This window comes from Schistocerca americana, chromosome 6 (genome assembly GCF_021461395.2).
Source record: "Schistocerca americana isolate TAMUIC-IGC-003095 chromosome 6, iqSchAmer2.1, whole genome shotgun sequence".
In the NCBI taxonomy this organism is placed as follows: Eukaryota; Metazoa; Arthropoda; class Insecta; order Orthoptera; family Acrididae; genus Schistocerca; species Schistocerca americana.
Genome location: NC_060124.1, coordinates 347,836,683 through 347,908,771, shown reverse-complemented (window position 1 = coordinate 347,908,771; position 72,089 = coordinate 347,836,683).

Here is a 72,089-nt window from a genome sequence, read left to right as displayed (position 1 = left end):
TTTTTCGCATCCCTACCGTGGGCAAAAGTCGATCGGGTAGCTGGCCTCGCAGCCTCCTGCTGCCGTGGCGAAGAAAGTCTGCACTCTACCTGTAGTCAGACCAAAGCTCCATCACTTCGAGACTTCCACTTTATCAGATTTTCGGTACAGCTGCTCAGCTTGTGCACATCCTAGGATAGAGCACTGCTCATACATTTATGAAAAAGGAAGGAAGAATAATGCTTGTGTGTCTTGAAAGCAACTACAAATAAGCTCTTTTACTGGCTTGCTACCCCTAACGTAAGTGAGGATTTTCTTTCAGGGTTAACTCCCTCAGCCTTTTATAAGCCAGTATCATACCACAAGGCAGCAGCTGCTGGTTTTGGTCCACTCGGGTATTTTATTTCCCCGATACCCACCATATCAGGTGAGCGTTCCCCTATCCGCCACCTGAGGAGGCGCCCGATGGGAGACCAGGAAACTTCACACGCTGTCTTCTCCGTGAACAGGTGTATTTGGACAGGACGAAGTGGAAGAGGCTCATTACCAGTACCCGGACAACTGGAACTGTTAAATGATGATGATGATGATGATGGAAGAATAACGCTTGACGCTCAGTCTACGACGAGGTCATCACGTAGCATATCTGAACAGCGAGCTGCTATGGAGACGCTTTTCTTCATAAGTTTCTTATTTGTTCCTAGGTTGCCCTGTCTCTCAATCTGTACAGTCTGTAAAAACGGGACCCTTACAGGATCGCTTCGTTGGCCGTCCGTCTGACTGTTAATAACCCTTTTTCTCACAAACGGGTAGACGTTTCACGTTCGAATTAATGACACATATTAAGGTCTGTAGTTCTGTGGCGGTGTAAATATTTTAAGCTTCTAAATAACTTCAGTCAAAAAATACGGTCATTTATGTCACATATTTTGATACTCGGAAACTCACTCTTCAAAAGCTATATGATGCTTCCCGTTGACCTAGAATTATGAAATTCGGCAAGAAGCACAAGTAACAAAAAAAATCTGAAGCTTGTCAAGTTGTCATTATAACACGTAAAAATATCTTTTTCCATTTAAACATACGTTGCTTTCATGATCCGTCAAAAGGATAATAGATGAACATTACTGCATGCAAACATAAAATACAAGTTGTAGTCCTGTTTTAGTAAGTCAACAAAGTAAGTCAATAAAAATGTTTTATTAAATATTCCGTCTCTACATGTATAAACTCAATACCCCTGCTCACTTCTTTTTGCATGTCCGTTCTAGTCTGAGGAACTACCGTCGAGGATAACAGGCAAAAATCGTTTAGAATCTCGATTCCCAGGATTGATTAACTGATATATGTACGGAATCGTTACTGCGCGAGTCCGACTCACACTTCGCCTTTTTTCAGTAGCTCTTACAGCTGCGACAAAAATTTTTTGTTTGTGGTTAACTACTTTCGGACTACACTGTCCATTCCCAAACCAGTCTACAAACAGTACATAGTTGTCAATGAAATCTTTAAAACAATTTATACATTCCAGAAATTTAGACAATTCCCATTAGTGTAATTAAAACTGTTGTGTCCATCTTGGACATTGAAGTGTCTAGTAATGACACAGTTAATTACAACACTATTAATAAGTAATACTTTTGTTATTGTTGTTGTTGTTGTTGTTGTGGTCTCCAGTCCAAAGACTGGTTAGCAGCTCTCCGTGCTACTCTATCCTGTGCAGGCTTCTTCACCTCGAAGTAACTACTGCAACTACATCCTTCTGGATCTGCTTATTGTGTTCATCTCTTGGTCTCCCTCTACGATTTTTACCCTCCACGCTTCCCTCCAGTACTAAATTGCTGATACCTTGATGCCTCAGAACGTGTCCTTACAAATGATCCCTTCTTCTGATCAAGTTGTGCCACAAATTCCTGTTCTCCCCAGTTCTGTTCAGTACCTCCTCATTAGTTACGTGATCTACCCATCTAATCTTCAGCATTCTTCTGTAGCACCACATTTCGAAAGCTTCTGTTCTCTTCTTGCGTACACTATTTATCGTCCATGTTTCACTTCCATAGATGGCTACATCCCATACAAATACTTTCAGAAAAGACTTCCAGAACTGCCCTCCTGGCCTCTGTCTCGGGCGCTGCGGTCGTGGACTGTGCGGCTGGTCCCGGCGGAGGTTCGAGTCCTCCCTCGGGCATGGGTGTGTGTGTTTGTCCTTAGGATAATTTAGGTTAAGTAGTGTGTAAGCTTAGGGACTGATGACCTTAACAGTTAAGTCCTATAAGATTTCACACACATTTGAACATTTTCCTGGCCTCTGGTGACGCTATATCAGGGCAGAGTCGCGGCGGTGGCGCCTCGGCGTTACGGGAGGCACGGCGTCTTCCTAGGACCTCATTGGCACCTCGTGATACCGCTTTGCTGTGCAGCATTTCTGCGATAGTCGATCTTGCGTCGCTCTCGATGCTCCACGACACCGCAAACACTACATATCTTTGCTGTAAATGTTAACAGATGTTTTCACCAGTGCATACATGTACAATAGCCATAACTGATATTTTTAGATGCATAGAATAGTAGAGAGGAATTCGTGGCGGGCATCAAAGCAATCAGAAGACTGATGACTCAAAAAAAGAATAGTAATGCTTATTCTCCAGCAATTTCACGAGTAGTGAAAGCTCCCTCCAGAAGTACGTAGTATACTGAAGGTGCTGCATGTTGTGACCGTGTCGAAGTAAACTCGATAGAGGTTGTTATGGCTTAATGTGTTAACTCCTAAGCGCTGCGAAGCTTTATGTGCTTCATGCTTCTACAGTGGTAATCATCCGCTATTTATTAAATACGGTACTAATCAAAGTACAGATTTGACGACACCGAATGCAATTTGGTATATAATTTTAATGTACTTATTAAAACTGTCAAAACTGTTATAGATACAACGCCTTAATGAGGTGTCATCAGACACCTAGTGCTTCATCCTCAGCAATGTGCCTCAAGTCGCAACGGTATGCTGAGTTTGGGTCTATTCTGTGACGAAGCAAATGCGAGAATCTAATCATCCCAGAAGATTCTAGATGTGAAGCTTCCATCGTATAGCGTCGTGCAGAGCGTTACACCGCAAAACAATGGGACATTAAATACAGCCCGTCTCCTTTATTCTCCCGTAAGTCACGCCAAACACGTCCACAAGTGCGGCGGTCTTCTCGTGTCTCATTTATTCATTCACTATTGCGAGGGAGATGTTTGGGCAACGCAGGTTATAATTTCGTTGCCGGGTAGCGTGAATTAATTAGCTTCTGTCGTTTAAAAGTGGCAGTGAATTTGTAGTTGTTAAATGAATACGCTACTGATTTTTCTAGTACCTTACCAAAAGTTTCTTTCGGAATTATATAGCATAAATACCGCGGAAAAAAAGAAACTTAGCTCCTCAGTCTGTTAAGTCGTTTCATAGGTATATGACTTTATGATGAAAAATCCTAAAATAATATTCATGATATTAAGCCAGCAGTTTCCTAGAGTTTTACTGCCAGTTTCCTACTATGCCACGATCTGAGTCATAACTGACTTAAAGACCGTAACTCTTTGCTAGCTTTGTTCTGTAGGAGGCGACCCCAGCTTTCTTAGACTTGGGAACTACTTCACACAGCTAAGTTATAGACGTACCTCTCTTTCAGTGTGGAAAATTAATTAGAGTGCAGTGTAACATTATTTTGAAATCCAGAACGTATTTTGAGCTCAAAGGTAGTACGGCCACCTCCGTGCCAACCACCATGGGTTCTGAAAACACTGCTCGTGTGAAACCCAACTCTCGCTTTTCTCACATGATGTCCTGATAGCCAAGGATCAAGGCAGGTAGATGCAGACTACTTCCAAAAGTCATTTGACTCAGCACCAGTACCACAACAACGGCCTTTGACTACAGTGTCATCGTAGTGGACATTTCAGGTGTCCTGCAAGGAACTCTGTAGCTCCCTTCTCACTTCATGGCTAGCAGAGACTTGGCAGGCAATATTAACAGTAAAGTCAGAATTCCTGCAGGTGATGCAATTGGCTACAACGCAACACGATATTAAAATAGATGCACAAGTATTCATTCATACAGGGGTTGGACAGACATATCTAAACACCCCGAGAAATGCATGCTTGAATATAAATGCATTTGCTAGCCAAGTGTTCAGGCTGCACTGTTATACATATTTGACCACGAACGGCACCCGTACAATGCCCGCAAATATGTTGCAAGTGTCAGTCGTTTCCAGGACAGTGTTATGTGTAGTCGTGAGTGCAGTATGTCGGAGCTGAGTGAATTCGAACGTGGGCGAATTGTTGATGGTCGTACGGTGGGTGCTTCCGTAAACAAGGTAGCCGAACTGTTCTTTATTTCAAGAGACACCGTGTCGAAGATTTATACCGGGAAAGTATACAGAGAGAGCGGAAAAACATCATTTGATTATTCAAAACACGCGCGAGAATGTTGTTTCGAGTGGTCGCCACAGACTGCCATCGAAGAAGATTGTGACGAAACATAAAGAGGATATACTAACTGTAGCGCGTAGAGAGGTATTTACGCTGTCATTCTCTTGTCCTCAATACCCTGCTGGAACAGTTGGTTCATTGGGAAGTACTCTGTGATTACTAGAGTCCGTATGTAGATGTAGATCTACCATACCGTTTTTCTTAGTGCCGCAACGTGTCGTTAGCCGACTTTTGGTGACCTATTGGAGTTTGGAGAGTAGAGTCGCTATACTCGTACGCAGCAGGGTGTAAATGCTTGGAGAGTGTGCTCTGGTCAGGAATCCGGCAGTATAGTGATCGGTAGGAATACTGTAGACACTGTAGTATGCATTTCGTCTGTCCCTTTTGGCGCTTGGAAGCATGCATTTTTCTTTTGTTTTTGCAAGCAGTTTGTTCTGTATGGGCCTCCGCGTCGTCTTCACTTAGCGAGTCATCTATATGAGCCTGACATTTCTTCGTTTGGAGGGAGAGTTTGCTAGGATGCTGTGCTTGTAACCTTCCTTAAAAATCTGACGCATCTTCAACTGAAACACGATTGCAGCATAGTCTCTGGACAGATGTCATTCCGATGATATAAAATTTGCTGTCGCAACCTCAGTTTTTAGTGCGCGGAGGCTCTCGAGGTAAAACAAGCATCGGTTGGTTCATTAATCCCCGCTGAGAGCTTATCTTCCGCAAACTGCCATCATATTAATTGCGTATTGAGACAATGATGTCGTTTAAGTAGTGGGAGTTCCTTCACATTAACAGTATAGCGTTCTATAGTGATCTCATGCCTGTAAGGCAAACTGTAAGTATCCAGTATTGGTGCTTGTCAAGGCGGTGTAATGTTGAATCAGAAGCCGAACCAATCAGAATCAGAATGGAGGTGTATCAAAGACCGATACAACGTTTTTAGAAACATCTACTCTGGTTCCCAATTGACTCCCATTACCGAACTCAGTATATTTATTTCTTCTTTTCTGCGTTTTTCAGTTAACGTGTTTATTATGTAAATTGAAGAGGAAGGTAGTGGGGGCGAGAGGAATGGAAAGGGAAGGGATTATTGGTATCAGGACTTTGTGCGGTGGCGAGTAAAATGTTGCCGAACCAGGATTCGAATCCAGGATCTCCTGCTTACTATGCGGGTGCATTAAGCACTGCGCAACAGGTAAACAGTATTTGCGCAGACTATCTCAACATGCCTCTCGGCCGACCCACAGTCCCACCAAGCGCCACCTCTCCACAATCCCTGTCCATGCCCTCCATGTTAACTACTTTGAGATTCCTGCATGTGGTCGCAAGTAATTGTGGATCATCACTGAATGTGGCGGATCCGCTCCCCATCTAGGCGAATCGGTTATATGAACGCGTGGTGTCTGTTGTTTCGGACATCTCTCATTCTTCCAGAGAACAAGTATTTTGAGAGAAGAACCTTCAATATAGGGTTGAAAATTAGTGTCTTGTGACTGAACGCCATCGACTCTTGTAGAAGTTTGTTGAAAATGTATGTTGCGAAGTAAAGCACACGTTATTGTACGATCAAGTGATGCCGCTGAAGTTTGTGACATTTCTGAGATTGAAATGTGCAAGAAATTATTCCAGTTAGTTCAAATCATATTTCCGGGGCACAGATAAAGAAGAAGCGATATTTTCTTCATCCCTTCTTTAATCGTACTCATTAATTATAATTCGAAAGCTAGAAACTATTTGCTGGAAGTTCGTTTGACGTATCCATATACGTGTGATTTCAGTGATGAGTGTAGTATAATGTTAACGTTGCTATGGGTGGTTAAGGGAATGCGAAGAGGGACGAATGTGAACTTAGTGCCAAAGAGTTGTCCACGCCTTTCAGCCGCACGACGTAGGTATTACTTTTTTCTTTCTTTCACAATCGGAGTTCAGTTCACCCATTTTTCGATCTTCGGTTGAACACCACTGCGCTAGTGTGCGATTTCGAAATCGGCTGCGGATACAGCTACAACGTAAGTAGGGATCACTAATTACTACTGCAATTGATATAGCGCGAAAAAAATAAATACTGTACTTGTTGATTTTAGTTGTTTAGTTCTTTAAGGTGTGTTTCCGTGCCTAACATCTCCTCTCCTAGTGCTGGAGACATCGTCAGAGGCTATATAAAGAAATGAAATCAACAGCACCAACTCTTCTGCAGTACAAGCTTCATAACATACAGAGGCGGACAAAAGTATTCAGACATAGATCACATGCATATATCACGGTCAATTGTCACCGTACCCTGTACGTGGAACGATTAGTTCTGTGTTACCATCATAGCCGTGTGTTTCACGCGGGACAAAGTAATCAGGCACCGCCCCGCATGACAAGGTAACCGCAGTTCGAAGGCACAACTCGGCGGCAGCAAGCAGTCAGTGTACGCAAGGCAGCTGTCTCGTACTGCAGGAAAGCACAGGTCTCGTAAAAAAAAAAAAAAAAAAAAAAAAAAAAAAAAAGACAACGCAGCGCCGTGCCCCGTAAAGGTAGAGACACGACAGTAGAAGAGCGAAGGCTTATTGTGCGGCTGCATAGTGAGGGGAAATCATATGCAGAAATAGGCAAGGTCGTCAACCGAAATTTGGAAATTTGCGGTGAGGTCTTATGGGACCAAACTGCTGAGGTCATCGGTCCCTAAGCTTACGCACTACGTGATGTAACTGAAACTAACTTACGCTAAGGACAACACACGCACCCAAGCCCGAGGGAGGACTCGAACCTTCGACGGGAGGAGCGGCGCGGGCCATGACAAGGCTCTGTAGACCGCGCTGCTCGTCAACCGAAGCCGAAAAAATATATTTCGTATCGTCCAGAAATGGAAAGAAGAAAAAACTCTCGTCAATCGTCCACGACAGGGGCCTTATCAGAAACTCACGAACAGAGACAAGAGGAAGGTAGTTCGAATGGTGAAAAAAGATCCGCGGACAACGACCTTTGCTATAGCGGCAGAACTGACAGAAGGCGTTGGTACCGAAGTTAGTGTTACAACAGTGCGCAGATGCCTGAATAGTTCTGGGTACAATGCCAGAGTGCCAAGGCGCAAACCGTTCTCAAAATGTGTAACGCAAAAAAAACCGGATGATTTTTGCGGACGAATATATCGGCAACAGTGTAACGCTTTGGTACGAGATTCTGTGGAGTGATGAATGCAAATTTCCTTTGAGCCACGTGGATGGCCGCAGTTTAGTGTGGCGTCAAGCAAACACAGAGTGGGAGCCCAAAAACATGCAAGCAACCTTCAAACATGGAGGCGGCAGTGTGGTTGTGTTAGGAATACATGTCTTCCAGAGGTATTGGCGAGCTTGTCTTTATTGAAGACACCGTGGACAAATTTGTCTGTCTCGATATACTCAAACAAAATCTGACGAAAAGTGCTACGAAGTTGGATCATGGAGGTGACTTTTATTTCCAAAAAGACAATGATTCTAAGCATACGGCGGAAATTGTCAAACTGTAGATCCTATACAACACGCCTCACCGCCCCACCGCAATCTCCGGACCTCAATCCCATCGGAAACATCTGAAATGAACTGAAAACGAGACTACACAAACGACATGTGAGCAGTTTGACACATTTGTCCATTGTATATTTCGATTTTTTTTACGCAAGTTGTATTTTGTTATTTGCTGTTCAAATGGTTCTGAGCACTGTGGGACTTAACTTCTGAGGTCCCCTAGAACTTAGAACTACTTAAACCTAACTAACCTAAGGACGTCACACATCCATGCCCGAGACAGGATTCGAACCTGGGACCATAGCGGTCGCGCGGCTCCAGACTGAAGCGGCTAGAACCGCTCTGCCACTCCAGCTGGCTCTTGTTGTTCTGCATATGTTCAGATAGACATATGTATTACACATTTGTAAAGAAGTAAAGAATAAAATATGTGTTTTGAGTTCAAAACACATTTAAGGTTTACTTCTTTGATTACTTCTAGTGTCTGAATACTTTTGTCCGCCTCTGTACGTCGGCGCAACTTCGTTATCATTGGCCGAATTCGGGTGATGTATAAACAGTTCGGCTTGGAGAGCTTGCATGGGTGCAAAAATCAGCTAACGGGGTCTTTATAACCTCTGAAGATGTTAAAAGACTAAGTGTTAGGCACGCAAAAATGCCTTGGAGAATGGCCTAATTCCCGTGTAACTAAAATCAACAGGGGTGTAAATAGTGGTCGTCACAGCCTGCGTTTAATGAATGAATAATCTGTCATCCGTAGACAAAACACATGCAATGACAGAAAAAAGCCGCGGGTCCCATTGTTTTATAGCTTCCTGCTTTTGCGAAACTGGAAGTTGGAACGTGGCCCTGGTACAGTATGTTGGAGTTACACAATCCTGGATGCGCATTGTCGAAGGACGCTATGCGGTCATTTCCGGCAGCTGGGCACCGGCCGTGCGACATTTGTGGGCGGCCAGTTCCGTTCGCACGCGACGCGGCGCGATCTGGCGGCCGACTGCTGACGTCATCGCGTGCGCAGCTTTTGCCAGGCACTCGATTCCGGCCCCATTCGCCTGAGACCCACCCGCGCTGGCGTGTCCGCCGCAGGCGGGAAAAGCAGATCTCTCTCTCTCTCTCTCATCAGAATCGACTTCCTGGAATATTGTGCCTCCCTCATCAGAATCGACTTCCTGGAATATTGTGCTACTGCCTGTTAGCATCTTTATGGGTAGTATGTCACAAAGTACACTGGATATTTAACAAAGAGTGGCCTTATTTTAACAGTTTATGTTGTGTCCCCCTTTGATACGGTACACCCATACCCACAGACGCCCTCCCGGGTTCGATTCCCGGCGGGGTCAGGGGTTTTCTCTGCCTCGTGATGGCTGGGTGTTGTGTGCTGTCCTTAGGTTAGTTAGGTTTAAGTAGTTCTAAGTTCTAGGGGACTGATGACCATAGATGTTAAGTCCCATAGTGCTCAGAGCCATTTGAACCATTTGAACCCACAGACGGCGCCAGACGCCGGGCAAGTCTCCGGCGTGACACCACATTGTTAATGATCAGTCATCATACAGAGAGCGCGCGTAAGACGAGCCAAATTATGCTTCCGGCTCACACCTTACGAACAGTTGATTCATCCGCCAACAGTTTGGTCAGATGCCACAGAAGGCGCTGAAGTTACTGACTACTTCCTTCAGCCACCAATAGTTGGAACACGAACGTTCTTCCACCGACCGCAGATTTAAGCGGCCATACCACTTCACTTTTACAATCATCCAGTTGAGAGACACAGTTCCAGTTGCGAGGTAGTTATCAACGAGCTTCCGTCAGCAGTTATCGGGACAGCCAACTCCGAGTGTCGAAGCTTTTATCTATTACCAGAGTCTAAACTAAACACTGCAAGCAAACCATACTGAACTGCAATTAGGTTAGTTGGTCATCGTTCATTGAGTGATGTTGGGTCAGTGTTCAGCACACATAAGTATCTTCAGTCTTTTCGTCACACTGAAAACTACTTATTTGTGTAAATATTATTATAATAAATGATGGTTATTAGTTATTCATCGTGTTGTCAGCATTACTTATGATACACTGTGCCCTGTGCCCAGACAGTTCCAGCGTGCTATAGGGGGTTCGCTTCCTTTTACCTTCTTGGTGAACACAACAATATTCATTAATAGAAGCATATTACAAAATAGGAACTAATTGCAAACTACCCACGAAACGCCAAAGTTCTTTTGAATTTTATTAAAAAAGGTCTACGTATCCACCACCAGCCTGAAGGATAACATCCAGACGATAGCTAAATTCTTCATAGATTTTACGTGAAATTTATTTGTCGAGAGAAGTCGCTATTCCTGTTGAGCTCATTTATGTCACGAGCTAAAGGGGGCCAAACACAGTCCTTCACGTATCCCCAGAAGAAATAGACGAATTGGGTAGTGTCCAGAGATGTCCGATGCCAAGGATGTAGAGCAGTACCTCGGGATCTCGTGTGTTTTATCCAGCGATGAGGCAGTGTGTCACTCAAAAACTGAAGTATGTTGTGGTGCAACTATATCCTCTTGGAATATGAAATCATAAGTGTCGTCCTAAAAGTATGGAAAGAGCCACGTCTGCAGCGTTTCAGAGTAGCTCATTCCAGTTACTATGTTGTCATCAGTAAATAATGCAACATTCCCATTTTCAAAATAAATGGCACAAAACACTTTCACTTACTCGAATTCATTTCATGCTCAGCGATTTCCTATGGGTTTGGGAGTTCCCAAATGTGCATGTCATGCCAGTTAACTTAACCATTAATAGGAAGTGTTGCTTCATAACCGAAAATTAACTGTGTTAAAAATGTCTTATTCCATATTGTCTAAGAGAACATTGCTAAGGTCACTGTGTGGACAATAAATTTAAGATGCAACAACTGAAAGAACGGTAATGTATCGCAATCGATGTATGAGTAGATACAGAGAACGGACAGCACACGACCACCCATATTAGTTTTACAGCATAAACATTTAGAGGAGACGTCGGTAAACATAAGAATACAAAGTATGGCGATTTCGGGACGATACTATAGGCTTACAGCCTAACCGGAGAGGTGGAGAATGAGAAATGGAGGAAATCGGGGGATCGATAGCTTGTTAATAATATATGACTTGTGCCAAGCTGTACAATGATTTCGCCCATTGCAACCAGTAAAGCTTATTTGGCGGGGAACGGCGGCGAGCACGCAGCATGATACAGAGAGTAAACGATAACTGTAGGGTAAGTGAGACGTACAGTACAGATTAACACAGCTACAGTGATTGTGAGTCAAAAGAGTTCGGTATTAAAAAGAAATGGGTTCAAATTCAGTGAATCAGCGGACATACATTCGTGCTTTGTTGTTACATGCATCCAGGTGGTATTATCCAGAGCCGTTTTCTCAGGGTTGACCGTAGACTTCGAGAAATGACTTCTCTGTGCAAGTAAGTAAACATCTGAGATGTTGGTGCAAAACTCCGCTTTTGACACCAGGAATTAAAATAATTTAAGGTTCGTCAATAACGTGCGGTGCACTTTCGTGTTCGAAATACAGTTGAAGAAAATTTTTTGTAACGGGTTGAAGAAAACCATAGCACCAGCCCCTATGGAGTCATGATGATGATTTTGGTTTGTGGGGCGCTCAATGACGCGGTTATCAGCACCTATACAATTTCCCAATCTTTCCACTGCCCAGTCTCGCCATTGTCCCAAATGATGGTGAAGTGATGAAGACAACACGAACACCCAGTCCCTGGCCGGAGAAAACTCCTGACCCGACAGGGAATCGAACACGAGACGTGATCCACAGAGAGCACCGCTAACCACTAGACCACGAGCTGCGAACTCCCTTGGGAGTCGCTGGTCAGCTTGGTATCTCGCATACAACAGTATGGATCGTTTGGAACGAAAATGGAAACAAAACATTTTCTTAAGATAAAAAGTCGTTGTTGCAGCGAGGAATGTCAACGCAAACTCGATTTTGCCTCATTAGTGCTGTTGAAGTGATGTTTTTACGTAACGGCATTCTTAACTCCAAACATAATATCTGCTAGGCAGTTGAATGTCCCCAAACCTTATATGAACGTGGACATAAGGAAAAATGTAAAGTCAGTGTATGGGCAGGCATTATCGAGGACGATCTACATTTTGCATGGAAGGTTAACTGCACGTAATTATCACTTTTTCTGAGAGCTGTGTCACTGGAATTGCTACAAGAGATTCCTCTCCCAGTGCGTCGAAACATTTTTGTGGTATCATAGATTGCTACCACCCTCACCGGCGTCTCACAGTTGGCCGCGCAAACGCACGTTCCCGAGAGACGCCGATTGCGGTCGCGTGGGCTGGGGCGGATCCAATGATGCGGGCCCGCTGAGCCACGCCCTTGGCGGCTCCGACTACGAGCGCCCTCTGCAGCCGCGATATACTCTGAAGAGCCCAAGAAACTGGTACACCTGCCCAATATCGTGTACGGCCCCCGCGAGGACGCAGAAGTGACACAACGCGACGTGGCATGGACTCGTCTGTGTGAAGTGGTGCTGGAGGAAACTGACACCATGAATCCTGCAGGGCTGTCCATAAATCCGTAAGAGTACGAGGGGGTGGAGATCTCTCCTGAAGAGTACGTTGCAAGGCATCCCAGATACACTCCATAATGTTCAAGTCTGGGAAGTTTGGTGGCCAGCGGCAATGTTTAAATTCCGAGGAGTGTTCCTGGAGCCACTCTGTAGCAATTCTGGACGTGAGGGGAGTCCAATTGTCTTTTGCCCAAGTCCGTCGGAATCCACAATGGACATGAATGGATGCAGGTGATCAGACAGGATGCTTACGTACGCGTCACGTGTCAGATTCGTATCTAGACGTATCACTCTAACTGGTCACGCCGCACACCGTTGCAGAACCTCCACCAACTTGTACTGTACCGTGCTGACATGCAGGGTCCATGGATGCATGAGGGTGTCTCCATTCCCGTACACGCCCATCCACAAGTTGAAACCAGACTCGTCCGACCAGACAAGATGTTTCCAGTCATCAACAGTCCAATGTCGGTGTTGACGGCGCAGAGTCACGTGTCAGATTCGTATCTAGACGTATCACTCCAACTGGTCACGTTAGCATTGAAATCTGCAGCAATTTACGGAGGGGTTGCACCTCTGCCAAGATTCTCCTCAGTCGTCGTTGGTCCCGTCCTTGTAGGATATTTTCCGGCCGCAGCGATGTCGGAGATTTGATGTTTTACCGGCTTCCTGATATTCACGGTACACTCGTGAAATGGTCGTACGGGAAAATCATCACTTCATCGCTACCTCGCAGATGCTGTGACCGACCGCTCGTGCGCCGACTATAACACCACTTTGAAACTCACTTAAATCTTAATAACCTCCCATGTAACCGATCTAACAACTGCGCGAGATACTTGTTTTATATAGGCGTCGCCGACCGCAGCGCCGTTTCCTGGAGCCTGTTTACATATCTCTGTGTTTCAAAACGCATGCCTATACTAATTTCTTTGGCGCTTCAGTGTAGATGTAGTTGTAGATGAAAATGAATCGATGAACCACGTTTCTTAAGGCAGTTAGTTTTATTCCATTGAAACAGCCACTCGGTAATGTTAATTTAAAGGTTTCGAAGGTATGTACTAATCATTCCACAGGAATACCAGGATGTTATAGGAAGGTTACGACTTCTTCCAGCCCATACATACGTGACACACATTGAGCACCTCGATGTCGACATGAGCTAAACTCGAATTTTATCTTTCATCTTCAGCACAGAAATTAATGCTACAGCTCTCCATGCAAGTAAATCGATAACCCACTCTTTATTGAGCGCACAGCAGTTTCTCATCAGAGGGTAACTAAACGAAACTAATAATACTTGCGAGAGTTGGACATCCCCTACCGCCCACACTACCAACTGCTGGAGATGGCGTTGACCCTTTTGTGGCCAGCTCAAGGAGATAATTGTTTTACTGTGAGAACAGAGGCGACGATAACCCTGGCGATGCTCATAAATCTCACTGACGGCGCCGGCGCCGTGCGAGCCACGAGGAACTTCCATTTCCGGCGATAACTTCTTGTGCCAGCACAGATGCCCACAATGAATACTATTCGAGACGCTGCTTCTCATCCTATTTCTGGGTTTCCTCTTCTCTCGTATCATAGGGTCATACTTCATATCCGTAGCGGCGCAATATATTTTAGGCTCTGATATACAAGCTTGGAAATGCTATGAGAACGATTAGTTTTTTGTTTTGGCTGACGGCCTATGCTAGCGTCGATTTTCCAGTAGAAATTGAAATTGTTTCTTCTGAACAACTCCCGCTACAAATAGTGTTTAATAATTAATGCAATACATTTTTTTCGATTGCAAAAATGCGGAAGTTGTTGTGAGACATCGAGGAGTATTCCTGCTTCAGCCCCTGTAGTTTTATGAAGTTTCGACAGGTGGAGGGGTTATACCTAGCCTTCAAAATGGTTTATGTAACAACGGTGGTGCGTTCGAAGCAGAGAACTGTCGTTGAGTTTCTTCTGGCGAGAAACCAGAACACCGCAGATATTCATAGGCGCTTGCAGAATATGGTCAGAGACCTGGCAGTGAATAAAATCATGGTGAGTCGTTGGGCGAGGATCTGTCTCCATCGCAACAAGGTCGCGCAGACCTGCTCGATCTCCCCCGCGCCAGTCGGCAGCAGACAGCTGTAACTCCCGCAATGTTGGGACGTGCGGACACTCTCATTCGAGGTTGTCGACGGATCACAGACAAACACCTCGCTGCACAACTGGACCTCTCTATTGGTAGTGCTGAAACACTTGTCCACCAGTTGGGGTACCCAAGTGTGTGTGGAGCCGGGCTCCTCGCCGCCTAACAGAAGACAACAGAGAGCAACGAAGGACCATCTGTGCGGAATTGGTTGCGCGTTGCGAGGCTGATCGTGACAGTTTTTTGTGGTCAATGGGGAGGTTATTGACGCAGCAAGACGTTGGCTCCGACGTCGACCAATAGAGTGGTATCATATGGGCCCTCCCAGTAAGATGGCGTAAGACTGTAGCATTAAACGGAGACTGTATTGCAGACTATTGTTTTGTAACCAGAAGAGTGGGGAATTGTATGCTGTTTTGGACTCTTGAATAAAACCAATCTACTTTTAGAAAACAGATGTGTTGAATTACTTTTTTGAACACCCGTCGTACTCCATAGTCTACCATTTAAACGAAAAACTGGTATGTTGTATGTATACGTTCTAATGAACAAATATGATTACTTTCGTTGTTGATGCTGTTGTAGTCTTTAGTCCTAAGATTGATTTGATGCAGCTCTACACGCTAGTCTTCATCTCTGTGTTATTACTGCTAGCTACATCCATTTAGACCTGCTTTCTGTACTTTCACTGCAATGTTTACTTAGCACACTTCCTTCGATTACCAAACTGTCGATTCGTTGATATCTGAGGATGTGTCATGTCAACCGATATCTTCTTTTAGTCAAAGAGTTCGCTTAGTACGTTAGTTTTACTTACGTTCCTTAACTTTCTGGTTCAAAAAAATGTGTGTGAATTCGCAAGGGACCGAACTACTGAGGTCATCGGTCCCTGGACTTACACACTACTTAAACTAATTTATGCTAAGAACAACACACACCTCGATGCCCGAGGGAGGACTTGAACCTCCGGCGGGAGGGGCCGCGCAATCCGTCACATGACACCTCAAACCGCGCGGCTAATTTTCTGGTATTTTTTCCCCTTTGCGGCTTTCTATCAGCTATTCTGTGCACAGTAAAGACACCATTTTTTTTAGTGATATGACTAAAGGTTCTGATAACAGATGTTCATTTTAATGTTGTCCTATTGCTACCATTTAGCAACAAAACACAAAGTTTAAATCCTATAGATAAAGTCATTGTACGGCGCATTGAGTGAAATATGATACACGCTATACAAAGTACGCAAATGCGACGCTGATGTGATACACATTATACAATGTACGCAAATCGGCACTGTTACCAGATTAGCCCAAGTTGCTCCGTTTCTTTCTATCCGAAATAGACTAGTTGAGAAATATCGTACTTTATGATCAGTCATGACACCTTCGAATGTCATAGTTAGTTACACAATATATTGGCAGTTTCCAAAGTCATATGCTGTGGCAACTTACATCCTCTTGACTTTTGTTCGTAGAATATTCGCTGTTAATTTTTCTTCCAGTCTGTATTCGTTATGCCATACCTTTCATAGTTTTAAACTTGGTATTCTCTTTTTGTTTCAGGTGAGTTATCAGGGACTGGAACGAGGTCCACACCCAGGTTGGACGACATTGCTCTGCAAGAACGAGGAACAACCGTTGAAAATATCAGTACCGCATTGGCTTTCACTAAAAGTGAGATGTACTTATCTGTTTTATCTTCCACTTTTTCACATCTGCTCTTACACTACCGTTTCTTTGCGGGTATGGAGTTAGGCCCTCTACAGCAGCATCGTAGCACGGTGAAGTTTTAGAATGAGGAAAAAGTACATGATACGCGGCCTACTTTCGTATAATGGTAAATTTCAATTTTTTGAGCGGGAACATATTGTTGAAGGTAAGTAAGCAGCACACTAAGAGATCAGTGAAGTGAGGCTTTGGGCGTCTTTCTGAAGTGCTATCTTCCAGTCAGCGCCGATGAGCATCAACAGATTTCAGCTTCTGGGTGATGTGAATGGACTGTAAAAACGAATCTGTAGCTTAGACGGGTAACTTTGGGAAATGTAAATTGAACGCAGCTTCATTCAAAGAACTATTGTTATCGACATAAATGATTTAGGAAAACGGCTACATAAGCTGCTTGAATAGAAAGGTAAAACACATAGAAGACATGAACGGATGTCAGTGTAACTTCTTACGCTTACACTTCATCGGCTGGTATGTAAATGATTAGACCCGAAATTCTATGTGACCGGTAGAACGACCACCAGAGAGCGTTAGCGTTGTTTGTATTTAGTGTTGTTACTAGACCTTGTAGAGTCTACAAGGGGCGTGAATAGCGTCGGATGTTGGCTAATCAGTGCAGGGAGTACAGAGATGCTACGAATTGGCGTGTGACAGCGTTATTGGCACCTGACAGATATTGAAAGGGACTTAATTGTGGGTCTTCATTTTGGAGGCTGGTCCAGTCGTGCAATAGGAAGAATTTATGTGGGGAGTGGGGGGGTGGGAGTGCATTCAGATTTGACTACGGCCCGATGTGGGACTGGGCACCTAGACACCTGACCGCCACAAGGTAGGATCGCTGTACTGTGCACAAAGCGCTTCGCAATCTCTTCAAATTTGCGCTCGCCGTCCGTCAAAAGGTGCAACATTCTGTGACATTCCGCGCCATTGGCCGGAGACTAGCAGCAGTCTGATTAGCGAATAACCGTCCTGGCGTTGGCTGTCTTTAACACCACAACACAAACGGCTGTATTTGAAGGGATGTCGTGTCTCGGGAACCATGGACTGCTCATGAATGGCGTCGCACTGGATTCGTTGATGAAGTATGGTTCTGCGCTTTCGTCGGCCGGTATGGAGGCGACTCGGTGAGAGGTCCCACTCTTCCAATGCGGCTGGTCCCGGCGGAGGTTCGAGTCCTCCCTCGGGCATGGGTGTGTGTGTGTTTGTCCTTAGGATAATTTAGGTTAAGTAGTGTGTAATCTTAGGGACTGATGACCTTAGCAGTTAAGTCCTATAAGATTTCACACACATTTGAACATTTTTTTCTTCCAATGTTTTGGACATGCACAGTGGCGTTACTTCCAGCTCCGTGGTGTGGGGAGCCATCGGGTATGACCCTCCAGGTCACGGATGGTGGTGATTAAGGGAACTGACGGCACAACGGGCCGTCACAGACATCCTGTGTCCTCATGTGTTACCTCTCATGTATCATGATGCCATTTTTTGACAGGGCAGTGACCGTCCACACATGTCGCACATCTCTGTGGTCTGTCTGCGTCACGTTGTGGTATTCCGGTGCCCAGAAATATCCCCAGATTTGTTCCTGATAGAACATGTGTGGGATTAGATAGGATTTCAACTTCCTGTCGGATCCAGTATCCACGATGAAGGACCAGTTACAGCAGTTTATGGCCAACTTGCCTCAGGAGACGGAACAACGGGTTTATGACAGGCTTCGCAACCGAATCAGTGTATGCATGCAGGCCAGATGTAGTGCAATGTCAGATTCCAAAGTGGAATCATATTGCCAAGACCTTTGTAAATTATTCTAGATATTGTTATCACTGAAATGACATAGCATACCATCTCAAACTGTGAAGTTTCATTTCGTTTCGTGCTGCCCTTGTGGGTGCCTCACGTCTTTTGTTGGTTAATGTAAATCAGTATGGGCGGATGAACAGGAGCTTGTCGTCGTAATCTTGGTACATCTTCAAACAATTCCCACTTAAGTTGTTCGACATCGCCGTTGCGTTTACTTTTACAAAAATAGCGAAGGAAGATTACGGTTATTGTCCCGCCTGTGATGAAATCATTGGAGACAAGTACCAGGTTGGATTAGATAAGAAACCATTGCAGCATTCGATTTAATGCCTTCTGGAAGATATGGAAACCAAATATTGAGATGAGTAGACGGGGATTTGAGCTCCGTTGATCGGAGTCTATTTTAAGCTCCTATATATGCAGGTTTTCCTGAACTGGCTGTATAAGTCATTTCAAAGATTTGTGGACGTCAAAGGCATAACCACGTACAATAGGGCCATACATGATTAAGCGCTGTCGTGAGTGAACCTACCTTCTGGTTGAGTCATGTCTATAATCCAGGTTACGTTGAAATTGCTCCAGGCGTCGCATGTCTGTGATAGGCGAAAAGAGAGAGAGAGAGAGAGAGAGAGAGAGAGAGAGAGAGAGAGAGAGAGCGTCTGTGTGTATTACGATTTCAACCGTAAGAATACAAAGTTAACTTATGAATATTTTCCATATTTTAGTTTGTATTCTTTTGAAGAAGTCTGTGGATTCCAATAACCAGTTCTGGGATGGTTCCTTTGAATGGCACACGACCGATTTCCTTCCCGTCCCATTGTATTTCGAGTTTATGCTCTGTCTAATGATCTCTTCGTCGACAGCACGATAAACTTAAATATCCTTTTTTTCCTCTAATTCCGTTAGAGAAGTGTAATACAACTAACTGAAATATGTACGGGACATCACAAAAACTGTGAGTGTAATTAGGACACTTCAGTCAGTTATCGAAGAAAAATAGAGCAGAAAGTTCTGTTAAATACTGAAAGAGTAAAATATAATTTTGAGACGTTTGCGACTCTGCGGTCGTGGTTAATTAACTCAGCTGCGACAAAATAGCGTGTTAAATGGTAAATTGCTGGAATCATGAGGCGTAACTGCTGCCACTAGCGTCTTTTTTTTAGAGCTCAAAATTCGCTTAAACTTAAGCAGTGATTATCATTGCTGCGGTTTCACTTAGGGTGCCGCAGTTGTGCATATCGTTGCAGTAGACGAAACAGTATCTCATTATGAAAACCGTCGTTTTGGTTTTAACGTAATGAAAAAGAAGAGGTGGTGGTGAATTCTAATAGCGAGAATATCTAGAAACTCTCTGAGTGATACTTTGCCAGGGCCCCCCATCTGTGCCAAATGAGACGGATGTTAATTAAATATCGTCACCCGTTAATTTTCCCTCTCGCTTCGCCGTGCAGCTGTTGTCAAATAATCCAGAACAACAAAAATGTTACGAATTGCTCGTTGCGTGGCTAATTGCCGTGCTGGTATTTCAGACTAAAAATCGCATTCTTTTGCTACAAGAACTTATAATGGCCCTAAAAATTCAGGCGACGGTTTTTTTACCCCTAATTATTTGACAGCTAGACAAAGTAGCGGAAAAATGAGGCATGATTTAAAATGATAAATTGACAAACTTAAAGTCTTAAACATGGCTGCATAGTCGGCGACCGTTTGTAAATTAAAGTTAAAGTAATTACAGCCCTCGGTAACATTTTTTTGACCGAGGGCTATAATTGCTTCAACTTTGACAAGCTTGAATGAAATATGCGATCAGTTCAACTTAGGCACGTTCCCTTTAAAAGAAGAGTAGAGTACTGTGGAACTGACACGTTCCCATCATTGTTTGAAGCGTTTCTACGTACCCATGAACCACAAGTACACGTAATACCAGTTGCACTGTTACGTAAGTATGTTTGTGCCGGTGTGACTGCAAATATTTTCGTCCCACCAAAGGCGAAAATTATGTAGTTCGAATGTGCACGTACGTAACTGCTCTCATTTTGTACCATATATTCAAACATTAATTGAAGAAGATTGCTGTACTGCGAACATAAAAACAATACATCGAGCAAAACAAATTATCTGGTATTGCGCTAAGTGACCAAACATCAGTGCCAACCGTTTTGTGTCACACATTCATTTAGTTTTGAGATGACGGGGAAAAAATATCTGTTTGTTGTGTGTGACATTACAGTAACATCCTGAATATAGGCGTAAAATACGCATTGAATTTAACGCGTCATTTACATTACGGAAAGAAAACTACTTTATGTATATAATAAGCTTGAAACCAAGAACTAATATCGCATGTAGGGCGAATTTTCAAAAGTATTGTTGGATTTTAAATGGACGACGATATACGGAAGGACGAAGTAGCCGGACGTTCGGATGACTCTCGGATTAGCCGATAGATGTCTCCGGTGTCGCCTTCCATGCGGGCGCTACTTTCACCGAAGTCACGGTAGGTGGCAGAGATGTCGCCATCCACGCAAAGGGCTTGGCGTCCACAAGCGCTTGAATGTCAAGCAAGGCGTACGTCCAAAATGTACGTAATGTAATACTGTATTACTTACATCTACATGACTGCAGTTCATACTGAAGTGCTCGGCAGAGGGTTCATCGAACCTTCTTCAGACAGTTTCTCCACCGATCCACTGTCGAACAGTGCGCGGGAAAACGAACACGTAAATATTTCCAAACGAGCTCTGATTTCTGTTATTTCATTACGATGATCATTTCTTCCTATGTAGGCCGACTGCTACAAAATATTTTCGTATTCGGTGGAGAAAGTTGGTGATTGAAACCTCGCGAAAAGAGATCTCTCCGCAACGAAACACGCCTTTGTTTCTATGACTGTCAGCCGTAGTCGCATATCGTATCCGTGGCACTCTCTTCCACGATAATAAAAAAACGAGCTGCCCTTCTTGAACTTATTCGATGTCATCCATCAATCCTATATTATAGTGCTCCCATACCGCGCAGCAGTATTCCAAAAGAGGGCGGACAAGTGTACTATAGGCATTTTCTTTATTAAATGGCAGACGTGATCGCATCTTTTAAGTGTTCTACCAATAAAACGCAGCCTTTTTTCTCCTTCCCCACAATATTACCTGTATGATTGTCCAGTTAATTTGTTCGTAATAGTAATTCCCAGGCATTTAGTTGATTTGACAGCCTTTACGTATTTGTGCTTTATCGTGTAAGCGAAATTTGACGAATTCCTTTTAGTACCCATGTGGATGACCTCACACTAGAGTGCGTTGTCACTTTTCGCACCATACAGATATCTTGTCTGAATCATTTTGCACTTGGTTTCGATCTTCCGGTAACTTTATTAGACGGTAAATGACAGCATCACGAGCAAACAGTCGTCTCATAAATCGTTAATTTAGGAACGGCAGAGGGCCTATAACACTTCGTTGGGAAACGCCAAATATCACTTGTTTTACCCGAAGACTTTCCGTCAATTACAACGAATTGTGATCTTTCTGGAAGGAAGTCACGAATCAAGTCGCACAGCTGAGACGATACTCAACAGGTACGCAATTTGATTAGAATTCGCATCTGAGGAACGGTGTCAAAAGCCTTCTGGAAGTCTAGAAACATTGAATCACTCACGCTATTTATTCTATATCCTTAATAAAAATTGGGGTTTGTGCATTATGATGTGTCTGAATGTTGCAGTAATAGCACCAGGCCGAAGAAAAATTAAGGATGGTTTTTTGGAGAATCGTGTTCAGGCCATAGAAAAACTGAGAAGGTGAGTTCTGCGCTCTCGAAGTTTTCTTGGAGGAGAAGGGTGTGTTAGTTGCATGAAAAACAAAACTGGAATTCCGTGTTGCGTAAATGCTTCAGCGAATGTATTTTAGACGTGTCTTGTCTCCGTGTTATTTTCATTCAATTAATAGCGTCACCCCAATTATGAACAATTTAAAGAAACGTGAGGTGTGTAATAGAGAATTTCGATAGAGAATGTTTTGTCGCAGTGTTGGAAGTTTTAGATATTGTGCATCATCTGCTGTAAGTGAATATATTTTTGATATTAATGTGGTTTATTATTCTTCACAACGTTCAGTAATGGGATTCCGCAAGCTACAACAGACCTTAAATGTTTCTTCCATTATACAACGATGTAAATTAACTACTAAATTATAAATTGTAGCTTTGTTAACATCGCTTCTGTATGATTACTCATGATTTATTGAATCAGTCATTGAGTAGTAAATGAAAGAAGGCACGAAACTACACGCAATTTAGTATGTAATCTTAGGTTCGCTTCCGTACGTAAGTCATGACGAGGTAATGTTTTGCATTACCACAGGAGAAAAATAAGAGATCGAATACAGCATAAATGTTGCTGCTTGTAATAAATTGCAGAACATGTTCTGCCCGTTATAAAACGATTTTATTGAATGTTAGCCATTATTGTAAAATATATTGGTAGGCCAGGTGTTATGGTGTAATGGGGGGGGGGGGGGGGCATGGCGTTGGTTCAGCATACTAAACACGGTGCACAGCGCTATAGGAACTCCGTACAGTCACCGGTCAGTGTTATTGTGACACTGTGCTCCTTTCCAATGTGCTTCTTTTCAAAGGGTCATTTGGTCCTGACTTCATCTTTAGGCTTCCTTAAAAACAGAACCTCTATAGGTTCACTTTGTTGTCCGCCTGTCTGTCCGTCTGTTAACACTCCTTTTTCTGAGGAATGGGTATGGGTATCAAGTTGAAGTTTATGCCACATACTAAGGTCTAAGGTTTCTGACTGCGTAAAAAAATTTAAGCTTCTAAGCCAATGCAATCAAAAGATAGGGCAATTTATGTGCTGAAAAGTAATGCCTCCTAATTTTTAGTGAAAATTCTTTAAGTTTTTTTTTTTAATGAAAACAAACGTTATTTACGTTCAGCATCTTTATTCATCATGTCTTCATATTTATTTCTCAACATAGTCACCCTAGCGACGAACACACTTCTCCCAACGAGAAATCAGTTTGTCGATATTTTCACTGTAGAACGTTTGACGGAGCCAAAATCTCATCTCTGCTTGTACCACGTAATCACTGTCAAAATGAAGTCCTCAAAAGTGTTCTGTAAGTTCTGGAAACTAATGAAAATAGGATGGAGCCAAGTTGGGAATGTATGGAGGATGATCAATGACAGTAAACCCAAGGCGCCGAATTGCTGCATATGTCGCAGTGCTGTTGTGTGGTCTGGCATTGTTATATTGAAGGAGGGGTGCTCCATGTGTGTGGGCCATCTCTTCGAATTACAAAGTCGGTTACAGCACGAAGTTTCTCTCGCGCCGACATGGTTACGCCACACACCGCCATGTTACACGCTACAATTTGGAGCCCTCTAGCGACAGAGGGCTGCAGATATGTAGACATGAAGAATAAAGATGTATAATGTTAAAGACGTTTGTATTATTAAAAAAGTTTCAAGAGCTTTCACTTTAAAAAAGCCGGCGACATTAGTTTTCAGCATGTCCTCATATTTCAGTATTCGCAAAGTCACACATCAAAATCTTATAGGGTACTTTCCGTTGGCCTAGAAATAAAATTTAGCAAGAAGCAAGATTTCGCAATACAAGTAAAAGAAAAAAAATCGAAAATTGTTAATTTGTAATTATATCACATAAAAAAATTTTGCCCTTTGTTGTCCGTCTGTTAAGACCCTTTCTTCGCAGTAGCGGGTAGAGGTATCAAGTCAAACTTTATATCAAATAGTAAGGTCAATGGTCCCCTTGGCAGGAAAAAAAAAGCTTCTAGGTGAATTCAGTCAAAAGACACGGCTATTTATGGCACATAGTTTGATGCTTACTTCACCCTTCAAAACCTATTGATGAATTATCGATCGGGCGTGGTGGTTTAGCGGTAAAGCACATGCCTAGAAACGAGAAATGTTGGGGTACGATCTCGGCCGGACCACGAGTTTTTCAGTCTTCGTTTTAACCTAGCCTTCACCTCTCAACCACGTGAGGAGTCAACAGAAACAGCGCATGATTCGCATTGTTCGTGACACTGTATGTTCCCTTTCCCTGGTTGGATAACTGCAGTAGGTTAGGGATACGCAAGTTTCCGAAGTGGCGTCTAATACACACATCTAAAAAAGTTTTGCATCACCCCGGATCCCAGAACTGAAGACAGACGTTGACTGTGGATATTGTATCACAGACACAGTCCCTTTGACCAGAGCTGTCACTAAACCCGCCCAAAGATGTAAACAACCATGCATGAGCAGCGCCTTTAGGCGAAGGGGATCCAACAGTCGATCAGTTCCAGTCATTCCACCAGGAAAGAGGTACACGGCTCGTGTTGTATGTAGTTCAACTATGCCTAGACGGTCAATACCGCGGTTCGATCGCGTCCGCATTGTTACTTTGTGCCAGAAAGAGCTCTCAACAAAGGAAGTGTCCAGACGTCTCGGAGTGAACCAAAGCAATGTTGTTCGGACATGGAGGAGACACAGAGAGACAGGAACTGCCGATGACATGCATCGCTCAGGCCGCCCAAGGGCTACTATTGCAGTGCATGACAGCTAACTATGGATTAAGGCTCGGAGGAACCCTAACAGCAACGCCACCATGTTCGAATAATGCTTTTTGTGTGCAATCGGCTGCTTGATGCGCAACTTCACTCCCGACGTCCATGGCGAGGTCCATCTTTGCAACCACGACACCATCCAGCGCGGTACAGATGGGCCCAAAAACATGCCGATTGGACCGCTCAGGATTGGCCTCACGTTCTCTTCACCGATGAGTGTCGCATTTGCCTTCAATCGGCGGAGATGTGTTTGGAGGCAACCTGGTCAGGCTGAACGCCTCCGACCCACTGTGCAGCGAGATGGAGGTTCCCTGCTCTTTTGGGGTGGCGTTATGTGGGGCCGACGTACGCCGCTGGTGGTCATTGAAGGCGCCGTAACGGCTGTACGATACGTGAATGCCATCCTCCGACCGATAGTGCAACCATATCGGCAGCATATTGGTGAGGCATTCGTCTTCATGGACGACAATTCGCGCTCCTACCGTGCGCATCTTGTGAATGACTTCCTTCAGGATAACGACATCACTCGACTAGAGTGGCCAGCATGTTCTCCAGACTTGAACCCTATCGACCATGCCCGGGATAGATTGAAAAGGGCTGTTTATGGACGACGGGACCCACCAACCACTCTGAGGGATCTACGCGGAATCGCCGTCGAGCCGGCCGCTGTGGATGAGCGGTTCTAGGCGCTTCAGTCTGGAACCGCGCGACCGCTGCGGTCGCAGGTTCGAATCCTGCCTCGGGCATGGATGTGTGTGATGCCCTTAGTTAGGTTTAAGTAGTTCTAAATTCTAGGGGACTGATGACCCCAGATGTTAAGGCCCATAGTGCTCAGAGCTATTTGAACCATTTTCGCCGTTGAGGAATGGGACAGTCTCGACCAACAGTGCCTTGATGAACTTGTGGATGGTACGCCATGACGAATACAGGCATGCATCAGTGCAAGAGGACGTACTACAGGGTATTAGAGGTACCACTGTCTACAGCAATATAGACCACCAGCTCTGAAGGTCTCGTAGTATGGTGGTACAACATGCAATGTGTAGTTTTCATGAGCAGTAAAAAGGGTGGAAATGATGTTAATGTTAATCTCTATTCCAATTTTCTGTACAGGTTGCGGAACTCCTGGAACTGAGCTGATGCAAAACTTTTTTTGATGTGTGTAGAAAGACTTGCATCTGGGCATAGAACCACACGAAGTTGTTATAAATATCTACATACATAATTAAGTTTGTACGGAACCCTCAGAGCGTAAGTTCTACTTGCATTTGTCCGGGCTTTTTGTGGATGACAATGCGCGACCGCTTAACTGCACAGATGGAAGAGCGCCGGGACAGGTCTTCCAGGACTTGCACATGCATCAACGACCATTCAGCACTTGTCAACCGCTGTGTTGGAGGAAATGGAACGCCATACCACATCTCTGTACCAACCTTGCGGCCAGCATGGAAGCACGTTGCGAAGCAGGCATTGTTGTTCGTAGTGATCTCACACCCAATTAAGAAGCATCTCCCGCCTTTTTTAATGTCCAGGGGAGCATGATAAATCTGCGGTGACTTCAGTGCGACTATTGTCTTTGATTAAAAATATCATTTCTGTTCGTCTCATTTTATATTTCAATCACTGTCTGTAGTATAACGTAGCAGTTCTTTCTACGTATGATCCAAGTTTCATCGATTGTGTTATTTCTCAGTGACACCTCATGTGAATGTTGCTTTCGTCTTTAATTTTTGTGCGCCATTTATTTAAATAAATTCGTCCGTAAATTTTTCTGTAATACTCTAAATTCGCGTATCAATCGAGATACTGAAGCAAGTATATTTATCGTCCTCGATATTGAAGCAAGTTTATATTTCTTCTTGTATGGTGTATTTTTATCGTCATTTGAAATGCCTTGAAAAGACAAGTACAGTAACATAACGTTTATTACTGTCGGCGTTGAAACTTTGCGCAAAATAATTTGAGAAATGTCCTAGAACTGAGAGTCCAGATGGCCGACTCAAGTCTTGCAGTGGCAACATCTCCAAACGCTGCCCTCGTGCAAGTTTTCATAGTTATGTGCAGCAAAAAGATTGAAGGTATTCAGACAGCAGTAGAGGCTGCATTGCCACTAAATTTAAACGCATTTACAAGAAACTTTTATGAAACGTTTCAACGCCAACATTAGCAATCGTTATGTAACTGTACTTCTCTTTTCAAGGGGTTTCGAATGCCATTAAGAGTATACCGTTCCATCATATAAAAACATCAAACTGTAATTGCTTCATTATTTTGATTAATAGCCGGCCTGTGTGACTGAGCGGTTCTAGGCGCTACAGTCTGGTACCGCGCGACCGCGACGGTCGCAGGTTCGAATCCTGCCTCGGGCATGGATGTGTGTGAGGTTAGTTAGGTTTAAGTAGTTCTAAGTCCTAGGGGACTGATGACCTCAGAAATTAAGTCCCATAGTGGTTCAATTGGCTCTGAGCACTATGCGACTTAACTTCTGAGGTCATCAGTCGCCTAGAACTTAGAACTAACTAAACCTAACTAACCTAAGGACATCACACACATCCATGTCCGAGGCAGGATTCGAATCTGGGACCGTAGCGGTCGCGCAGCTCCAGACTGTAGCGCCTAGAACCGCACGGCCACTCCGGCCGGCAAGTCCCATAGTGCTCAGAACCATTTGAACCATTTGATTAATACAAGGCTTATGAGTATTAATCATGTAACAAAATTACTCTGTGTGCTAAATTCTTTTCGATATCCTTAGATGTTCTCAAAATAAATGTTTCGTCGTTTATTACGATGGTCATTTCTTCCACTTTAGGTGAGAATTTTTATTATATATTTTTTTAATTTTTTTTTTTTTACCTGTCAGAGGAAAACGTAAAGTGCTGCCTTCTAATGAGTGCCACTCCAACTCGCTTACTATGACAAAAAAAACTGCTTTTCTTTGAACTTTTCCGATATCCCCCATCAGTCCTATCAGGTGCGGATCCCATTCCGCGCAGCAGTACTCCAGAAGAGGACGGATAAGCGCAGTCTCCTTAGTAGATCTGTTGTACTTCTTTGAAAACAAAATGTGTTAATACCTCAAGAGTATTGAACTATAATCGAGATTAATTCCGTGCGTGAAGAAGGTACACAATTTTTTGTTTTTGGAAAAAAAACTAATTTGCATTTCTTTTTGGTTCGATGTTTTGATATGGAATCGGTTCCGTTCCCTGAAACCTTGTCGTCATTTTCATAAAGGAGAGTATGAAAATGTATAATAATTTACAATTTGTGCGCAATGGAAAACAAATTTTGTTTCGGAATCAGCTAACATTAGAATTATTCGGCTTTCAAGTGATATCTCCAGGGAGTTATTGAAACTCTCGTTGTACCATTTTTATTGCAACGTATACTGTCATTATATGACGTTTTAACACTTGTTCAGGAAGTAATGAAAGTGTACTGTAGGTGGCAGCTCACGACTGAATACGCACTCTGCAAAGTTACACTATGCAGCCGAGGAAATGCAAGTGAGGGAGGGCATGATGCGTTATCATCATAGACGTGTTCATCAGATCGAATCATCGATGAGAACTTGATGTTTTCGGAGAGAGAACGATAAGCCCCGTAATTTGTGGCTTTCTCGAGAACTCGTCGCTCTAGTTAACAAACGCCTCGTGAAAACATCAGGGAAGCAGAACTCAACATTCCCTTTGGTGCCCTTCATAAATCAACTGTACACTGTGGGGCGCGTGAAACTTACTGCTCCCTGTAGACTACAGTACAGGACTCACATGATGATTTATGGCACACAGATGAGCGTGAAGAACTAGAGGATCCATATCAGATTAATTTGCGTCTAAACCTGACAGCTCTTTACCAAGGTTCAGGAAGAATGGAAGTCAGTTCTAACTTGATTGTGGGAACGAAGTTTTTCGTGAGGGCACTTTTATGTAAAACATTCTCGATATTCTTGCCGCGTCAGTTCTGGATAAAGTCTATCCAGAACTCACGCGGCAAGAATACCGAGAATGTTTTACATCTAACTTGTGTTAAAATAATTTCGTAGAAAGTCTTCCCCAGCACCGTGGTAATAGAAAAAGGTCTTTTACGCTGTTATTTGCCGTGGATGTTCTGACATTTTCGACCACGTACTGTGTACCTTATTTTAGAAAAAAATTAAGTGTTTAGGTATGGTAAAGAGCATTTGCAATATGGATATAGTCTCGGCGTTTGAAGCGTGCGACCTGTGATGGCGGTAATACCGGGGTGGCCAAAATGTAACTCCCTCGGGAAGTATGAATCAAAAACTAATCTTAAACTTATCCAACGGCTGTTAACGTCCTGATGATTTATTGGTGCATGATGGCGTTGTTTTGCTACTCCACATACCCAGACAGGCTGAATCAAGCCTGACCTGGAGAAATGAAATACTGACTGAAGATTAATGTAGTAACATTAATTCGTGCGCAACAGAAAATTTATTATGATAAGAACGTCTTTTTCTACTCAAAAAAATCTGATACGACTGTCTTTTAAATGCAACTTGCACATCTAATTAGCGTGCGATCTGGTTAGGCCTTTCTGGAAAAAATTTTCTCTTGAGCTTTTTCCGCTGTTCGGACTCGTTTCGAATAGTTTTGCTGTATATTTTACGTTGTTCCGAAATTACAACATTGCTTTTCCTGCCTACATGCGTAGATAAATTTTTAGGCATGAATGCATTAACAAGCGCCCCCGCGCCGCACGCACGCGCGTACACACACACACACACACACACACACACACACACACACACACATTTTAGGGGACAAAACTAGTTCAGACACACATATCCTGGCTTAAGAACGCTCCATTAAAATGATAATTGTGATCCAGGTGAGGTAAGTACATAGAAAAAGGTCCAGTGACACATCAGAACCCATGGAGTCCTCGTGGAGGTGCCATATCTGTGTCTTTCTGTTCTTCCAAGCGCCTATATTTTTTTAAAATACACTTTACTACAAAATAATACAAAATTTGCAATCAAAGATTGCAAACGCAACCAATTATGTCACCATAAATAGTTTCTCTTTACATGTGATTTCTGAAAAATATAACAGAATATGCTAAATCTTATATTTCTGTCTGTAACACTTAAAAACACAATCTTCCTGTTTCTCTCCCCAGTATCATCTTCTCGTGAAATATTGTGCTGTATCTCGGATTTCTTCCATCATATGAATGAAAGCTCGGCATTTGGAAAATTTGAGTCTGAACCGACTGTTGTTGCGCCTTTTTTTTCCTAGTTATGATGGTGCAATCGTGATCAGCATGTTGCCAAACACTTCCGCGTAGTTTTTATGTTCCTATTGTGTGATGTTCTAATTATACGTATGAGTAAGACTCATGGAAAACGGATTGTCGATTGTAAGTTGGATTCGTAGCCACGTGTTTAACTAAATTACTGCTTTGTTTTTTCGATCGTGGATATCGCAGGTATCGCCGCCTTATCATTTCCATTACGTCCATTTGCAAGACCAGATCTCAGATGCGGTTCTGCAGGTGAATCTGTTAAACGACGTATCGACGAGACCACAAGTTTCACTTGTGAAAGTTGTGCTGAGGTGATTGTTACATGATTTTTTGTTAGTTGCTTTTTTTCGTTGCTGACATGGCTGTAACGTGTGAGAGAACGTTTCTGTGTAGATTTCTCCAGATATTTATCTGAGGATTGACTGGGATTTTCTTTGTTGTTCGTCGTTAAAAAGTCACAGATCTATATGTTAGTAAAGTTATACAGTGAACTATAATTCTTGCATACGTATCTGAACTAGGAAAAATATTATGTAATATGTATTAAAAATTTTGTTTACGCTGTAATATCGATCGCCGCTTCCATGCTTACTCGCTCCAATCTGTAGATTAAGATCTTAATAAAAGCATGGTTCCAGCTTTCCACACTTTTGCGGTGGCGATTGATTAGGATAGAGTTTCATTTTTACCTTAATGTCCTTGAGGTCGAGGCCACCATTCGTGGTTGGCAGTGTTAAGGAGAAGTAATGGATTTCAAAAATATTTCTCGTCGTGATTAACTCGTTGGAAGCTATTTGCTATGGGAGCAGGCACTGGAAGAATCTGCGCTGAGTTTACTTATTATTGCGTGTTTGCCCAATTTATACCAAGTTCAGCTTCCTACGGTAGTACAAACTGATGTTTTCTCTAGTTTTGTTTAGTGTATGTGCTCAATTTCGTGCTGACAGTTTGTCGGGTATTGTGTCCAGGTAAATGCCGACGGATTTGTGGCAGTTAACTTTGTTGACACCAATTACCGCGTCACCGATGCCGCTGCCGATGTGCAGTAGGGTGGGTTTTATTTTATTTCTCCGAGCAGCCTTTGCCACAGTAAAATCATTGATGACGATGATGATGATGATGATGATGATGATGTGTCCCGCTGAAACGAGACCTTCCGATGACAATTCGACGATGATAAGACAAAACACTGAGCGGTGTGAAACATTTCCTGACGTTCCAAATGGCCGTGGTGTTAAAGGAGGCCCTATAGCAGTGGTATGCAGTGGTTGCCGGACTGAACACTCTTGTTTTAAGAGGCCTGCTCAGATGTCCGTTGATCTGGACCCGTGATGAATGTCTCTAATGGGCCCCTCTTAATTAGTTGCGTAAAACGTGCACCACATCCCATTTTGGGCGTGATTTTGAGGAGACAATCGGGACTGATGAGGTCATATGCCTTCTCGAAGTCTAAAAATAAAAGGGTGCCGGAACACTTGTTCTGTACAAAGGCACTAATTATGTCGGGGAGTTCGCAGGCGGCAGATATTACGCTTCGGTTGGTTATTCCCAAAGCCTAGCCAAGGCGTTTTTGGTATGGCGCTGTATGCTATGCGCCTAGGTTGTACTTTAAAACCGGATGCATTCGTAGTTTAACCATCCCAGCCTTCATCTTGCAGTCACCATTTAAGAGAGTAATCTGTCCCATTTTACTAATATTTTTGCTGTTGCCCTTAGGCAGCGGCGCTACGATGCCATCTTTGAATGCGTGGTATTTCGGCGTCCCATAACTCGTTTCGCCACTTCCAGCAGCGACGGTCCCGAAAGATCCAAAATTCTGGAAGGATCCCATCCGGCAGTGGTGGTTCCCTTTTGTGGCTTTATTAACAGATTCTTTGATGGTGTTTTCGGCGAAGGACCCATCAAGGTTCGCTTTTGAAGCTTGCATCATTTAGCTAATAATCTTTTCAGTTAACCTGTCACAAAGATGTTCGTCATTTGGCTAACAATCTTAACAGTTACCCTGTCACAAAGATGTTCGTTAAACTCATGCTTGCGGTAGAGATTGCTGTAACAATCCTACGCCAATCCTACGAGTTAGTTACAATTTCGTGCTGGTTTACATAAAGCTTTCCCGCTTCGTCGGTGACATCGTTCACAAAAGTCGCATTGCGTCGCCTGACCGTTTGCACTAACTTTTACAATGATTCGTTTTCCTAGGATGTTACATCTTTGGGCTGAGATCTTACCAATTTGGCATCCATTTTTCGCCGCTGAAGAGCTGTTTTTTGGCTTTGCACTTTATGTCCCTAACGAAGCCATTCAGGAAGCTACGGCGTGAATATAGGTCCTGCAAACTCTTAAGTTCGTTTGCCACAAGGCTTTTTGTTACTGTATTCCTTATTTTAGTTGTAACGATGCGTATCCACCATCCCAGAACACTATTAACACTATTGTAGCGGCCTTTATTGAGAACCTCGTCTCCCGCGGGAAACTTGAATTTACAGTTCTGCTGCTTTCGAAGCGGGGCTATTCGTGAGTTACTAACTCCGTGTTGGAATAAATGTACTGTATTATCCATCTCAATTCGCCTGATTTACTGGTTTAATGCAAATATGAATCAAAAAGCAGTGACTGGACACGAACATACGTTACAATTAAGCGTCCTTCATTAGCAGACAGCCTCTAATTAAGCGATCGAACTGCCGACTCGTTAGATGTGCTTACGCAGCAGAAGTATTCCTGGGATTACTTTCTGTACCGATAGTTTCTTCTAACTAATTATCTAGGTTGAAGCAGGGCTAGGCGTCCGTGACCCTATCGATATGACGCTTTTATGTCTCGTAACCATCGCAGGAAAAATGACATCATGTTTGATACTCGATGTGTTGTTTGTATTCTGAGTTAATGTGAGAGCGAGTGTTCCTTCGCAGCAGCCAATATTAAAAAATTGTCTGCTTTTAAGATGGAGGCTGAACTTTTTTTAGAAGTTGCTACGACGAGCGTCTAGATTAATAAATCCTCTTAAGCGGCGAGAAGAGATTGGAGACTCTTTGTGAGACATATATAATTACTTGAGATCAAGCGAGGGCGGTAGGGACCCAAACAGTTTTTCAGGACAGATTGTTTTTTTTTTTTCCACTTGGAGGTGGCGCTTTTAACAGCGAAAGATAAGACGACCATAATTCATGTTAGGATGTGTGTAGAGTATCCCAACAACCTCGTAATTTTTCTCTTTTGCTAATGTATGGAAATTGTCAAATTTACAGTTGTTACGATGCAGCTCTGGTGTTGTATTGTATACCGACAATTCAAACGAAATCCTCTTTTGGACATTAATTTTCCAGTTGTTGATCTTGTAACTTTATTCCATACAAAAGAGTCATCAAACTTATTCTCTACTTGTGTATTTAATTTTGTTGGTTCCAATCTTTTAATATATTCATAGAATTTCAATCTGCCTTTTTTTATATACAAATATATATTGGTATAATTTTCAATTATTTTATTTATTTTTAGTCTATTCCTCCTTCAGTTTAACTTGAACCTAAAATTTTCGTGATTGCTTTATGTTCTCATTTTTGGATTCCTTCGGTGCATCTCATTCTGTACCAGATCAGTGTATCAGCCCCACAAAGACACTCTAGTTTGATAACTGTGTTGTAATGTTTCACTTTTGTGCATTGTGAGAAACTATTTTTGTTACGGATATCTTTCGTAGCCGGCCGGAGTGGCCGAGAGGTTCTAGGGGCTTCAGTCTGGAACCGCGCGACAGCTACGGTCGCAGGTTTGAATCCTGCCTAGGGCATGGATCTGTGTGTCGTCCTTAGGTTAGTTAGGTTTAAGTAGTTCTAAGTTCTAGGGGACTGATGACCTCAGATGTTAAGTCCCATAATGCTCAGAGCCATTTGAACCATTTTTTATCTTTTGTAAGTGTGAAGTCTATTTCTAGTTTTTGACAACGAACTTCGTAACCAGTCTTTTCCAGGCCAGTCTTCTGAACAGTTACGACTAAATATTTGAACTGAGAAACTGTGTCAGTTTTCCCGTATTTTGATTTCAGAATGTTGGGTGCGAGTTAGTTGCCTAATTTTGTCAAGTGATATGTGGTGACATACTCTTTCTGCTGTTTCTTAAAGAATTTCTATTTTATTTTGTGCTATTTGCATGCCCCGACATAGAATCGTCAGGTCATCTGTAAAAGCTAAGCGGTCTATTCTAATACTTGTTGCTCCTAATATGATTGTGTTGTCAATTTTAAGATTCGATTTTGATTCGATTACTTTTCCTAAGGCGAAATTGAAAAGTTATGGAAAGAGTCCACCGTCTTATGTCATTGATGCTTTATTTATTCATTTTTTTATTTCTTCTCTTCTTTCTTTGCAGTAGTTTTTCAGTTATTCTCTATATTGTTCTCTTCTTTGTTCTGCCCATACTGCTCCTGTCTTATTCTTTTCTTCTCTGGGAAGTCCTCGAAACTTTTTATTTTAGCTATGACTTTTCCTCTTTCTCCTAATTTCTCCTCCGTAATTTCCATTTCCCTTCTGCTTCAACTTCCTTTATCCACGAAATTGATGTTTACGGGTTTCTGTCAAAAATCTAATTTTTTTACTATTTGTTATCATTTAGGACTTTAAAGTGTCCTTAGAATACTACTCTTCTTCCCTCATTGTGTCTAATATTCGTTTATTCTTTCATAAATTTCTTCATTACAGAAACTTCATGGGGACTCGACCTCTATTACTTCTTTATTTTTATTTTCCGTTCTCATATTTTGGTTCCAAGAATTTCCTAGTTATTTTCATTTCGTTCTTTTCTATTTCACCAAATTGTTGGTCTGTATTTAACAAAAGGTGTTGTGAAGCATAAAGGCATTCTGGTCTAATGACAGTGTTGTAGTGCCCGAGTTTTGCATTTATGGATAAATATTTGGTGTTATGTAGGTTTTTTTGTTTATTGAAAAGCTACTCCCATTTTCCTTGCTCTTGCTAAGATAGCTTCTTTGTCCAAAGCTTTTGGTTGTATTATTTCACCTAGATATATCAATTTTGTATCGTTTTTTTTACCATCCCATTTTCAGTTTTCATGTATTTATGCCGCTTTCGCATCTGTCATGTGCTGTACTTTTTCAAAAGATATGCGTGGAACTGCTTTTGAAGCTAACTCTTGTAGGATATTTACCTGCATTGCTGGATCTTCTATAAATTCAGCAAAGATTGCAATGTCGTCTGCAAAAGCCAAAACAATCAATTCTGAGATTATTCCCTTTTCTTCCAATTACAGTTTTTTAAATTCCTTTTTTTTCTCCATTCTCTGATCACCGTTTCTAGTACACAACTGAACAGTAGTGGGGACAGTCCATGACTTCATCTTCCAACAGTTTTGATCTCAAAAGCCTTTTAGATTTCCCCCAAAAAATTGGCTTTGTGTTTTTTATTTGTTAACGTCTCTTTTATTGTCACTGATTTGTTGTCTTCTTCTTCTTGTTGTTGTTGTTATTATTAGTATTACTAAAGACGCACCAACTAGTGAGGATAGCACGTCATAATGCCACATTTAAAACTATCGCCCGAAACGAAATGTAAACTCGTGACACAGTGCGACATGGAGCGAGGTGCCGCAGTGAAAGCACGGGGCTCGGATTCCGAAGGAGCGGCGTTCAAATCTCCGTTCAGTCATTCAGCTTGGCTCCACAAATTAGATGAGGCGAATGCGGCATAATAGCTTCGAGAAGAATACGGCCTATTGCCTTCATCATCCTCGTCCAACGGAAGCAAGCCCTACATCACTAATGATATCGTCGTCGACGAGACGTTATGTCTTTCCCATCCTTCCGACAATTTCTCAAGAGGTTCCTTTGCCATCGGCAGTCGTAAGCGTTGACATATCCTAATAGTGTGATGCATTGTATATCATTATAAAACACGATAACTTTGCCAAAAGAATGTACCCAGGATCTGGGCGGTGGAATCAAAGCACTGTTTCTTGAAAAACTGTAACTATTAATTAGTATACCAATACTACCAATTTATTATAGATAAGTAATACCTGTAATTTACTTAACTGAGATAGTATAATGTGAGTGAGATTTGTACATATTATTTTGGCAATAGGCAGGTAACATTCAGACACCAGAAAACATTGGTGTATTCACATTTTTAGTGTTTGGCATTGAGTGGTAACACGAGGAGGACAGACGGTAGTTGAAAGGAGTTATGAACAAACAAACAAAAGTACGTCGCTACTGGAAGCTTGTAAAACCCAGAGCCACCTGTCATTTTCAGGTGTCAAGGGAATCGCGTCGAACTGTGAAATATATTCATGTTCAGAAAATACAGAATACCTTGAGTGACCAGAGATAGGACGTTCGTATTTACAGGACATGAATGTATGTATCACGAAATATCGAAAAAAATTATTGCTTTTTATCTTGAACATTATGTGAACTTGGTCTGTTGAACACCAAAGAATACATCACAGTGCCACATGTACAAAGTCTTTAAATAATGTAAGTACAGGCATGTGTACTGAATCATGACTAGGATATAACTGCTACCTCCATTAGCAGCAGCATTACAATTTTTGAGATTCAATTTTGTTCCATTGTTAGTAATAATTACCGCAGGAGACTCGTCACGGCTTCCGCTGTTTCTTGCGATGGACGGCTGTCGACCCGAAGAAGATTCAATCCAGTGACGTGAATTTTTGGTGCCACGCGCATAAAGTCGTCAGCTCTCGCCCGATCTCTGCGTCGCTCATGCAACAAAGAAAACACGAAACAAACACCGTCCTTTTGACTGGAGGACTTGGGGGCCACGGCTGTTCGTTCACTGTAGTAAGAAAGTGAAACTCCTACAACCGTCCTTACGATTTTATTTATTGTGTAGCTACCAGGGAAGATGGCGCATTAAGCGAAACAGGTAGCTGCACAACAAATAAAATCATAAGGACGCGACTGTAGGCGTTTCATTTTCTTATACACACTTTGTAGTTTTGTATTACATATATATATGAAGCTAGAAAATACATTACATTACTATAAAATCCATTAACATTCATATATAGCATACTTCACTATACATCCTGGAGGTGGAGAAAAGCACAGTGGTACAGCCCAAACTCGGTATCTTTACAGTAACTCACTTTTATAACCAGGATTTATTTCCAACTTGTTGCTCTTCTCGTAATAGAACAACTTCGTTAGCTAATGATAATAGCATAAGCAGAAATGTAACACGTTACATACAGGCTATATAAATGTAGATTTTACAGTATTATAAATTAGTTGCTTACGTGTTCCATAGATCATATTCACGATAAACGTTGTAACGTGGAACGAGTCGACTGAACAAATGGAGAACACAAAGATAAAAAGATAATAATTATATGGCCATATGCAGGGTATTTACAGCTGTTTTTCTCTATAAATTACTAATTATTTGTATTCGAGTATTTCTCTGTTGTATAGAAGGAGTTGTTAAGAAGTAACATGTATAATTTATATTTGAAAATACTTCTGCTATCTGTCATACTTTTCACTGCTATGGGTAAATCGTCAAACAGCTTTATATCTGCGTATTTCACCCCTTTCTGTGCCAGCTGTATTCATAAAAAGGAAAATGCAGATCATGTTTTCTTCTAGTGTTATACTAGTGAATATCTTTCTTACTTTCAAACTCCGATGGATTGTTCATAATACATTACATAAGTGACTAAATACACTGTGAAGCTGTGGCTAATAGTCCCAGCTACGTAGAGAGAGAGAATATTCTATTGACGTCATTGAAGAACGACAGCCGTCGCACTTAATATTTCAATTAAAAAAGCGGTCCAGATCGCAATAAATTATATATTTTTAATTCAGTAACCGGTTTCGTTCTACACGACAATCTCCAGACAACGCGAGAAGCCGGTTCACGGGGCTGTTGTGAGTACCGACGGGTAGCCGTCACCAGCTGCTCACAGCAGTTCGGACATTATCAACTATTTCTTGGGGTACGCGCCAAGTTACTTTTACGTGTCAAGATTTCTCTCCGCTGAGAATAACATGCTGTGTTTTCTTTGCTACAAACTCTTCAGTCCAGTCAAACTGCTGATTAGATAATTCGGACTCTCATGTTTTCTTCATCAGGCGGCAGTGCGTAATCGTATCGAACGCTTTGTGGAAGTCACGGAACACTGCCTAAAACTGGGAAGTGCGTACTGCTGTCTGGGTCCCGTGCACGGGCAGAGCTAGCTGGGCTTCAGTTGTTCGTTGTTTCTGGAAGCAGTGTTGATTCCTACAGAGAATATTTTCGATCTCCAGAATACGAGTACAATATCCTGCTTCTGCGCGGTCTCGCTCTGTACGAGATAGAACAAATAGGTCATTGTAACTTGTCTACTCCAAGCGTATCTGTATTACAATTTGGATTATTTGCTGTAATTGTTCCACGCATTCATAGATAACTGTATTTAGTCACTTGCGAAGATGGATGGTTTGAGATTTGACGTAAGTTCGAAAATAGACAATAAAATGTTCAAATGTGTGTGAAATCTTATGGGACTCAACTACTAAGGTCATCAGTCCCTAAGCTTTCACACTACTTAACCTAAATTATTCTAAGGACAAACACACATACCCATGCCCGAGGGAGGACTCGAACCTCCGAAAATAGTCACCATCAATAAATAAAGTAGAGTTCCTAATGCAACTTAACAACGGTAACCCAACCATTGCTTTCATTAAAGATAAAGTTGCGGACGCACTACACCTCCGCTATGGTGGAGATCTGTAAGTAGGTCCTTGCCTGGGTTAGACTGTAGATCTATCAGCATGAGATGGAAGTACTAAGTCACCGGCCAAAAGCGGTAACCGTCTGACAAATAAACCGCAGTCCGTCGAAGTTGCTGGATCTCTTTGAAGACTCAGCAGACTATGTGTAGTAGACCTATATCAGTTGTTGAAATGTAATCCGTCATGTCTGCTTGACAACTGACTACCCCGTGTTCCAGATCATGAATATGTAGATGACTTTCCGGAAGTTCCATTTTTTCGCTGTATCTGTGAACAAATAAATGCCTGTTTTTTGCAGTGAGAGGTTTAATAAATTCAAATAATTGATGTCAACTTCTTACAACGACGGAGACAATTGTCATCTTTTTCGCTCATCTCATTCCGACCTCTTGACAAGAATAGAACTTCTCGTTGTGGCGTTGTAATAGTTTTCGAATGAACACTTTTTGTTGTACATGGTGCACTGACGTATTAAATGCTTTGCCTGGCCTCCAAATGATACTTCCACTCCACGATTCAGATAGTTTTTTACGACCTACTGTTAGTAGACCTAATGCTGAACCACTCGTATCGTGAGCAAACTGAGTGGCATATGACTGGAATACGACAAGGCCGGATGTGTACACTCATGTAAAAAACAAAAAATAAGTAAAATAAAATAATAAAAAAAAAGACAGAACACTTTGGACTAGAGACAGGAACTTCATATTCACAGGACATGTACATTCGTATGTTCTGCGGAAATATTAGCATTTGAACTATGGCGGCCCGCGGGTTCAAGGTCAACATCGATATCATGGTGCAACACCATCTACGGGTAAAATGTGCCTGCGGCTCTTGCTGTTTAACCGTACTGCCAAATCAGCGAATTTAAAAGAGGGCGCATTATTGGCATGAGGGAATGTGATGCACCCATCCGGGAAATTGCTGCTCTTATGGGACGAAATGTTGCGGCAGTGCAACGGGTGTGTGCCAAATTGTTCACAGAAGACCGTTGTACACGACGAGATGGGTCAGGTCGCACCACCCAGACCACCCCCTAAGAAGATCGACATTTCATCTAAATCGCATTGCAGGACAGATAGGACAGATTCACGCCCTCCTCGGCGCTGGCGAAACAGTGAACAATGTAACACATCGTACATCAGGGATGACAGTCCGTCGCCGTATATTACAGTACGGGTTACGTGCGCGTCGTCCACTTCTCAGCCTGCCTTTGACGGATATGCTGAAACATGGTAGACGGCAGTGGTGTATGGAACCACACTGAGGACAGGAATGGCATCAGATGGAGTTTTCGGACGAATCCAGGTTCTATTTGTTTGAAAATGATAGCCGCATTTTGGTTAGCCGAAAGAAGGAGGGAGCGGCTTCACGGTGACTGCATTAGCACAAGATATAAAGCGCTAGCTCAAGGTCTTATGGTGTGGAGTGCTATTGGGTACAACCACAAATCATAGTTGGTGTGTGTCCAGGGCACTGTGACCATTGTGACCTTCGTGAATGATATCCCGCGACCCGTAGCCATACCCTCTCTGCACCCCAGACGCCTTTTTTTCAGTAAGGCAATGCACGACCACATATTGTTGCACGAACACGTGCCTTCTAGGTGTCACAGAATGTCTGCCTTTTGCCCTGGCCCGCCAGATCACCAGACTTGTCACCAATCGAAAATGTGTGGGATGTGGTGAAACGACGGGCGCAGCGCTGTGACCCAACGCCAATCACCACAGATGAACTTTGGAACCAGATGAATGCAGCATGGACTGCTGTACCACAGGACGCCATTCGTGTCTTACAGGTGTCGATACCATCACGCATGGAGCAAGTTATCAGAGCCCAAGGCGGACCTGTGCCTACTAGGCAACAGGAAACATGCTAAACCGAGGTGACGGAAATGCTAATCATTTCTGCAGAACATACTAATGTTCATGTCCTGTGAACATGAACGTCCTATCTCTAGTTGTTCAACCTGTTCTGGTTTTTTTTTCTGAATGTGAGTTTATTTATCGGGCTGACACGGCGACCGTCTCGCTCTAGCAGTGTTGAGCTGCAACCACTCCTCGCGTTGGAAGCAGCCGGACCTCTTGGCTAGCGTACAATCACGGGCCTGAGCATGCGACACTCCAATTTCTACTAGGTTCAGCATTATAGTGCGAAAGAATCGCGGTCAGAGTTGGTAACATAGGGTCACTTTCGGACCGCGTGGAAAATAAGGACGTTCGGCCTATATATATCAGGCCCGCATCCTGAGAGTTACCAGGAAATCTAAGTTAGTGATTAAGTTTGGTTGCTGATTCTGGGTGATATCTGCCCCTACCGATTGGTTTTACGCAACCTGCAACGCCTTCAAACACCACGCGCAAGATTTTCACATTCTGTCGTTCACAACGCCAAAATTGTTAGCCCTGCAGAAAAAATGAACAGGTCTTTTTTGTAGTAGTTTTAATCTAGTTAAGTTTTGTATCGGAATATGTGTCCACTAGAGGCCGCAGCTTCCGGGAAAAAAAAAGACCAAACGCGTTTTTCTCGACTAATTTGAAAACCGTGGCCTCCGCGAAAACGTTTTCCAGTGCATAATTTTACTATATTAAATTTCTTACCAAAAGATCCTGTGTATTTTGTCTGTAGGACTAATAGTTTGCACGTAGCCAGCGAGAGTATGGAAATCTCGCGAATGGTTTTTGAAGGAGTTGCAGGTTTACACATTGTGCGAGGAAAAACAGATGAAACGAAAACTGCACAGACGACCAAGAACATGTCGCCGAAGTGTACACGTTCGCTTATCATTTATTCTTAGTTCAAAATAAAATTTATTTCAGAAAAATCATGATTTGGCACAGTAGTTGTATTTCACTTTTTTAAAACTGCCATTGTAGGTCAAACATTATACATTAACTACATCAAAATTATACATTGTAGCAGAGAACTCGATTTATTCACAAGGGAACATGTTGATGGCGAGTCTGCTCGTGTTCTTCGCCATGTTAGCATGTTTCCTTTTGTATAAATCGCGTGCTTTCCTACAAGTTATATTTTATGTGTAGTTAATATACAGTATAACGTTGATCTCGATATAAATAATCTTAACTTGGCGCATGCCCTGTGACTAATGTTTTTTTTTATATCTTATCGTCTATTGTTTGACCGAAACATAGTTTCAGAGAAGTGAAATACAGCAATTGTTCCTAACCAAGATTTTTCAAAAAATACTTAAATGCTGTGGATTATCACCTTCTTAAAATAGCGCAAAATTTTATTTCAGTCTCTGAATATAAAGTAAAACATGTTGAAAAAAATCGTACCTATGCTTATATATAAAAAAGTGACCTGAAGGCAGGCCTTAAACCACATCGCTATCGTCCCATTAGCATGGTGTTCCCTCCTTGAGGCTGCAGCCAATCTAAATCACCAGCTTGGATTTCTCGGAAGCTATTAGTTTCCGCAACGGATACGTATGAAAAAATTCTTTGTTTTCGAGTGTTCTAACGATCATGCCCGCATCTCGTGGTCGTGCGGTTGCGTTCTCGCTTCCCACGCCCGGGTTCCCGGGTTCGATTCCCGGCGGGGTCAGGGATTTTCTCTGCCTCGTGATGGCTGGGTGTTGTGTGATGTCCTTAGGTTAGTTAGGTTTAAGTAGTTCTAAGTTCTAGGGGACTGATGACCATAGATGTTAAGTCCCATAGTGCTCAGAGCCTTTTGAACCATTTCTAACGATCATACGTGGTCAAAAATGGATCCTGCTTCATGTCCTGTGACTTCTGATTTTTTTATTTCGATAACAGCATCATACTGATCTAAATTCTTTCTCAGTAGTTACTTTCTATTGGCCAGCGAGTATTATGGGTGCGTTCATTGAATCAGATGGGTCACTAGGTCTGGCGCCTCCTTGTTTGTGATGAGCGCAACCGAGGACTTAAAGGAATCGAGAACTCTCGTTTTCGAACGTCGAAAGGAATCGAATACTCAAACCCGAGAACCGAGTACTTTACGAGTACAGCCCCTGCTGTCACCTTCAAGGGCATTCAGTTCTGTAATTGCAAATATTACGTAGATCATTAAGCCATTCATAAGATGTAAAACACTCCACTAAAACCGCTAATGTCTCGTTATAAAAGAACTGATACCTAATTTTATATACAACAGTACTATTATAACCTCGTCGTGAAATCCATGTAGACCACAGTAACATCATCAGTACGAAGCGGGGAAGGGCGTAAGTCAGTTTCGCAACTTCCAGTAATGATTTTGTAGTGCGCTGGTGACACTGTGGGCATCCATACGAAGGTGATTAAGATCTTCGATCACGCCAAAAGGGTAAGGATCCAAAGAACGCAGTAAATGAACTGGCGCAAGTTCGTAAGGTTAAGTCGTAGCCGAGCTTTTGTCAGAAACTAACTTTGGCTGCACTCCTCGACCTCGTACCACAGGCGGCTAGGAAGACGAGATGCGCTAGCGTGATGTCTGCCGTTAATCTGGCATGACCCTCTTAACAGGTCCTGAAATGCATGTTAATGCTGTAAAGGATGTCGGGTATTGGAATTTTGTCATGTTTTCACTCTCCGATCCTGACAGCATCTTTAGCTAGAGTTTCCACCTTTTCATCGCTAACGGTTCCGCTGTAGGCATTAATCCGTTTTATAGTCTTTTGTTTCGATTATGTGTCACTTCAGTTTTAGCTTTGTTTTGCAAAAGTAGGCCAAAATATTACGGCCTCGGAATGTTTCCGGTCGCTACCAGGCCATACAGTAGTTGGAGGCCGCTAAATTTTTATGCTTACGTAAGCACAGAACTGTGTATTATCCTCCATTTATGGCTCGTTTCCAGTCATTACACGAAGTAACAATCGAACAGACTTAAGTTTGCGTGCCGTAGCAACATTCCCGTGAACCTCTTCTTCATAAATAATTCCACAGTCCGCGGGAATGTTATTTTTACGACTGACATAATTCGTCAGGCTATCTGATAAAAGGAAATTAGAGCCTTACAAAACTGTAATTTATCTAGATGAGTGAGCTGAGATCATATGTAGCATGTCGCTGTATTGAGCCGTAGTGTGTACAAGCGCTCTTAATAGTGAACGCGCGGGGTTAGCGATTTGCTGTCCTTGCTGCTACGATAGTATACTGTGGACTATGTATCTGAAACTCACACCTTTTATTTCTGTGCGGATGAAAATGTGAAACAGTGCCGGTGCTCAGTGTTGGGAACAAATCGTTATAGGAATAGGCTTCATTGACGAGCCATCCCGACATGCATATCAACTAACTAAAGAAAATCACAGCCACATTCCTCACTAGCTTTCTTCTAATTCTGGTTTTCAGAGATTGTCAGGCGAAGTTAAAACGCCAGTTCCTTTAAAACACAACTTTGCTGGTGAGGAAGGATATCAGGCAGAAATAGGCACTTTGTTTGTATAACCTTTGAAAAATGGTTCAAATGGCTCTGAGCACTATGGGACTCAACTGCTGTGGTCATAAGTCCCCTAGAATTTAGAACTACTTAAACCTAACTAACCTAAGGACATCACACACATCCATGCCCGAGGCAGGATTCGAACCTGCGACCGTCGCGGTCGTGCGGTTCCAGACTGTAGCGCCTTTAACCGCTCGGCCACTTAGTAACCTTTGAATGATGACTGTGATTTATACAAGATAAAGACACGATGTGTGATTATTCAGTTGAATGCCGACTTCCGAGAAACGCATAATAAACGTTTATTAAAATCATAGGTGATCACCAGAGCTGGTGTCCAAGTGTTACTCGTCCGAAACATCCAGTCACTGTACGAATTTTCAGTGAATTTTGGGCTGCCAAATCCTTTCTCGTACTAATCGCCTCTTCTTTCATCCCTGCTCGGGAAGAAAATATTACTCCTGACTTTTTGCGTTTCTGCTGTCTTCTGTATATGTACACTGTAAGCTAATCACATGTTCATGTAATAGTCGTATGTGCGAGCGAATTTTCCACACTAGCCTAGTGAGGGGATCAACTAGTCAGGAATGAATTCCACAAAGCATACGAAACGTACTGACACACCCTCGGCTCTCAGGTGCCTAGGTGTTTCAGGAAACCATCACTTCACCTACATCATAACTGTACATTAGACCTTTTTTCTCTCTCCTGTCCAGACATTAATTTACTTTCCTGGAAAAAAAATTGCCCTTCAGCCATTGCGTCCAGAAACACAGAAAGTGGCCATGCTAATACCGAGTATCTCATTCGCTGGCGGAATCTATGCTGTTGCTGTTATGCTGTTCAGTCCAAAGACTGGATTAATATAGCTCTCCACGATAGTCTTTTTCTACGCAAACCTGCACGTAACTGCTTCCCTACTTCCGTTTGGATCTGCTTGCTGTGTTAAGATTCAGGCTCCTTGTACAATTTTAACCCTACACACTTCCTTCCATTAACAAGCTGACCAGTCCCATAGTATGTGTCCTGTGACACTATTCCATCTTTTAGTCCAATTGTGCCATGAATTTCTTTTTCTCCCAGTTCAGTTCGGTATGTCTTCATCAGTTACTCTATTTACTCTTCTAATCTTCAGCATTCCTTCTGTAGTACCAAATTCCAAACGGTTCTACTGTATCCTTGTCTGAACTGGTTATCGTGCACGTTTCATTTCCGTAGAAAGCTACCCTCCAGAGAAAAACTACCAGAAAAGACTTCGTGACGCTTAAATTTATATTCGATGTTAATAAATTTCTCTTTTTGTGAAATTTCTTTCTTGTTTTTGCCAGTCTGCGGTTTATATCCTTCCTAATTCGGCCACCATCAGTTATTTTGCTACCAGAATAGCAGAATTGTGCTTTCATAGCATATAGATGTCCCTGTGTGAATCAGACCACTACTTACTAAAAGTGAAATATTTTTGGCTATGTAAGTAAGGAAAAATAACTTAAGTGCTATAAAAACGAACCAGACCGAAGGACGAAAGTAAACATTATAATATCGGAAGCTTAGAGGAGGGAATCATAAGAACATTAGTTGTGCCAGAATGAGGAGGATACTGGATGAATCGTTTGAATGAAGTATAGAAGAAATATGTGAGTACATAAAGAACAACGTTAAAAACCCAGTAAAAGTGGTGCTGGGCGTATAGGATAACATCCACAAGCAGAAAGCAGAATGGTAGTCAGAGGATATAGAGACAGCAATAAAAGAAAAAAAGGAATGCATTTATTCAGTGGCGGAATGATAAATCGGAAGAAACAAGTACACTCTGTAAAGAAAAAAGAATTGGGGGGGGGGGGGGGGTAGAAATAAGGATAGCAAAGAATGACAGTTGGAAGAACATATGCCAATGTCAATAGAAGGTTGGGAATGTGTGTTAGATATTTGTTAATGAAAATGTTAAGGAAAATAATAAATAAAGTGGAAACTAATTTTAGTATCCAAGAAAAACATTGTTGTTTCGCAGTCGTTGGCTCATATATAGATTATATTTTCACTTTATGCCAGATTTTGGGAAAAAAGACAAATGAAAAAGCTCTGGATTAGTTTTCGTAGATTTAGAAAAGGCATTTGATACGATTCCAGGGAAACTGCTTTGGACAGTGTTACATATGGCAGGGGTAGACGATCCCTTAAATAAAATAAAACAGGAAATGTATACAGAGAACCCATGCCAAATGAAAAAGGTAATACACTTTTACAGAAATTTAGGACCAGCAAAGGTCTGTTTCAAGGCTGTCCAACATATTAGGGGCAGGAATTGGTCTCTTAATTGTAAGAGAATGGCATTAGAGACTGCAGATGTACTTACCTGCATTATTTACTATTTGCTGATGACTGAATCATCATAGCACAAGATGGGGAGGATGTAAATCATATACTTCATGAGCTATCAATGGAGTAAAGAAACTGGTATTTTGAGATTAATTATCAAAAAAACAGAATGTCTTACTAGCGATTTAGATGAATTGTACACAGATGAGGAAAAAATCAAAAGGTCTACAATTTTAGTTACGTGGGGTCCATTTTAGAAAAAGAGTGAAGTTCAAATGTAGACATTAATGGAAGAATTAGCAATTGAAGCAAGGTAATTGGGATGCCGAATTCAATGCTGTGTAACAGAAATTTCATGAATAGAAGAAAACGACTCATATTTAAGTTGATACAAGAGATTATAGTTTGTACAGGACAGAGAGACTTTGACAACTAATCAGAGATATGCAAATAAGCTGAAAGTATTAGAGATGTATTTCTGGAGAAGATCAGCAAGAATTTCAAGGAAGGACCATGTAAGGAACATCGATGAGATGAAGATAATGGACATGGAAGAAGGAATATGTGATGTGTTGAACTAAAGAAAATTACAGTGGTACTGACACGTAAGAAGAATGGAGTAAACAAGAATACCAAAAATGACACGTGGGTGGGAAATTGATGGAAGAGAAGAAAAACAAAAATGTACAGACGACGATGAGAGGATATGGCGCAGAAGAAGACACACAAGATCGAAGTACGCTGAGGACAACTACTCGTTGGAAATGAATGAAAGTGCGGGAGCATGTTGCTAGTGGTCTTCCAGGCGCGCACAGAAAGCTGGACATAACATTGTGTGAGGTCATCGCGACCTTAGAGCCAAATGTGGCTGGACTCGCAACACGTGGCGGTTTAAAGAACAGTAAAAGATTGTGTGTATCAATCAAGTAGCAGTTACGGTGCACTGTGGTGGTATTCTTGCTTACAGAATGGTCCGGAGACAAAATATGGATGACTTCACACCAGGTAGAATCTACGGGGAAAATGAAAGAAGGATGGAATGTGGCGAGTGTAACCCAGGAGTTTGGTATTGCTCACTTCGGTATTTCACGTGCATTGTGGGTGTAACGAACCACTGGCACTACTGCTGAAGTAAAGGAGATGGTCGGCCATGGTCAACTACAGCGGCAGATGACCGCTGCAACAGGCACGAAGGTGAGAGGGGGGGGAGGGGGAGAGACACCTTAAACATGGGGGCAGTTATTGCAATCGCATTTAACAGTGCTGCAAGGCACGCAGCCTCACGCTCCACAGAGGCACGGCGACTGCATAGGGGTGGTTTGTCTGCCCTGCGACCTGTACGCTGTGTTCTGTTGACACCAACATATCGGCGGCACCGTAGGCGATGGTGCTAAGAGCATAGCGACTGGAGTGACAAGGAGTCGGCTCGCGTGTACTTTTCACATGAAAGAAGGTTAAGTCAGAGTAGCTATTTTGGGCGTAGCCTCATACGGCGAAAGGTAGAAACACGTAAATTACCGAGGAACGTTCCAAACATGACCGTTTTGATAGTCTAGCTGCTATGGTGTGCACGGGCGCATTGACTTTGGACGCGGTACACTCAACCGCCACTGCTGTACTCCTCTGCCGGATGCGTCTCTCTATGGTACATTGGGCCCTGTCGTGCCACCACATCGAACAGCCGCAGGTGGAGAAGCTCTTGGAGCGATAGGATATTCGGCGAATGGGGTGGCCTGCGTGTATCCCCGACATAAACTCCATCAAGCGCGTGTGGGTGGGGGGACGCATTGCAGCAGGTCTGCATGTACCAACGACCACCCAGCAGCTGTCAACCCCGCTGGTTGAGGAATGGAACGCCCTACCACAAGATCTCGTTACCAAACCCGTGGCTAGGTCGGGCACACACCCTATTAAGAACGATGTCCCGCCTTTTTTAATGTCTGGGAGACCATCATAAATCGTGGTGGCTTAAGTGTAATGTTTTAATAAAAGTATCATTTCTGTTCGTCTCATTGCGTATTTCTTTCAGTTACCTTCGCTACTACTCTATATATGGGCGAAATTTCATAAATATATGTTACTTGGCAGTAACACATCATGCGAAATGGACTTTCGTCCTTAAATTTTGGACAACAGTGTAATGTCAGTGTCTTACACTAAAGGGCCAAAGAAACAGGAACACGTGCCTAATACCGTGTAGGCCCCCCCGCGAGCACGCAGAAGTTCCGCAGCAAGACGTGGCATGGACTCGACTAGCGTCTGAAGTAGTGCTGGAGGAAAATGACACCATTTATCCTGCAGGGCTGACCATAAATCCGTAAGAGATCTCATCTGAACGGCACGTTGCAAGGCATCCCAGATACGCTAAATAATGTTCATGTCTGGGTAGTTTGGAGGCCAGCGGAAGTGTCTAACTAAACACAGAAGAGTGTTTCTGGAGCCGCTTTGCAGCAATTCTGGACGTGTGGGGTGTCGCATTGTCCTGTTCAAATAGCCCAAGTCCGTCGGAATGCACAATGGGCATGAATGGATGCATGTGATCAGACAGGATGTTTACGTACGTGTCACCTGTCAGAGTCGTATCGAGACGTATCAAGCGTCCCATATCACTCCAACTGCACGCGCCCCACAGCATTACAGAGCTTCCACAAGCTTGAACAGTCCCCTGCTCACATGCAGGGTCCACGAATTCATGAGGTTGTCTCCATACCCGTGCACGTCCATTCACTCGATATAATTTGAAACGAGGCTCGTCTGACCAGGCAACATGTTTCCAGTCATCAACACCCCAATGTCGGTATTGACTGGCCCAGGCGAAGCATAAGTTTTTTGTGTCGTGCAGTCATCAAGTGTATACGAGTGGGCCTTCGGCTCCGAAAGCCCATATCGATGATGTTTCGGTGAATGGTTCTCAGGCTGACACTATTGGTTCAAATGGTTCAAATGGCTCTGAGCACTATGGGACTCAACTGCTGAGGTCATTAGTCCCCTAGAACTTAGAACTAGTTAAACCTAACTAACCTAAGGACATCACAAACATCCATGCCCGAGGCAGGATTCGAACCTGCGATCGTAGCGGTCTTGCGGTTCCAGACTGCAGCGCCTTTAACCGCACGGCCACTTCGGCCGGCAACACTATTGGCGCAGCATTGAAATCTGTAGCAATATGTGGAAGGGTTGCACTTCTGTCACGTTGAACGGTTCTCTTCAGTCGTCGTTTGTCCCGTTCTTCCAGGATCTTTCTCCGGCCGCAGCGATGTCGGAGATTTGAGGTTTTACCGAATTGCTGATATTCACTGTACACTCGTGGAATGGTCGTACGGGAAAATCCCCACTTCATCGCTACCTCGGAGATGCTAATTCCCATCCCGCTATAACACCACGTTCGAACTCACTTAAAGCTTGATAACCTGTCATTGTAGCAGTAGTGACCGAGCTAGCAGCTGCGCCAGACACTTGTCTTATATAGGCGTTGCCGACCGCAGCGCCGTATTCTGCCTGTTTACGTATCTCTGTGGTTGAATATGCAAGCCTATACCAGTTTCTTTGGCTCTTCAGTGTATTTCCTAATCTAATTTCATCGGCATCACCTGATTCAATTCGACTGCATTATCCTTGTTTTAGTTTTTTTTATGTTCATGTTATAAGCTGTTTTCAAGACACTATCCATTCACTACTTAGACTGTTGTAACAATAACGAGTGAACAAATCTTAAAGTCAGCGATAACCGCACAGGTGAGTGGAGACCCGTAGTGGTCCCGTGTAAAAACTTAAAAGGACTGGTGGGGCCTGGAGGAGCGCGGTGCAGAGGCGGCCCGGCTGGGCGTGCCCCCGGTGCCGCCGCCGCCGGGTCCTTGGCGCCGGCCTACGCGTCGCCCACGGCGCGGCTGTGACGCTCTGCGGCGTTCCGTGCCGTGCTCGGATTCAAATTTGGACAACCGTCGCCCGCCGCGTCTCCAGCCGCCCGTGACGTCGAAGCAAATACCAACTGGCTGTTCGTAGCGTCACGAGGTGTGAAGTCGACTTTGTGGGCGGGAGGGGGGCATAGTTCGCCGTCAACAAGTACTCGACACAGCTGGTATGTTTCCGCATGAGAGCTCTTCGATTTCATTATAGAACTTCAGACTTAACTAATCAGTGAACACTAGCCTTATTTTCGCGTCTTTCTTCATTTTGGACAGACTTCAATTCAGATCCGATTTTTGTACTCGCGCCGGATAGTTTGCGCAGTTTAACTATTTAATTGTAAAAACAATCCTATCGCAGGAACATCCGCAGCTGAGCTTCATACCAGAGCTTGAAAATACCGCTACAGTTGTAAAGTTCTGCCGGCCGAAGTGGCCGTGCGGTTAAAGGCGCTGCAGTCTGGAACCGCAAGACCGCTACGGTCGCAGGTTCGAATCCTGCCTCGGGCATGGATGTTTGTGATGTCCTTAGGTTAGTTAGGTTTAACTAGTTCTAAGTTCTAGGGGACTAATGACCTCTGCAGTTGAGTCCCATAGTGCTCAGAGCCATTTGAACCATTTGTAAAGTTCTTTTATTTACAACAAGATCGGCGCTCGCTGGTACTCGTCCACCGCGGCTCTCGGGCTCACAGCACGAAATGACCGCACCTGAAGATAGGCGTGTATAAGAGCCCGAAGACGGTCGTGTTCTAAATACGAGTACCCTACAACTGTAGCGGTATTTTCAACCTCTGCAGTTAAATTGTAAATAATATTAAATCTGAAAGGGAATCTAAAGTTTTAAGGAATAAGGGATACTGACATTGCTATACGCTTAGTTGAGAGTTTGTAGGTGGCCTTCGCCACAGGCAGCCATCCGCAGGCGTCATCTGTTACATCATACATCACATCTTACGTTGTGGAGCCTAGTGAGATGGGTACATCTACATCTACATTTATATTCCGCAAGCCACCCAACGGTGTGTGGTGGAGGGCACTTTACGTGCCACTGTCATTACCTCCCTGTCCTGTTCCAGCCGCGTATGGTTCGCGGGAAGAACGACTGCCGGAAAGCCTCCGTGGACGCTCGAATCTCTCTAATTTTACATTCGTGAACTCCTCGGGAGGTATAAGTAGGGGGAAGCAATATATTCGATACCTCATCCAGAAACGCACCCTCTCAAAACCTGGACAGCAAGCTACATCGCGATGCAGAGCGCCTCTCTTGCAGAGGCTGCCACTTGAGTTTGCTAAACATCTCCGTAACGCTATCACGCTTACCAGATAACCCTGTGACGAAACGCGCCGCTCTTCTTTGGATCTTCTCTATCTCCTCCGTCAACCCGACTTGGTACGGATCCCACAGTGATGAGCAGTACTCAAGTATAGGTCGAACGAATGTTTTGTAAGCCACCTCCTCTGTTGATGGACTACATTTTCTAAGGACTCCCCCAATGAATCTCAACCTGGTACCCGCCTTACCAACAATTAATTTTATGTGATCATTCCACTTCAAATCGTTCCGCACGTATACTCCCAGATATTTTACAGAAGTAACTGCTACCAGTGTTTGTTCCGCTATCATATAATCATACAATAAAGGATCCATCTTTCTATGTATTCGCAATACGTTACATTTGTCTATGTAAAGGGTCAGTTGCCACTCCCTGCACCAAGTGCATATCCGCTGCAGATCTTCCTGCATTTCGCTGCAATTTTCTAATGCTGCAACTTCTCTGTATACTGCAGCATCATCTGCGAAAAGCCGCATGGAACTTTCGACACTATCTACTAGGTCATTTATATATATTGTGAAAAGCAATGGTCCCATAACACTCCCCTGTGGCACGCCAGAGGTTACTTTAACGTCTGTAGACGTCTCTCCATTGAGAACAACATGCTGTGTTCTGTTTGTTAAAAACTCTTCAATCCAGCCACACAGCTGGTCTGATATTCCGTAGGCTCTTACTTTGTTTACCAGGCGACAGTGCGGAACTGTATCGAACGCCTTCCGGAAGTCAAGGAAAATGGCATCTACCTGGGAGCCTGTATCTAATATTTTCTGGGTCTCATGAACAAATAAAGCTGTTTCCGGAATCCATGTTGATTCCTACAGAGTAGATTCTGGGTTTCCAGAAATGACATGATACGCGAGCAAAAAAACATGTTCTAGAATTCTACAACAGATCGATGTCAGAGATATAGGCCTATAGTTTTGCACATATGCTCCACGACCCGTCTTGAAAACTGGAACTACCTGTGCTCTTTTCCAATCATTTGGAACCGTTCTAGAATTCTACAACAGATCGATGTCAGAGATATAGGCCTATAGTTTTGCACATATGCTCCACGACCCTTCTTGAAAACTGGAACTACCTGTGCTCTTTTCCAATCATTTGGAACCTTCCGTTCCTCTAGAGACTTGCGGTACACGGCTGTTAGAAGGGGGGCAAGTTCTTTCGCGTACTCTGTGTAGAATCGAATTGGTATCCCGTCAGGTCCAGTTGACTTTCCTCTGTTGAGTGATTTCAGTTGGCTTTTCTATTCCTTGAACACGCATTTCGATGTAGTGGTGGTCTTCATAAGTACATCACGTCGGTTCGAGCCAATTACGAACGGTGAAATACGCTTGCATTTAGATCACCAGTATGTTATACTTTCATAATCTTCTGGGTTGGTGCATAGGTTCCTGGTGTTTTTCCGTAAGTTTAATAAACACAACAGACAAAATAACGTAAACTTTAGTCGTCAATAATATAGGCCTATTCTCCTTCACTATTTAAACAGTCTGCTAACGCTGCGATAACTTCTAGATTTCGTGACTAGAAATTAAGTGGTTTTGAACCGAAGACCTCGTCGAGCCATGTCCGGAGCGCATTTTCATCCCGAAACGAAGTTCCCTGAATGTTGTTCGGTAGAGAGCGGAAAAGGTGAACATCTACGGGCGTAATATCAGGCGAATAAGGTGGGTGTGGAATGACTTGCCAACTCCTGTGCAGTGTTTTATTGTCAGTCTATCAGAATGCGGGTGGACGTTATCGTGCAGTAGCATCACTTCAGGCAGTCTTCCTGATCGTTGTTCGTGGACTGCGTCTGCAAGACGTCTCAGTTGTTGACAGTAAATCTCAGCAGTTACGGTTATGCCTCGTGAAAGGAACTGGTAGTGCACCACGTCGTCGCTGTTCCACCATATGTATAACGTTATATTTTGTGGAGGTGCGCAGGTGTTGGTACTGGGAGTTACTGCTTTGTACGGCCCAACCATTCCTTTCTTTTCCTTGTGTTAGCATAAAGACACAGTTTCTCCTCAGTAGTAGTGATACAGGATAGAAATGGCCGGTTTTGTTTGTGAGCCAGTCGAGACGAGCAAGCGGAGATGCACATGTGGCCACCCGCTGATTTTTGTGATTGTGGCTTAGGGCATGGAGTACCCATACACCCGATTTTTCACGCTATGCCGCAGGACGGTGGAATGGTCACAGTTCATCACATTTCTCAGTTCTCGGCTACATTGACATGGATCATTGCGGATTAATAAGTTTAAACGATCTCCATCAAAACTCGAAAGTCCTCCTGAACAAATGTCAAAATGCTCCTCCTTAAAACGAGAAAACCATTTTCATGCCTTGCTCTGTCTAATCGCGTTATCCCTATAGACGGCGCAAATTTTTCTGGCTCATTCCGCTCTGTTACCGCTCTACTGAGCTGAAACAGAACACTATGTCGGAAATATTCCGATTTCTCCTCTAGGCACTATGTCGGAAATATTCCGATTTCTCCTCTAGGCACTCCATTTTCTAGCGCCCGCATCTCCACTGTCTACCTCCAAATGACAAAATGACAGTATGTAAACCGAAATAGTAACAGTGAGCCACAAATAAAAGATGACAATCGATAAATGAAGCCATAGCAATCGGAATACCAACATCCAAAATAAGAGTGCTTCGAACTTACTCACCAGTCTAATAGAATGGAGTCTTTAAAGTATTAAAGATTAAGGGACACACACGCGCATTGGTGTAGCTGAGAGGTATCAGGTGGCCTTTGGCGCAGAAAGACATGCGCAGTCATGGTCTGTTCCAACAGATGTTACTGTTGCGGAGTGTAGTAGAGTGGGTAACGCTGGTCATCGTGGGTTCGTCACGTCCGTTCAAGCCATTTACGAGACGGCGAAATAGGCTTCCATTTGGAGCCCCAGTATGGTATATTTTGATAATCTATACCCGTATTTTGCAAACCAGTGTGAAGTGCATGAAGGAGGTACTTCGCAATGTAACAGTTGTTAGCACTCCTGACTCTTGCATTCACGTTGGAGCACGGGAGGAATCATTGCTTAAACCCCTCAGTGCGTGCTGTAATTAGTCTAATCTTGTCTTCGCGATAGTAGGGGCTTGTTGTATATTCCTCAATTAAAGTCGGCTCTTGAAACTTTGTACGTAGGCTTTTTCAGTGTACTCTGCGTCTACCTTAAAGCGCATGCCATTTCAATTCCTTCATAATCTCCGCGACACTGTCTCGTGTCTCGAACAAACGCGTGACCATTCGTGCTGCTCTTATTTGTATACGTTCAGTATCCCCTGTTAGCGCTATTTGAGACGCGTTCCACATACTTGAGCAGGATCCTAACGTATTAAACAAATTAGACAGTGGCTAGGGATATGGACGCAGGACAAAACCTGTTATAAATTTCCTGTATTAATTCTATTTTAACCATAAAAAAGTAATTAGCTGACTGTGTATTGTCGAGACAGAAACAGAGGAAGATGTCACAAATACTGTCGAAATTCTAATGCCGAAATTTAGCAAGACACGAAGTGGATCTTTGTTCGGGTTGGTTTGGGACTCAAGTGACACGTATGATGAGCATGTGTGCGTCTAGCCTGGTTGGTATTTTAGGATAAACAAGGATAGTCATAAAGTGTTGATTCTCACCTTGAAAAAGTAAAAGTTACTAATAAATAATTTTTTGTTTGCAGTTACAGCGCATCGATAAAGTGGGACACCGTGCGGTAATTCGTTTTCGGCAGCATGGAACTGTTGTAGGTCTGTTAGGTGACATCTCTAGGCGTCCGGATTAACCTGACATAGCTGCAGCATTTCCACTGCTGTCGAAAACGAATTACCGTACGCTCTTCCACTTTGTCAATAGACTGCGCCTTTGGTTTTCCTTCTTTTTATGTCAGACCAGGTTCATTCCATTCCCGTTGGTGTTTAAATTTCACTGCCTTGTGAATTTTGCGTCCTTCTAATGTCGCCCATCTAAGAGCTGTCATGATGTTCATCATATGCTGTGACACTTCGTGTTTTTTCCATCAGTCTTCTGACTGGTTTGATGTGGTCTCTCACGACTTCCCCTCCTGTGCCAACCTCTTCGTCTATACAGTAGTTGCACTTGTTTCCAACGCCCTCAGTTATGTCCGTCTACCTTCCCCTGTAGTTTTTACCGTCTACAACTCCCTCTCTTACCATAAATGTTATTCGCTAACGTCTTAACATAGGCCTTATCACCCTGCCCATTCTTCTTGTCAAAGTACTCCATATGTCCCTTTCACGCCGATTCTGCGGAACAGGTTCTTATTTTATCGATAGAGATGTGTAAATCCGCTTTAGCATCGTGTCTAGGTGGTTTGTTTAGTAGCCCCTTGTAATTTATTCCAACAATGTCACCATTGTCTGCGAACGCTAGACATTCTATTTCTACCCGTTCTGAATACTTTCAAGATCGCCTTATTTTAGTCATCCATGGTGTAATCTTCGATATACTTGGCCAGGACGTGTTTAAGATAATTGTTTCATGCATCTGTTAGTTATTTCTTAAAATGTGTGTGAAATCTTCTGGGACTTAACTGCTAAGGTCATCAGTCCCTAAGCTTACACGCTACTTAAAACGAAATTACCAACACAAACACCCATGCCAGAGAGAGGACTCGAACCTCCGCCGGGATCAGCCGCGCAGTCCATGACTGCAGCGCCTTAGACTGTTTATATATATTTTGTGCGTTGCGTTTGGTCAAGGCGGCCGTCACAAGACATACGTTCAAGTTGATCGTTGATTCCTTTACTCAGTTTTTTTATTACAGAGGGTACACAGCCCTCTGACCGAACACACTGAGCTACCGTGCCGGCCTCGGCTAATCCCGCGCGGCGCGTGTTATTTATTTCTTGTGTCTCTTTGTATTCATTGTTCTAACTAAATAATAATAACAGTTTCGGAGTGCGGTTTGTAGTCGCCGCCAGTTACTTTCTTAGGCCGACCAGGACAACAGTGTAATTTTATACTTCCTTTCGGCTTTCACCTTACAACCTCACATACAGTGGACCTCGGCTCATTTAGCTCGAGATCACTGTGGCAGATTTGCCGATCTTGTGCACTCCTTGAATTTGCAAGCAATTAGAACTGGCGCGGTTTTTCCGTTGAATTATTCAAACTCAGACTTGTCTACCATGTTTCCGCGTGGTGCTTGCAATGATATACTGTCGTAAGCATATCTGACAACGTAACATAGTACGGGTTCACTGTCGTGTCCAGGGAATTCTGTCGCCATACACTGTTTATGCGTCCTTGGGATTGGATGACAAATTTTTCGTCTCGTATTGGAGGTTGTAGAGCTTTGGAACCGGCAGACGTGTGAGCCAACACGGACAAGCAGATTAACGAGGAATCGTCAAGCCAGGTAGAGACTCGGCACAACTTTAGCAAAGTGACTAGTTGACACTTGACATCCGACCTTTGCGTTGAGGATTTATCGCTTCACCAAATGAGGTACGCCTGCGTAGAGTTCGAACGTGTATCGCATTTCTCTCCACTTTCTGAAGTCGTAAAATAATTCACTGTGATGCTAGGTGAAATACAGTGAGCACAAGCATTGCTGTAGCAGATATTCCAAATTGAACACAGTTTACTCTTTTCTTTATGCTTCGAAAAACTGATCGCACTTCGTTATTGGGGAAGCCTGCGCGGTTCGTAACAGTCTTACATCTGATTTGCTACCTTTTTCGTGGCAGAAACACTACACGTTACTATTACGATGAGCCGACGAACATTCATTGCACTGTTGTAAACTAAGTGGCATTTATCTTACACATGTCCAGATGTTGGCAGCGTCTAATGCAGAAAAGTATCGTAACCCATGACTGCAGACTCGCTGCCACTACCATAGTTTCGACGAAGATGCTGCAGACTGTTGAAAATTGTCAGATAACTCTTTCGTTTCAGAGAAAAAGTTTTTTCCAGAAATTTTCTCGCAGTTATTTCAATCAAAGGAGAAGAGCACATATATACACTGCTCCTCATTAAAATTGGAGCACCAGGAAAGACAGCAAAAAAAATGGCTCTGAGCACTTTGCGACTTAACTTCTGAGGTCATCAGTCGCCCAGAACTTAGAACTAATTAAACCTAACTAACCTAAGGACACCACACACATCCATGACCGAGGCAGGATTCGAACCTGCGACCGTAGCGGTCGCTCGGTTCCAGACTGTAGCACCTAGAACCGCACGGCCACTCCGACCGGCTAAAGACAGCAAAAAAAGCAAAATTTTACTTATTGTGTGTATAACATACTGCACGGCAGAAGGGCTCATAATTAAATTTGTAGGTGGCTTGGGGACAACAAGATGCGAAATTTAGCACAGAGAGTTGCCACATGTGGGAGCAACAATGGTTCTAATCCGACATGCGTGGATGGAAGCGAGCGTGTATGAAGGATACGGTCACGCCATTCTGTGCTGCAGAAATTCTATGCCAGAGTATATCCAAGTTTCATCTCCTAGTACAGTGTTACCTTAATACTTTTCAATCGTAATGGCTGGCAAGTTGTAGCGTACCAGTCTCTAGGCAACCGATGGCCAGATGTTTAAGTTGGTGATAGATCTGGAGAAGGTGCTGGCCAGCGCAGTAGTCAGGACAGCATGTACAATGAGCTCTTCGCATTATCGTGTTGAAAGATGCTGGCCTCGAAGACAGGGAGCAGTCAACGATCCTAACACGCCAGAAATGTGACGGGTGCAGTCCAGTTTATGAGCTATGTCATCTAGAGGGGGCCGTGTTGTGTACACCTCGGCAGTCTGTATTATTACACCAGATGCTAAGCACCTGCGACGATGACGAAGGCATTCCGGCAACGTCCTCTCTTATCATACGATGAAAGCTTCCACGACTGGATGTCTTAGCTGCTGGAGAGTTTTCCAGGTCAATGAGATCGTTGTTTTTGACATTTTGTCCAGAGCTGTGCTGAATATCTGCAGAGGTGGTCTTGCTCTCGCTGGCTCTTTATCTTTGGAGCCTACACACACACACACACACATATATATATATATATATATATATATATATATATATATATATATATATATATATATAATGCTGTATGAAAAACTGTGACGTCATGGTGGCGCTCCTGTGTACAGTGTTTCCGTTGGGCGCACCACCGTCGGCTCGTCCCTCTCTGCTGCCGCTCAAGCCAAAACGCTGCAATGGTCGCCGTGCTGACAGTCTAACGTGCTCCAGACGTAGTCGCAGTGTGTGTTACAAACAAGCCCAGTTTCGCTCAAGGTACGTTACGTGGTTATACACTCCTGGAAATGGAAAAAAGAACACATTGACACCGGTGTGTCAGACCCACCATACTTGCTCCGGACACTGCGAGAGGGCTGTACAAGCAATGATCACACGCACGGCACAGCGGACACACCAGGAACCACGGTGTTGGCCGTCGAATGGCGCTAGCTGCGCAGCATTTGTGCATCGCCGCCGTCAGTGTCAGCCAGTTTGCCGTGGCATACGGAGCTCCATCGCAGTCTTTAACACTGGTAGCATGCCGCGACAGCGTGGACGTGAACCGTATGTGCAGTTGACGGACTTTGAGCGAGGGCGTATAGTGGGCATGCGGGAGGCCGGGTGGACGTACCGCCGAATTGCTCAACACGTGGGGCGTGAGGTCTCCACAGTACATCGATGTTGTCGCCAGTGGTCGGCGGAAGGTGCACGTGCCCGTCGACCTGGGACCGGACCGCAGCGACGCACGGATGCACGCCAAGACCGTAGGATCCTACGCAGTGCCGTAGGGGACCGCACCGCCACTTCCCAGCAAATTAGGGACACTGTTGCTCGTGGGGTATCGGCGAGGACCATTCGCAACCGTCTCCATGAAGCTGGGCTACGGTCCCGCACACCGTTAGGCCGTCTTCCGCTCACGCCCCAACATCGTGCAGCCCGCCTCCAGTGGTGTCGCGACAGGCGTGAATGGAGGGACGAATGGAGACGTGTCGTCTTCAGCGATGAGAGTCGCTTCTGCCTTGGTGCCAATGATGGTCGTATGCGTGTTTGGCGCCGTGCAGGTGAGCGCCACAATCAGGACTGCATACGACCGAGGCACACAGGGCCAACACCCGGCATCATGGTGTGGGGAGCGATCTCCTACACTGGCCGTACACCACTGGTGATCGTCGAGGGGACACTGAATAGTGCACGGTACATCCAAACCGTCATCGAACCCATCGTTCTACCATTCCTAGACCGGCAAGGGAACTTGCTGTTCCAACAGGACAATGCACGTCCGCATGTATCCCGTGCCACCCAACGTGCTCTAGAAGGTGTAAGTCAACTACCCTGGCCAGCAAGATCTCCGGATCTGTCCCCCATTGAGCATGTTTGGGACTGGATGAAGCGTCGTCTCACGCGGTCTGCACGTCCAGCACGAACGCTGGTCCAACTGAGGCGCCAGGTGGAATGGCATGGCAAGCCGTTCCACAGGACTACATCCAGCATCTCTACGATCGTCTCCATGGGAGAATAGCAGCCTGCATTGCTGCGAAAGGTGGATATACACTGTACTAGTGCCGACATTGTGCATGCTCTGTTGCCTGTGTCTATGTGCCTGTGGTTCTGTCAGTGTGATCATGTGATGTATCTGACCCCAGGAATGTGTCAATAAAGTTTCCCCTTCCTGGGACAATGAATTCACGGTGTTCTTATTTCAATTTCCAGGAGTGTAGAATCCTGCACGGCCATCGATTAACACATTGGCTTCTCGGGCGCTAGTTTCGTAGAGTTATAAAAGCCTGCATGGCGTTGAATATTGCCCACCTGAACTCACATACTCTATGGCAGTCGCGGTACACCAGCCCCATTAGCTGAATGGTCAGCGCGTTGGCATGCCACGTACGGGGGCCCGGGTTCTATTCCCGACTGGGGTGGGAGATTTTCTTCCCCCAGGGTCTGGGTGTTGTGCTGTTTTCATCATCATTTCGTCCCCAATGTCGACGCGCAAGTCGCCCAATGTGGCGTCGCACTCAGTAAGACTTGCACTTGGCGGCCGAACTTCCCGCCTGGGAACTCCCGGCCACTGATGTCATACGATCATTTCCACGGTACACCAGCCAACGCGAGCGGGAATATCATGGGACGACAAACTGCAGTCTCCATAGCCCACGATCCTGGTGCTGTGGAATTTCGACCATGCTGGTAGACGTTTCTCACCTTACAGAAGGCCATAACAGTCATTTCTCACAAAAATACAAATCTGATTTCTGCGTACTCTTTCTTTGCATGCAGAATGCAGATGTCGTCACTTCTAGGTAATGTGTGTGGTTGCGCTGAAATCCTTATCATTTGCATATCCAAGCACTTAGTACACTTCCTGCAATACATGATGTATTTTAACGGCCAGGAATGTATTATCCTACCAATATTTAAGAAATTAAAATCTCGTACGTCTTTGTCAGTAGTGGAAGAACAATTAAAAAAAAAACATAGCGCGTCTGCTTACACCCTCTCCAGAAACCCGCCCCCCCCCCCCCCCAAATGTCCCTTCGTCCTTCTTTGTGTCTACATCTATATCATAATCCGCAAGCCACCTAAAGGTGTGTGGTGGAGGGTACTTTCGGTACCACTATCTGACTCCTCCAACCCTGTTCCGCTCGCGAATAGTGCGTGGCAAGAATGATTGTCGGCAAACCTCTGTATTTGCTATAATTTCTTGAATTTTCTCCTCGTGGTCAATACGCGAGATGTATATGGGGAAAAGTAATATATTATCTGACTTCTCCTGAAAAGTGCTGTCCAGAAATTTCAATGGTAAATCTCTCCGTGATGTATAATGTCTCTCTTGTAACGTCTGCCAGTGGAGTTTGTGTAGCACTTCCGTAACGCTGTCTCTCCAGCTAAACGATCCCGTGACGAAACGCACCGCTCTTCGTTAGATCTTCTCTATCTCATGTATCAGTCCTTCCTGATAGGGATCCCAGATAGATGAACAGTACTCAAGAACAACCGCTTTATAAACCACTTCTTTCGGAGGGAGTTACATTTCCTTAAGATTCTTCTAATGATTCTGAGTCTTGCGTCTGCTTTTCCCACTATCTGTTTTGTATGGTCGGAATGTGGCAGCTAGAATACAAATTCAGTACACTGTTTTTCAGAAGTTGACAGGAACCGCCTGGGGTCCCACTGCAAAACTCCTCAGATCGTCACCTTTAGCTGTTTCAGACTCAGTCGCGGAGTATTGCTGTTCCACCTGGTTAAACAATGCTCACACTAAAATAACTGACGCACAACTGGTTGGTTGTTTTAAGGGAGGAGACCAGGCAGCGAGGTCATCGGTCTTATCGGATTAGGGAAGGACGGGGAAGGAAGTCAGCCGTGCCCTTTGAAAGGAACCATCCCAGCATTTGCCTGGAGCGATTTAGGGAAATCACGGAAAACCTAAATCAGGATGGCCGGACGCGGGATTGAACCGTCGTCCTCCCGAATGCGAGTCCAGTGTCTAACCACTGCGCCACCTCGCTCGGTCCTGACACACAACTGAATCAAGCAATGCGCTTCATCACAGGGTGTGTCGGTCCCACAAACACGCACTGGTTACCGATACTCAACCACTTGCACATGCACAAAACAACGTAGTCCATTCCAAGCAAACAAAGGCCACACCATTAGGGAGCCACCACCATCCTGCACAGTGCGTTGTTGCCAACTTGGATCCATGGCATCGTGTGATCTTCGCCACACTCCGACCCTACCATTAGCTCTTACCAACTGAAACCGGGACTGAACTGGCAGGCTAGCTAGGGTTTCGCACGCTTCGATGGTCCGACCGATATGGTCACGAGCCCCAGAGAGACGCTGTAGGGAATGTCGTGCTGTTAGCAAAGGCGCTCGCTTCGCTCGTCTGATGCCATAGCCCATTAACGCTCAATTTTGCCGCATTGCCCTAACGGTTCGTTCGTAGTACGTCCTACATCGATTTCTGCGGTAATGTCACTCATTGTTACTTGTCTGTTCGTTAAGTGAAAGCCGTCGGCCACTGCATTGCCCCATAGTGAGAGGTAATGCCTGAAGTTTGGTATAGACGGCGCACTTTCTTCACACTGTGGATCGCGGAATACTGAATTCCTTAACGACTTCCGAATTGGAATAATACTACTTCCAACTACCATTCCGCATTCAAAGTCATTTAATTTCCGTCGTGCGGCCATAGTGACGTCGGAAAACTTTTCACGTGAATCACCTGAGTACAAATGACAGCTCCACCCATGCACTGCCGTTTAATACCTTGTGTACGCGAGACTACCTCCATTGGTATGTGCGCATATCGGTATCCCATGACTTTTTGTCATCTCAGCGTACGTATACTGTGTCATTTTTTCTGCGCTATGGCTAAGTGTTATCACGTCTGACGTTCCGTTTAATTTTCCGTGTTATCGAAATTAGTGATTATTTTTCTTTAATTGTGGAAACCCGTGCATGCGATATACACTTGGATCCAGCCTGTAATCACGACGATAGCGTATGAATCAATGCTGCAGCCCGCAGAACACAACTGCGGTTACAGAACCATTACGCTTCCTCTTGCCTTGGCGTCAGTTTGTTTGCTCACCGGGCGGGGGGGGGGGGGGGGGGCGGAGTGAAATAAGCGAATTGTCACTAATAGATCACTCGCTTGCTCAATACTGGGCGGATGCAACTGTTGTCAGCGTTTATCGCACAGCGACATGCTTGCCACTGCACTACGTCGCTCCTAGAATTGCAAATGCTTGGAGCTGCCTTTGCGTTGTGCAGGCTGCAAGGTGCGGCAGAACAAAGACATGGGTGCAACGTGCACCTCGTTACCAGATTACTTAATGAGCTGCCGCAATACTGCTCTACATGCGCGCTCTGCGGAAAGCGCTCTCATGGTTTAACCATTCAGTGGGATGCACGGTCGGGAACATCCTTAGCGGCAACATTCTAGCAGCACTTCATTTCTGTTTTCTTGTAGAGTTAATAAAGAGCCAATAAGCTGTAAAATGGAAGATTTGCTTTACCGTGGGTTCAGCGTTTATGAAAACATTGTTTTGATCATATGGGAATGCAAGGAGGGAATAAACAGAAATGAATGAGACCTAGTCCAAGTACACTAAACAAAAAAAAGTGTTACCTCGTCCCCAATCTCCATGAGTCCCAATGATCGCTGTGACAACAACTGCAACAAGATGTGGATGTAGATTCTGAAGGTGCAGCAGCGGTGAAAAACTGTAGAGGTAAGATTTCTTTTTCTATTTATCGTTAGTCACCTGACTGGTTGGGTGTGGCGCACAGCGATTTACTCTTCTGCGGCAATCCGTTTATCTCATTTTCACTCAGTGTCCTCCTTTATTTGTCGTATATATTCCAGTCTTGGTCCCTCTCCTACTGTTTTTGCCGTCTAACGCCATGGAACTATCCTTGCTGTCTTAAGACAAGTCAAAACATGCTGTACCTTTCCCTCGTCGATGCTACTGAAAACTTATTCGTTTCTTACCTTACAGCACTCTTCTGTAACACCACGTCTCAAACATTTCCGGTTTGTTCCACAATCCACTATCTGCTTCCACACAATACTGTGTTCCAGACACACATTGCAATAATTTATCTCAAGTCAAGGCTCACGTTTGATAGTAGTTGACTTCTATGGCGAAAAATGCTCTGTTTGTCTGTGCTTTGTGTTTCTCTGTGTATTAGGTACTGGTACTTCTTGCTTCGTCCACTGTGCGTTATTCAGCTTTGAAGGGGTTTTTCAAGTCGTCGACTGTATGTTCCTCAGTTTTGTTGTTAAGTTTATCGCTAGCTTATTTCTGCTGTTCCCCAATACTTCTACACTCACTTCATATTCTGTGATCAGCAGACTGTTAATTCCATTTAACAGATTCTGTAATTTCTCTTCGCTTGTAGGGAGGATAGCATTGTCCGCCACGAATGTCATCGTTAATATTTTAATATTCTTTCCCGTATGGATTTTAATCCCAATTTTTAACCTTTCTGTCATTTCCTTCATTACTTCCTTGAAATACAGGTTGGAGAGTAGATGAGAAAGACTGCGTTCCCAATTTACGGTGCTCTGAATCTGAACACTTCTATCTTGGTCTTCAGTCTTCTTGTTCGCTCTTGTTTCTTGTAAATATTGTATATTACCTTCTTTACCTACTTTTCTGAAGCTTTCAATCATTTTCCACCACTTGCCGTCGGCTAACTTTCGATTAGGTAAACGTATCGTGTAGGAGTGTGTCGATTTTTCTGAAGCTTGCTTCCAGGCGTAACGCAAGAACTACTTCTCTCTTACCTTTAGCTTTGCTAGTGCCAGACTGAATTCAACAGAATATGGAGTTGCACAGTGTAGTAGGCATGTAAAGATGAGATGGCAGGAACGAGATAGGCACTGAAGCATCCAAAACACTCTGATGATGTGTAACAGAAGAAAATTGATGATGTAGTAGATGCAGAAAAATGATAATGCAGTAAATGCATATTCTGTATAAACGATAACGAAAATATATGAAGAGGCCAACGTTGGATTTGGAAAGTATGTCTTCTGAAAAGAGGTCTAGAGTCATAATTGCTCTTCAACTCCAGTGTGAAGGCGTTCCCATTGGTATTCAATGAGAATCCGTGTCAATTGAAAGACGGCGGGGCGTCCTTGTCCTTTGACTTTCTTCCCATACTACAGTGAGAAGCTCGTGTTCGATTCGCACCGGCAGCGAAGCCGTTAACACGGCAGGCCGAGAATGTAGCAGTACGGGCTTGCAGTGACTCACGCGAAAGGTCAGGCAGGCAGGCAGGCTGCTACAGTGCCGATTTACTGCTCGGTGCTCGGGAACGTTCGGCTGCTGCAACCCCAGCGGGGTTGTCACTTGCAACAACCTGTACCTCTGCATCTCATGTTACCGGACACGGGCCGCGCAGATTCCTTCACGTGCCCATGCACACAAGTCCGCAAGCCCGTGTTCTTCATCCCCCATCAGCAGACTCCCGTTTCAGCGTTTATCCTCGTTTTGCGTTGACCAACATGTATTCAGTAAAGATCAGTCGTAAACATTTGAGACTAGTTAAAACTATGAGCCGATCAGGAAGACTGACCCATGCACCTTGGCGGCTGCATGGTGCCAATGGCACCATCCTGGCACATCAAATCAGCTGGCGCTGCTCCACTATTGAGTTGCGTGTGTGTGTGTGTGTGTGTGTGTGTGTATGAGAGAGAGAGAGAGAGAGAGAGAGAGAGAGAGAGAGACAGGGGGAGGGAGGGGGGATGGGGGCGGTCACAATCCTTCATTTCTCCTTGACGTTTTCCCAAATGTAATTTCCTATTATCCCCAGTTATAACGTACCACAGTTGCCCTGGATTTAATAACAACAGAAACATAATGTTTCAAAAAACGGAGACAAAGCATACGCGGAGAACACGTATTATTAAGGCGTCGGCACACGGACCGTGCATCCGAACGTTGAGCGTGCCGAGTTATGACGTCATAGCGTGGAATAGCACTTTAAGGAGTCTTTCCGAATGTGCAAAGCAATATCTAGTGTATCAGATATTCTGAACGGACGTTTTGAGATGGCGGAGCACTCTCTACGTCATTGCACGCCATATCCCTTCGGAAGCCCGTACGTATATGTGCCGTTTCTGAGCACCAGCAAACTGAGCAGCTCTCGAAAATCCGCTGTTAATTGTATGATTCGTCGTAATAAAATGACGAGAAACGTCAAATTCGTGGTAAAAGAATTATTATAACTTGCGTATTAGGAGGGTAAGCCACTTGAAGCGTTCATAACATGGTAACAAGCTAGATACTGTCCCGTTATAGTTACGATCGCTTCAGCGCAATGTATTGCTTCACAGAATGATAACGAAATGTATGTGTTGTTGGTTCGCGTCCCACAAATGGTTCAAATGGCTCTGAGCACTGTGGGACTTAACATCTGTGGTCATCGGTCCCCTAGAACTTAGAACTACTTAAACCGAACTAACCTAAGGACATCACACACATCCATGCCCGAGGCAGGATTCGAACCTGCGACCGTAGCGGTCACGCTGTTCCAGACTGAAGCGCCTAGAACCGCACGGCCACAGGGGCTGGCTCGCGTCCCACAATATCCATATTTTTTTCTAACCTTCGCGCATTTAATAGGTTCTGATACTTTCTTATTAGTGTAATACAAATATATATTGTAATATATGATGTTAGGTAAATGTAAGTGCGCTCTTGTTGAGGAGTGGATTTGTTCGATTGCCTTAATCTACAGGACACCGTGCACTACTTGCAGTTAGATATTTTGCCCTTGTTTTCAAAAATGGCTCTGAGCACTATGGGACTCAACTGCTGAGGTCATTAGTCCCCTAGAACTTAGAACTAGTTAAACCTAACTAACCTAAGGACATCACAAACATCCATGCCCGAGGCAGGATTCGAACCTGCGACCGTAGCGGTCTTGCGGTTCCAGACTGCAGCGCCTTTAACCGCACGGCCACTTCGGCCGGCTGCCCTTGTTTTCTTTTAAGTTTTGTGATCCGCATGGTGGAGAGATAATGCCTCTGAGTAGGAACAGTGATCAAATAAGAATGGCCTTAATGTTTTACTAAAAAGTGAGAATGATGAAAGAATTTTTATCTAATGTGGAGCGCTACTGTAAATTTGTAGCGTACTATTTGTTATGGAACGTTTAAAAGTCTCTCTCCTTATTGCCTGGACATGATACTTTCCTTTTTGCGTTTTAATATTATCACGGATACTGAAGTTTTTGGTTATGTATACTACAGACAGAACAACATGACTAGCATATGTACAAGGCAACAAAGTACGTTTTAACAGAACTAATAAAGGAATTTTACGCCTGTCCATTTCGTAAACAGTGTGATTTATGACCCAGATACAGCCGACAGCTGCCACTGGGGCGCGTTGCGATCGTGTATATCATGTTGGGCCCAACGTACCGCGTGCACAAATCGCATCGTTTCTGAGCGTTCAGCAGGACGTTGAACTTAGCACGCTCAACTTTGACGTTCGACAACACGGTCCGTGTGCCGACGGACTTATGTTAAAAGATGAATATCAAGCGCAAAGATCTATTTGTATGCCTATAGAATATAGAGGAAGGGTGTCGGATACAGTAGCGCAACAGTTTCGTAAAACCGGGTTAAGAATAGACTTTCGCGCAAGTGAAACATTTCGTTTTAAAATAAAACGTGATACAAACAAACGAAGTTTTAAATTTAGTGCATCAAGTGCGTATAAAATTAAATGCAACGACTGTAAACAGTACGTAGGTCACACGGGTAGAAATTTTGAGATCCAGTTTAAGCCTAGAACACTGCAGGAGGGAAAATGTTATATTGTTGGTTAAGCGTCGTAAATTTTACTACTCCATATTTTATTCAAATTAAGATATGCTCAGAAAACACTAACCATCAAATGTAAAAGCTTAGAGTTGCCATCTGCTGCTGGGTACGGGAATTACGAAAATTGGCATTGTTCTCACCCCTAAATATCCTAGTGTGGTATTTAGGGGTGAAACCAACCTCAATTTTGATAGTTTCTGTACGCAGCAACAGATGACAACAATTATGTCTAAGTTTTTACATTTGAGGGTTAGCTCTTTTTTCCGCGAATGTATTCAAACGACGTCATCATTTATAGTTTAGGTACTAGCTAATTACATTTAGAAGTATGGAATAGTATGTCACATACAAAATAATTACAAAATGCCCTGTTTTACACCTTGTACTGACAGTATCACATCGGTGGGAACCGGGAATGGGTACCAACTGCAGCCGTAAATTTTGTGAGCGTTTAGTAATCTAGGGTTAAGTAAATTCTTGAGACAGCATTTGGAGGGCATCTGACTGAAACTAAACAGTCGGTAGACTACTCGGGACATATCTTGAAATTTTACATACGGCGCTTAAGGGAAGATTTCTGAACGTTTGGGTAGAACTCACCTCCAATCTGACTTCAAAAATTCTGACGACGTACTCAGGAGTCCCATGTAGCAGCGACTCGCCGGCTTTGGTAGAGCATCTGCAGCCAGCCGCACACGTACGCAAGGAGAAAAACGCGACCCAGGCGCACTCTTGTGAAAACTGCGTGCACTCAGTGGTTTAGATCAATGTTTCAATAAGCCGGCCGCCGTGGTCTCGCGGTTAAGGCGCTCAGTCCGGAACCGCGCGACTGCTACGGTCGCAGGTTCGAATCCTGCCTCGGGCATGGATGTTTGTGATGTCCTTAGGTTAGTTAGGTTTAAGTAGTTCTAAGTTCTAGGGGACCGATGACCTCAGAAGTTAAGTCCCATAGTGCTCAGAGCCATTTGAACCATCTGTCAGTTCGCTAGCCCATCCAGTGGGGGCAAGCCCTCTGACAGGCAACTGAGGAGTGATTGTGCTAAACGTAGGTTGTAATTTTCTAGATTTTCTGGCCATTTTAGAGTGTTTTCATTCTTGTTAGTTGCCGTAAATTATCTAACGTTCTTTGTAAAATGCCCTTTTTTGTGGGGGCAGGGGGTTTTGACATCCACCCACTCCTGGATCCGCGCCTGCAAATTAGAAGCTTCAAATAACACTTAGTTTTTCAAAATAATTCCAAAGTTCTTGAGCATTGCTCATCAGTCTGGGATCCTTAGCAGACCGGACAGACAAGACCCGACAAAGAGTGACGAGTTGCTTCACCACTGGATCGTTCCGTCGGCACGAGTGCATTACGGAGAAGCTCAGTGAACTCCAGTTGCAGGCGCTACAAGGGAGGCGTTGTGCATCAGGGAGAGGTCTACTTTTGAAATTTCGACGGAGTTACGTTCAGGGAAGAGTAGGACAACATACTACTTTCTCCCACGTCCGCCCCGCGAAAAAGACGACAACATGACTACTACGCCCCATTCACGAGTGGAACAAGGAAGGCGGGAACAGATAGTGATACCAGTCGTACCCTCCGCCACACCGAAGGTGGCTTGCGGAGTATAGATGTAGATGTAAAAAGCTTACAGAAGTTCCTAGTACATTTCGATGAAAAGACATGGCAAGACTCTTTTATTTTATTTTATTTATTTATCTATCTATCTATCTTTGTGGCCTCTAGGTCTTCACCCAAGCAGCCACCTATCGCAAGTTTCAAATCCTTAGTACTTTATTCCTAAAATTTATTAACTGGTTTATTGGTCGGTTTACTTGGGTGGGGTACAACATCTTTTGCTGAAATACGTGGACACATGTAACGAGTTACAGTGTGGTGTGGTTTGGCACCCGGTGCGGACTATTAACTTTCAACCCCAACCCCAAGAACCATCAAAAATTTTTGGGGCCGCAATTTCTTGATACAAGTAGTTAAGCACGTAGGTGACGTTAACATATGCTTCAGAATCTCTTCCGTCTAACATTTTCCCATGTGCTAATTTTGAAATCGATGCCTCCACCGACATTATTTTCGATTGATAAAATTGCCAAATTAGAGAGTCGTAGCTCACTCGTAGTGAACGTAAGACAGTTATTAATTAGCGTTTTGAAAAAAATCTTGAAATATGACGCTACTGAAACTCATAAAATTAAGAAAAATCTTAACGCCAAAATGAGGTTGAGAACAGATTTGAGAAATCCGTATTCAACCACGAAGTGCAAAAACTTTAAAGGTGTCCGACTTCGGCAGTTTACATAAACCTTCTCAGGCGCGGAATTTCTGCAAGGATATCATCTTCAGAAATCTCATCGTAATTGTCAACTAAACTTTTTACAATCGTCGGAAGTTCCGTTTCTGAGGTGTGAATCAGTTTACTGTGCTCTTAAACAGCAAAATGAAGTGATATATTTTCCTTGGTTTTGCAGTGTGTGTTGATTTCTTGTAGGAATGTATCGATGCCCTCTAACATCGACCTTCTCAGTTTTGGGTGCAAAGTCGGCGTCTCAAAGATCACTGACGTTACTGTCGCAAGTACTGAGTGAGAGTAGTTTTTGTTTACACAGTATTTTAGGATAAGATGAGCATATGGGTGCAGAAGGGTTAGGCCCAGTTCGTAAGATCTCTAAATGCCCTTCCACTGCCATAAATATCAGGAATGAAACGACGAAAAAATATTTGTTCTTGCCACAGAACCTAGTAAGTTCTATCATCCCCACGAAGCTGGTAGCCAATGCGGTCCACACACCGTACCACACCCTCTTAGGACTCCTCCTTAACCATAACCTCAGGTGACGTACGCAGGGTGAGTCGGAACACGAACCTTTTCATTTCGTGAGCAGTCCGAGATATGGAAACGAGGTTACCGGATAATGATAGTCCGTAGAGGGACACATAATTTTGTTAGAGGTTAATACTAGTAACTCTTGTGTCAATCGACATACTGAATCGCTTGCGCATTTTTTTAACGGAACAATATCCTTCTTTAACGACATTCAAAATCTCGTGAAAAGACGAGTACAGTGACATTACGCTTGTTGGTGTGTCGTTGAAACTTTTCGCTAAAGTATTTGATAAAAAGTGCTAAAATTGAGATGCATTGTGGCTGGAATCGGCTATTGCTGTGTGAAGGCCGCCAAGCAGAGTTCTGGTGCCAGGCTCCGTCGTTATTTGCAGGCTCGGGCAACTAACACGAATTACCTCTTGTCTCTCCGTTATAGGACAAAGATATTGGTTCAGCTTCAATTTCTGTAAATATATGTTAACATTTAGTGTGGCAGAAGGGGAATTGGATAACTATTTCAAACAGGTATATGTCATCAAGTTTAGTATAATTATGCTGCATTTAAATATGCAGCGTGACATGAGATCCCCGACCGGTGGTTATGTTTACAGCACAATGCCCGATTCCACTGCCTGGCCTCTTTATTTTACGTTTCTCAGATACTTATACTAAAGTTTCAAGTCCAACATTATATACGGTACCGTTTGAAATGTGTGCAAAGAAACTGTGTAACAAAATTGCGTGTTCCGTTTGCGCACTGAAATTTCACGGAATCCTTTCTAGTTCTCGCCATGCCCCGCTCATGTATTTGCTTATGACTATCTTCTTAATATACAGGGTGGGTGTTTCAAGAGTAGTAGTCACTTTCTTAATATGCAGGGTGGTAGTATAGAATAATTCTAATAAAACATTCCACGTAACATAGTCCGATTTACTGAGGTAAAGCTGTTGGAATGTAACCCAAACAAAAACTAACAAAAGGTGTGAAGAAAAGGCAAATGATTAATTTCAAAGTTGATTTTTCAACAAATCCACTGCAGACTTCAATGCAGTTTCGAGTTATCATGACAACACCTTGTGTAGCTCTTCTGAGGTCGTCTAGGTGTTGTTTTGTGACAACAGCACTATTCACAATTGGATCAGATTATGTGTTTAGTTGTCCGCAGCTCGTGGTCGTGCGGTAGCGTTCTCGCTTCTCGC